The 72,089-nt window shown below is 37.4% G+C and overlaps 2 protein-coding genes across 2 annotated transcripts; both read right to left on the reverse strand.

The window, feature by feature from the left end:
• Positions 1-18,090: 18,090 nt before the first annotated feature.
• LOC145990229 (glycolipid transfer protein A-like) lies at positions 18,091-57,731 on the reverse strand. Its single transcript, XM_083125902.1, has 5 exons — positions 57,584-57,731; positions 43,896-43,951; positions 34,938-35,056; positions 32,736-32,886; positions 18,091-20,194 (listed from the first exon to the last, which is right to left on the reverse strand). Exons 1-5 carry the CDS (start codon positions 57,729-57,731, stop codon positions 20,012-20,014), a joined length of 657 nt encoding a protein of 218 aa, XP_082982028.1. The 3' UTR covers positions 18,091-20,011.
• Positions 57,732-62,364: 4,633 nt separating this feature from the next.
• LOC145990473 (uncharacterized) lies at positions 62,365-62,994 on the reverse strand. The gene has a single exon (XM_083126167.1). The coding sequence runs from the start codon at positions 62,992-62,994 to the stop codon at positions 62,365-62,367; it is 630 nt and encodes a 209-aa protein (XP_082982293.1).
• Between the last annotated feature and the right edge of the window lie 9,095 nt (positions 62,995-72,089).

Genomic DNA, 72,089 nt, shown 5'->3' on the forward strand with positions numbered 1-72,089 from the left:
CAAATGTTCCCAACAACTCCTCACACACCCACCCTAAAATTTTCCCCAAAGATTCGACTGTGTAAATATTACCCAGAAGCAAAATTACTTCGTAAATCCAAATTATAATTCCATTAAAGTATTTGATTAACAATACCTTTATTGGTTAAACTAATTCTATTAATTTTGAACACCTTTATTGTATTTCACAATTGACAAAAATTAGAGAAAAGAGAATGTTTAAATACCAAAATGAAACGCAGGAGTGCACGTGTGGGTGAAATTACACAGGCGGTGTTTCTACGGCCCTGTGAGGGGAACTAAGGAAGCCTTCTAGCTGATTCAAGGTCATGACATTCAAAAGTGTTTACTGGAAGGGTCGTATCATACACACTCATTGGCAAATTTGAAAAAAAATATTTCAAAATCTCATGGCTCATATTTACTCATTCATGTGTCCTTGTGGATTAATTATGGTGGTGTGTCATAAAAATCCACAAAACATTATTCCTGAAAAATCTGATGAAGATAGAAATGATCAGATTAAGCATTTGTTTCATTCGTGTTAGATTCTATAAATTTTGAAACTATCGCTTAAGATTGTGTTAAGACCTTTAGTGTTGATGTGTCGCGGTGCTGCAGCAAAGTATTTTAAGGATATGAAAATTGTTGTCGAGAAGAAGATAATTTTCTTAAAAATAATTTCAGTTGACTTTTTAAAAAAACGAGGTGTTTGTAGTTGCTTTATATTCACTCTGTGCAACCTCAAAAACAGATTACCAGTTTTGAAGAAAGTAGCTACAGAACTGAAAGGCAACAATCTGAAGAACTTCACCGGGAAAATACGTCTCAGGAACTCACATTCACCAACAAAGTACGTTTAAAGGAGAAAGAATATATCGGTAAATATTATTTAATCCCTTAAAAGACATTAATTTATCTTGAAAGTGGTTTGATAGAAGTCTGTTTTCCTGGCTTTAAATATTTATTGTGCATAAATTAATTTTAACGATACTTCTCACAATTATTACTATAATTATTATTATTATTATCATTATTTTTGTTATTATTTAATCTATTTCTGGATGGATTTCGGTCTTCCAAGTGTACTGTTTAGTTTTACTGTGGTTCCAAGTGTGTATTGAAAAAGGTCAAAATTATACATTTTTATAAAAAAAACAAAATAATCAATCTCATGTAAATTATGTGGACCCAAAGTGTGAATTATTCCATAAAATTGCTAATTTTACACATTTGTATTGATTTAGAGGTCAAATAGCGAGCTCCTGATTTTTGCATATTTTTTGGCATTCTGGATCACTGTGCAGTGGAGCGATCATTCTGCATAATAATGCACATACCCATATTCATGTTAAACCCTTGTTTATTTGCAAAGGTTTCACTGGATTTAGCACCAATTGATTTCCAACTTTTCTCTGTTCTAAAGGAACACATGCCTGAACACTACTTTCAGAGCAATGAAGATGTGAAATCTGCTGCCTCCAGATGGCTCCAAAATCTTGATCCAAAATTTTGTTCAACCAGCATGAACAACTTGACATCATGCTGCGGTGTTTGAACAGAAACGATGATTATGTGGAGTCATGTACCCATGGAGGAAGGAAAAGGGAGGAACAAGCCATGCATGTTGTTCCTGAAGCCAGGTCATGTGAAGCACCAGCAAGCTATAGTCTGAGAGTCACACTATAAGATTTGTAGATGCCAGAAAAAAGCATGTATTTGGTACGGTCAATAAATAACCGGATTAATGCCGTGAAAAAGTAAAATAAAGTGACAGAGCGATGAAACTTATGGGATATGTAGGCCAGGCTGGGGTACACCACATGTCTCCAAGAAGAGTTCCAAACCACGTCGCTAGGTGGCAGCACTGGCAGGGAAGGGAGGTTGTGTATGTGCAATTTGCCTCTAAGGTGCCAGTCAGTCATTCAGTGAGGTGAGTGATGGCGTTCACAGTACCAGGTGCCACAAAGGAGGTTCAGCGATCCGTTATACATTTTTTGGCGGAGAAGGCATCACCATAGTGAAGGTGTTCACGAACAATAGTGCATGCTGTACCATGACTAATACCGAGTTCGGTTGCAATCTGGTTCAGACTAATCCCCTGACACTCCCGTATGAGGTCATCAATGACAGAAATGGACTCATCTGTAATGGCATATTCCCCTGCGTTGTTGAGGCACCTGACACTGTGAACGCCATGACTCACCTCACTCAATGACTGACTGGCACCTTGGAGGCAAATTGTACATACACAACCTCCCTTCCCTGCCAGTGCTGCCACCTAGCTATGTGGTCTGGAACTAGTCTCGCAGAAATGTTGCATACCCCAACCTGGCCAACATATCCCGTAAGTTTCATCGCTCTGTCACTTCATTTTGCTTTTTCACAGCATTAATCTGGTTATTTATTGACCGTACCAAATAATTTTGTGAACTTTTGAATGTGAATTAGGAAGCAATGGTGGCCTGTTTAGTATATGGCTGTACTAAACTAACAGAAGTGACAGGAAACCTGAAGGAATATCATTCCATTATTATAGTTAGTTATAGCATGTTCTTGTAATATTTAAGTGAAGTAAACCTTGTGTTCTTGCAAAGGAAACCTGTTCACATGTCAGATGTTTTGTGAAATGTCTTTGAGGTCACGAAATAAGACTATTTTCTGTAGATATATTTGATATTGGTACAGGTATTATTTAGGTTAGGATGTCATAGTATTCAGGCAGGTGCTTTCCTTTCTTATGCATGTATGCAACGTTTTTAACATGAATGCACAAAAAAGTACTAGACAGCCGCAAGTTACGAGTTCGAGATTATTTAAAAGTCACTTTAAATCTTCCTTCCTGCATGCTTATAACTAGGCTTCAGATAGTTATGCACTAAAAAAACCTTTAAATATGTATGCAAATATGCTCTTAAAATGTTCAAAATATGCTCTTTAAATTATCAAAATATGCATTTAAAATTTTAAAAATTGACATCAAACTCAGAAAATTTAGCCATTGCTTGTAACTATTTATTAATTCCACTGTTTACATAGGTAAAAAATATTGTTTAGCTTACCTTATTGACAACTGACCATATTTTACATATGATATTTGTATATGTATCTTTATCATAAGTCCACTAACTGTTTCTGACTTCACTGAACGTCACGATTAGCAAAAGATGGAATTTCATCAGCTGTCTCTCAATCTTCTCAGCATGAAAGGATATTATTGCACTTAATAACTATGTATTGTTTCAGATGGTCAAAGGTAAAGTTATGCCTGTTATCCACGAGAATACTTTTATTCTGAGCGAAGTACAGATCGCTTGCTTCTCCTTCGGCATCTTCGCATTGCAGTCTCACACAGTCACCGTAAAACTAACGATTCTTCCACTCAAAAAAAAAAAACGGTAGACAAAGATTAAAATTACGTGAATTAGCACCTGTTCTATAGTCGTTTTCACGTTCAGAAGACACAATGGGCTCTTATGGACAATGCTTTTCTTATGGGAAAATACGAGCACGCTGTTGTGAAATTTCTCGATTTACAAATTTAGCTTACGTAAAATCGGTACCTGGAGTTTTGCAGGAAATTTTGTAGAGAATACGATGGTGAACACAAAAAACTGGTAACTTGCTTACATATTTTTAGATAAATTAAAAACCCAAATTTTCTGTGAAAACAAAATTTTTACATTTATTTCATTCCTAACGTTGAAACATGCCGTAAAATTGAAGCATTCATTATGAAAAAAATTGACACTGTTTTTTTAATTGTCATAGGTGATATTTGTGCTCAGAATTTATCAATACTTTAAAGCATATTCACATTAAAAAATATTCAAATAAAGTATGTGGAGATTTTTTTATATTAGTGCAGTAGATAATGTCGTCGCTGGTCATTTTTTGTTCTGTAATTCCAAGTAAAAACTTCCAGGGACAAAGTTGTGGAGAAAATAATGAAATTATTTTTTATAACCACTCAAAGATTCCCAGAAATATTACTTCCATGCATTTGGAGTTTCTTTCTAACCCGAACCGCGTGCGAAGTAAGGAGACGTTGTCTGGCCACCTTGAGCTGACTCACCGCAGCATTCCGGCTAATCAGCACCAAGTTTTCGAGTTGTTATTTTATTTCCATTCAGTAAACATATTAATTTCATGCAGTTTGTTATAATAGAATTGCAATTACTTAAATTTAATAATTGACAATTATTTCCAATTCTGCTGTTGTGAGCAACATTAGTGCTGTCGCAAATACACATTGTTTTTGTTTACATTACTGTCGACATTAATACTGAAATGAAGATCACCTTTCAGTTTCCAACGTACACATAAATTCATAGACACCATATTAACCCTTGAAAGGCTTTCCAACACGTGACAAAATATGGGGCTTCAAGATAGAAATATGACATGCCTTGCTTGAGTCATTGACGTCTTATCAGTTCAAGTGGGCCGTAACTCATTTGTTTGTTTGGGTTGCAATTTGAATCTAACCCATGTGCCAGGTTCCCCTTACTTGAGCGAGAGATCTGCTTTGGTCTGTTTCGACTTTTTTCCTCTCTCGAAAAAGTGTTTTCAGTTGTGTGAGCGCTCTGTGATTTTTACTTTTTTAAGTGATTTCTAAAGTGTCATTGTTATAGACAACGTGTCTTTATTTCGTGCATTACACTTGCGCAATATAATCTACTCTTAACTAATATGATACACTGTACATATGATCTTACCTTGCACGTCAACCCGACCAAAACCCAGTGTATGCTCGTAGGCTCCCCCAAGATTCTGAACAAAATTGACGAATTCAATATCCCTAAGCTCACGGTCAATGATAAACAGTTGCCTCTCTCCACTATGGTTAAAAATCTGGGATTTATGCTCAACCGTCATCTTACCTGGGGAGAACACGTAACTCCATGTGTAAAAGAGCTTTCAGTACACTACTCTCTCTTTAACAGTTTAAAAACTTCCTCCCAGAATGTATAAAAACGAAACTTGTCCAATCTCTTGTTTTCCCTATAATTGACACTGTTTATTCGGACGTTAATCACGAGCAAGCTAAACGCCTTCAGCGAATCCAGAACGCCTGTATCCGTTTCATTTTAGACATAAAATATTCTGAACATTTGACACCGTATTATGCGAAGGTCGAGTGGCTCAAATTAAGTGATAAACGGATTTATCACAACCTTGTCCTACTGTACAAAGCCCTAGAAATAAAAGACCCAAAATACCTCTCAGACTTTCACTCCAGCAACACCAGATCATGTGAAAAATCTCTGCTATCCATCCATATCCCCAGATTTAACTTTTACGCCAATTCGTTTACAGTTACCTCTGCAGGACACTGGAACAGACTGCCCCCCAAAATCCAAGCCTCCTTCTCAATTATAACATTCAAAAGACAATTAAAATCTCACATGCTAAACAATTGGATCTAGATCAAATTCCCAGAAAGCAATATGTTATACTTTTAGCTCACGAAATCTGCTTTCTATGTAGGTGTTTGTGTGTGAATATGTGTGTGTGTGTGTGTCCATATAGAAACTGTATTGCTTTTATTTTTAATTTTACTTTTTAATTATATTTTTCATTGTGTTAGTAAAAATTATGAGCAATGTAATTAATGGTTAATCCACTGCTTGACTACTCGTATTCAAACTGTATTGCCTTCATGCTCTACTAGGTTTTACACCTAATAAAATAAATTTTAGCTTTCAAATCCCCAGATAATCGTACATGCAGTTGCAGCCTACTTCTAGCCTATGTGAGCTAGCAACACGTGATGCGATGTTCTTCTGTCAGTTGAAGTAGATGCGGCCATCTTATGCAGACTATATAAGCTCCGCCCACTGGCTTCAAGACATCACATTGAGTGATACAGGCACTGCAGGGCCCTGTACCCACTTTCACCCCACATACTCATCTCCAGACTATAAACAATATCCTGTTATTTACAAGCTTTGTAAGTTCTTATTCTGCACACCCAACATATTTAGCACACAGCTATGAAAATAGGCATCTGGGTAGAAATATGCTTGTGCCACATATGGGAAAAGCAAAGCGAGAGCTGGACAAAAGTCGCTGGTTCCCGTGCACTGTGTGGCAATGTTGCCTAGTTTGAGCATGTGACCAACCTCTCTCTCTGGGGCACTTTTGTGTCATCCCTGATGTTTCGAGCAAATACTGTGTGTTTGAATTGCATGGATTACAAAAATAACTCTGCAACGAGATATTTCATTCTCTCAAACCTCCGAACACATAGGGTTGTGCTCCATTGTGGAAACAGTGTGATCTTCTGCCACCGGCCTAATTTCATGGCCATGCATTTATATAAGCTGGAACTAGTGTCAGAGCATAAGTGGTGAAATTGGTTCAGTGTTAGATATGAAGGGCTCGGGTGTAAAACATGGTAAGTGACATTTTGATCATTATTGAGTTACAAGTTAAAAAATACATCCTTCAATATTTTCAGATCATTGCCATGTCATTCAATATGAATCTGGCTCTTTGAACGCTTCTGAAATTTGCAAACACAACATTGAAAAGAACTTATCTACAATATACTGTAGCGTCTAATAACCTTTCTACTTAATAAACTCAATATTAACCAAAATGTTACTTACCATGTTTTACTCCCAACCTCTTCACATGTTGCTCAGGTTGTTTACAAGGAATTATAAATATACCTGTATCTTTTCCAGGGGGCTTGCAGCTAAATACGAGGGGGAGACAAATTAAAACCTTAAAAGTCCAATAAAAATTATATAAGACTGTATACAGGTCAACTTTACATCAGGTATCAAACCGACCTCAAGGGTGCAACACTGATCAAGTTATCTTCACACCATTTTCGTCATTTTTGAAAATGACTTCTCCGCACAGTTGCAGCAGTGAAGAGCAGTGGTATGTTGCCCTCTGAAAGCCTAAAACTTATAGAAATTCTCTGGCAAATGGATGTTGAAAATATCTATGCATAATTACCACACCAGCAAGTTTACAAATGGAGGGAGTGGGCCTCCCCCATGGCGCAGTGGTAGCGTCATTGCCTTGTAATCAAGGGGTCCCGGGTTCGATACCCGGTGGAGGCACAAGTGGTTCGGATCCCACTTTAAACTGTAGGTCCAGTCCCGATTAGCCTTACTGTGCATAAAGTGGACTTAAAACACCAACTCAAAACCAAAAACAAATGGAGGGAGAAGAATGATAGTTCACAGACAGATGGGTGGAAAAACCTTCACAATGGGTCATAAGTGACTACGCGTGCATCCCAAAGATTCTTCTTCTTGAGATATACAGGCACTAACTCAAGACTTGAAAATATATGTGAATTAACAAATTCGCTGGTCGATCTGCTGTTTCCTGATATTTCGTCTTCCATCTTTAAATCCTTCTACTCATTTATACACTCTCCCCGACTTAAACAATTGTCTGAACTTTCATTCTGCTGTAGATTTCAGAAGGTTTCTCTCCCTCTGACCACAAAAAACCAATAACACTGCGTTGCTCTTCTACGGTGAAAGTCAACAGTGGAGCGGCCATGTTTTACGAGCTACTGTGCAGGCACATACTGCTCGATCGTCACAACACCTTTGTGGCATGATGCTAAGAAACCATTTTGAGTCCCGAAACACAAATTTTCATTGTGCATAAATTTCCATGAAGTTTAGAATAAAATTCCTGTTATTTAATGATTTGCCCTTGTATTATTACATAAAAAATTGCTGACAACAGAAAGATGAAGTATCATAATTCCAGCAAGGTTGCTACTTTCTGTTCAAAGATTCAAATTTCCGAATTTTAACCAATTGAAAATATCAACTGAGCATAATGTTCTTTGTCAGTTGGAATTTATTTACCAATACTTTACTGGAATTTTGGTCTTTCATGGGCTTGGTGAAAACGCCTCACGACAATTTTGTATTGCCTTACCATATGCAGAGCAATTACAGCTACTCTGCTTTCATATTCACCCCACTCCATGCTAAGCACAAAAAGATACACGCTTGCTCTTTCACAGCTGAACACACAATGGTCAGGAGTGAACTTCAGCACAAGCTTGGTTCATGAGCCTGACTACCGGATGTACAGTCCAAGCCGAAAGTTTGCAACAGTATTTATGGCCAGACTAGGTAGATATATATGTTTATGCACACCCCTGCTTATGAGCTTACAACCAGATATTGCAGGTACTATCTAAAAAAACAACAAAAAAACAAAAAAAACATGATAATTAAGATAAAGCATTATCCTACATAACTCAAATAATCTTGGATAACAAAAACAATACTTTAAAAAATTACTGCTATTTACAAAATTTATTAATACAAAAACACAATTCATCAAATCTGAACAACATTGCCTGTGACCAACTGTTAATTGACGTGAATGTGCATAATTGTGTAACAAGTAGCACTGCATATTTATGGATTTCATAACAATAACTGTATGTACATAATATCATGAGCAATATATGATTGAGGTATTATATTACATCAAATTTTCCACTCGTGCATAAATTTTATATGTTTAACAATAAAATATTTTGTGTGGCAGATAATATGACTGCACAGAAATATAATTTTATGATTTGTCACAAGTATACAGGGTGTCTGAGCTACAGGTACACAAAATAACTGCTCATAATGTCAAAACTACTACTTGTATTGACTTGTAGTGAAGCTCAGTCGATAGACCATCGATTCAAGATTTCAGCAGTCCACTTGTATGATCAAGTGCTGTTGAGTCATGGATGCGCAGAAACAGCATGAGAACAGCTTTCAACACGACAGGCCAACAAGATCCACAGATTTGACACCATTAGACATTTTTACATGGGGTTTCAATAAAGTTCACGATTTGGGTGATTTGAGACAGAGCATCGTTGAAATGGTTGAGCTAATAACACCTCAAATGCTGGTCAACACTTGGCACAAGCTTGAGTATCATTTCGATATCTATCAAGCTACAAATGGTACGTGTACCAGCATACATAAAAACTTTCCAAGTTACTTTGAACAAAAACGGGACACAAAAGTTAATAAACTTTACAGATGCTAAAATGTGTGTGTGTATTATTGTATACCTCTAGCCTGGACAACCTGTATTTAGAAACATCTCATATGTTACAGTTCACCGCATGAAAAATCATTTAAAGTTCGTAAACATTGGCAAATTTAGTAGCCAAAAATGGTCACAAATATAAAAACTAAATTCATTAAAATATATGTTATTTTGTATTCACACAGGCAAATGCATGGTACTAACCACATCACAGAATGTTCTGAATAAATTCATTCTCAATAAATGGGCCCATCAGATAGTCCAATGTGTCACAAGAATTCCACAAAAAAATCTGTGTTGTAAAAGGGTCAAGAGAAATTATGCTGCTTTAACACTCTAACCTTGTATTTCACAACACATACTAGGCTCATAAACTAAACAAACATTAATGCTTTTATTAGGGCTTGGCGGATATCGATGGTGCTGTATCGGCCAATACCAGTAGTGTCAGTTGGAATTTATTTACCAATACTTTACTGGAATTTTGGTCTTTCACGGGCTTGGTGAAAACGCCTCACGACAATTTCGTGGAGCCTAATTATCCTGGAAATTATCCAAAATTGAGAAGTTTCTTTATAAATTGCACCAGTTTTGTGCAAAAAACTGAATTTTGTGATAATGTAACATGTAATTTAATATTCTGATGTAATTCTCAAATATTTAAAGCAAATATCCTGGTAACTTGATACACATAATTAGAGTTTTTGTTGTAAGTCCACTTGATGCTCAGAAAGGCTCAAATTGGACTTACAGCTTAAAATGGGATTCATCACTATGACATATAAAAAAAAAGGGTAAAAAAAGGTAAAGTGCTCCCCTGTGCTTAGCACCACGCCATGAAGGCGTATAGGGGGGTGTGGGGGTAACGCCCCACTTTCTTGATCCGGTCGTGAGTGGGGGTGATGTGATCAGCATCATGCCCCTGACCGCCTTATCCCCCCAGGGTTTCCCCCGGGTACCCATGTCATTCGACGCTGGGTGGGCACCGGGGCCGCTTCCAACGTTAGAAAAGTTCCCGGATTTGAACCGGCCAGGGATCGAAACTGGGACCTTTAGCATGGTAGTCAGATGCATTACCGACTGAGCCACCGCGGCCACCCTACTATGACATATAATGACAGTGGAATACTTAAATACTAGCATTAATCTATATTTTGAACAACTTTAATTATTACAATTTTTATTCATAATTATTACAATTTTTTTCAAGCATCGGGATCAGCATTGGTATCGGTGAGAGTATTGGCATCGTTATCGGTTTAACCCTAGTTTTTATGGTTACTGGCCTATGACAAGGCTTTTTTTAAAATTCATAGTTGGAATGATGTCTTATCACATACTATATCTGATATTCGGTATGTGTTTGACATTCTATATGTATTTAACCCTTTTCCGGGCAAGCTATTTTTGTATCTTGTCCGGGCAAGCAGTGGCTGTTGGACACGGCATTGTTCTAAATGAATTTTGCCCTTTAATGCGAGATTTTTATGTTTTATCGCTGTGGCATGATATTTAACCTAATCATCATTGTTATGTCCATAATTCTTGTATTCATCATCATCATCATCGTCGTAATTGCATGTTGTATTTTTTTTGCAGCATAGTATATGAAACGTTAGGCTGGAAGGTAGTGTGAGGAAATAGTTTTATTTGCTCATATATTATTCATTTGTTCTATTTTAGCGTTAATACTATTTTTGTGTGATGTCTTATTAAATACTTTATTTTTTATTAAACATTTGTTAATACATATCCAGGTAAACTTCTTTATATATCAATTGTACACTGTGTATGTCACACACTGCTTACTGCTTGCCTGTTTACGTGAGTGAAATGGAAAATATTTTTTTAAGCCTGGCCTTCTTTATCAAACGAAGTCAAATATTGTGAAATGAGAAAAAAATGAGAAACAAAGTCAAAAAATATTATGTTCGCAGGAAGTATCGTTTGGAGTATGTGACAAAAAATATAAGCAACAGTGTCTGATACACTGGTTGCCCGGTTAAGGGTTAAAAGGTATTTGAAGCACATGCTACTGTATGGAACACAACTCTAATGTATAATAAAAGTTTCTACACACAACAACCACTGTTGGTTTGTACCAAATGAAAAAAAAAACTAATTACATTGGAACAAACTGATTGTACAGGGTGGTCCAAAAGTGCAGAACAGGCCAAATAAAACCGAAATGCATTCGGTTATTGAAACTTTACATGTATACATGTAGTTTGGGGATGGGGGAAAACCTACCGAACCGCTTTTGAAATATGGTCGCCATCTTGAAAGCCGCCATCTTGGATCGAGATCACTTTTTTTAAAAAGGGAACCTAGGCATGTGACACATGAAAGTACACTGGAAAAAGCTCACAAACACGATGGTAGCATTCACTGTTAAAGAAGTGTCTTCAATGGTTGCTCTCATTGTTGCAGGTGCACTAAGAAATGGAGCTCACACAAGCAGAATGTGTGGAAATCATCATGATGTGTGGGGAAAGAAGCTCGAAAATCATAGCCGGTGAGTTAATCAGCGCCATCCAGAACAAGCTCCCATTGTTGACAGCACTGTGAGGAAACTGATCGCTAAGTTCAGAGAGACTGGATCTGTTGCAAACAGGACCAAATCAGGTAGACCTAAGGAAGCCACAGATGAAGCGACATCAACAGCTGTGTTGGTGACAGTTACATTGATTCTGCACTGTAGTACTTGTAGTCATGCTGCTGTTATTGGTGTGAGTCCTGCTTCCATTATGAGGATTCTGAAAAGGCACACATAACATCCATACAAGATCCAGTTGCTTCAACACATGAGTGGGGATGAGCGTGACCTGAGGGTTGAATTCGCAGAAGAAATGTCATGTAAGGCGTTACAAGACCCTACCTTTCCTCACAAGGTGTTGTTCAGTGATGAAGCAAACTTTTATCTCATTGGGGAGGTGAACAGACAAAACATTAGATACTGGTCTGAATCGAATCATCATTGGGTGGATGAATCTGGGACAGTCCCCCGTTCAAAATTGATGGTATGGTGTGGCATATGGGGAACCCGTGTGGTAGGACCTTTATTCATTGACTGTACCTTCAATGCCAAGGATTATTTGAACTGACTGGAAGTATTTCCATCTCTCATGATCGAGGATAGCAATTTCCCGGAGTTCTTTCAACATGACGGCACTCCCCCGCATTTTGGTCACAATCTGAACATCCAGTTTCCCAATCGGTGGATAGGTTGCAGGGGGCCTGCGGAAAGGTCACCACACTCGCCGGAACTGAACCCCTCGATTTTTATCTGTGGGCCACGTAAAATCACTGGTCTATTACGTAAAAATTCGTGATATGGAACATTTGAAAGACAGAATTGTCGAGTGTTGTGCAAGCATCACACCCGACATCTTATCGAAAATCCATCAGGAATGGGTGAATTGACTCAATATGACACTGGCCAACAATGGTGGACACAATGAGCATATCCTCTAACCAGTGGTCAGAAGTAGCGAGCTACTTGTAGCGTCGCTACTGTAGCTAGCTACAAAATTTGTAGCTGTAGCTGTAGCGACGCTACATTTAGAAAATTGTAGTTGTAGTGGTAGCGAAGCTACAAAATTCCTGTAGTTGTAGCGAAAATTTCGCTACAGCTACATTTTTTCTCAGCATTTTGAGGTGAATTTTGAATGTGGCAACAGCATCATATAAAATCGACAATAACCCTTAATTTTGCAGGAGGTTCATGAAGACAGTCTATTACATGGAGATACAATTATCTAGATTGTAGATTATATATATATCTGCGTAATTTATTTAATTAGTATCTGAATAATTCAGATATCCAGATAACTGACTGACATATATGAATACATTCATGCTAGCAGCTCGAAAAAAATGCCTCGTTTGCGTCACCCCCGGAACAAATCCTGTGGATATTCATGGTGTAAGAGACACCAAAATGTAATTAATTGCTGTGTAAGACAGAACTTGCAGTGCAAAAACGAGCGATGGATTTTCCACTGACAAGGGAATAGTGCCAGCAATAAATGGCTCAGTACGTTAACAGCATTGATCATCGTCAGTATATAGGATCTCACCAGCAAGGAATTATTGTTACAAGAATGATTGAGTTTCTGGAATTACAATTATTTTCGCGATAGTATTTGTTCACAAATTTTAAAATTACAATACGTTTAGAACACTCAGGTTTACACGACAGTTTTCTCAATAATTTCATCATATTGCAAAAAGAATGTACGAGTCATTGACTTTCCTGCAGAAACGACAATTTCCTTTAGTTAATATACATAGTTTTTAAATGTATGTATTTCTCCTCCTTTTGCGTCACTTTTCTGTAACTTTTGCTAATCATGACATCATCATCCTTCGCTGTTTCCTGCCTCTGGCTGGGTCGGCATAAAAGTAAAGCCTCTCCATTTTTTCCTGGTCTTTCACCACTCCCCTCTTTTCAAGGTGTTCCAATCTTGTCCTCTTCTCCTAACACTCTCCACTATCTGCTCTTTCCACCGACATCTTGGTCTCCCCCCTTGGCCTTATTCCCACTCCTTGTGCATTTTAAGCTCTTACTGGTAGTCTTTTCTGCATCCATCCTCTTCATGTGTCCGAACCATCTCATCTGTGCCTGATCTATCTGTCCTGAAGCTTCACTACACCCACTGTCTGTCGTATCTCCTTATTTCTTATTCTATCCCTTTGTAGTCTTCCTCAAAAGACTCCTTAAAAATTTAATCTCCACTGCCTGCATCTTTACTTTGTCTCTCTCTGTCATTGTCCAAGCCTCTGCTCCATACGTAATTATTGGCACATAGTATGTGTTGTATACTACCTTCTTGAATTTCATAGGTACATCAATGTTTCATATTAATCTTCGAATGCTTTGATATAGTCCACCAACCATTTGTCCTCTTCTGCATACCTCCTCATCTAATCTTCCACTTCTCTCAATCATGACAATGAGGATGAATGGTTTACTTAATTATTCTCTTATCTATAGTAGCTTTCTGCCACTTTCGGCTAATTGTGAGAACGAGGAAGAATGATGAATGATGAGCAGTGTGGGGAATGGAGGAGCAGGAGGATCTCATCCTCCCAGCTTGGCTTCTTTCCTAGTTTTTGTATTTGAGTCCATTTTATGCATAGATAAGCTGATCGAGACAAGATCCTAACCACTATGTGCCTCCACTGGGTATCGATCCTGGGACCCTTCTGTAGTCGAAGGGCTCCAGGTACTTTTCATTCAAAATGCTGGCTTTATATCAGTCTATAAAAATGAAATATTTATTCTCAAGGAAAATATGTTAATGTGAATATAAATACGTAATCCTACCAAATTTTATTTGTGTATAGTTGTAATAATTAATTTGGGTAACACCCTAATTGCAATATCCATATATCAAATTTGAATTGATATGTCACTTGCATAGGTATGGTATTCTCAAAAACTATAGTAAAAATAAGTAACAGAAGTAACATTGCTATCAACATTATCGAATGACTGGAATCATGATAATAAATAAATCATGATAATAAATAACAGAATCTATTTACCAGTAGAAGGGGATTTATTTAATACCCATATGGTTGTTTTCTTTTTTTTATGCAGAAGTAGCGCAAGAAGTAGCGAACAGGAGTAGCGTAGCAAGCTACTTCTTGGAAAATGTAGCTGTAGCTGTAGCGAAGCTACATTTTGGAAGAGTAGCTGCAACTGTAGCGAAGCTACTTTTAAAATGTAGCGTTCTGATCACTGTCTCTAACATCCTGCAACAATGAGAGAAACCATTGAAAACACTTCTTTAACACCCTGTAGCATAAACATAAATAAAGTTTTGCAAAAATGAATGCTACCATCGTGTTTGTGAGCTTTTTCCAGTGTAATTTCATGTGTCACATGCCTAGGTTCCCATTTAAAAAAGTGGTCTCGATCCAAGATGGCGACCATATTTCAAAAGCAGTTCGGTAGGTTTCCCCCCATCCTCAAACTATATGTACGCATATACAATTTCAATAACCGCATGCATTTCGGTTTTATTCGGCCCATTCTGCACTTTTGGAACATCCTGTATATGCATATAAAGGGTGTCCCAACAAGAACACCGGATTTGAATTGTGTCATTGTCTTGTTTTTCTTGGGTTGGCAGCACTGTTCTTATAAATTTAAATACTATTGTCTTTTATTTCCTGCCTTCTTGGTGTTGGCTTGGCACCACCTGCCAAACCTCCCACAAGACAATTGCCTTGCTGCACAACAAATTTCCAGGCTTAGTCCTTTCGTGCAACGGTGGCCATAACTGGCCAGCAATGTCATGTGACCTGACACCCTGCAACTTCTTCCTTTGGGATATGTGAAATCACAGGTTTATGAAAACTATCCCCCAACCCTACCAGAACTCAAGGAGGAAATTCGACGTGTCATCAGCGAAATTGAGGAGCAAGTCGTCATCAGTAATTTCATCGATAGAGTGACTACATGCAGAGCAAGTCATATGACAAATATTGTTTTTCATACTTAACTGGCAACATGTATCCTTTGTAATGATGTGGAAATATACCATTTCATGAACATAAAATATTTTTTCACGTTATTAAATCTAGCATTCTTGTTGGGAGACCCTTTATGATTATGTACTGAAAATATACTTGTATATTCTGAAGAAATGAAATTCTGAAACTACCCCAAATTAGCAAGATGGTTGAAGCTAATAATTTTCTGCATCACATGCTGCTTATTAGGAACCTATTAATTTTGAAAGCCCAATACTTTCAATGTCTACATGCTGATGGCATCTTAAATTACCACATCTATGATAACATCAATTTACAGACAACTGATCTACATTAATAGGTTACAGATAAGTTTCAAGGACACAGGAAATCACTTCCAATTTGATTAGCAGCAATGATTACTGCAATGAATTGTCTAAATCAAACATTTTAACTAGAATCAAATTATTCTGAGTACAACTAACTGAAGGGTTGCTACATACAGCCTTTCATGCCAACGATCAAAGTTAGTTCTGTTCAATTCTTAAATTTCTTTATGTTTCTATAAATTCAATAGTGTGTTATCAATGGCTTTTTTGCTCGAGCATCTAATAGTTCACACGGATGACTTTAGATAGCATACGAAATTGAGAGCTTCTTCGCTCAAGCAAATAATGCTCAAACAGGAAAAACGATCGGCATATGCTCGAAGCCCAGTAGTTCATGAATATCCATAATTTGTCTGCAGCAGTCGGCCTTAAAATATGGATTGTGAAGTGAAAGAAAATGAAAAATTTTCAGTGAAATTGAAACTTAAGTGAACATAGTCATCATCTTCAAGTTAAAATGTACGTTTTAGTCGATCTTACAAATACATAGCGATATATGAAAATGAAATAGATGATTATGGGCTGAAACTACCAGGGGGGATTTTTACATATATTTCTACAATTATTGTCACATTGAAATGATATTTGATTCTATACACTCGTGCGGGAGACTCGAACGAGTATGATCAAGCAAAAGGGGTCCCATGCAGTACTCTAGTGCGTACTCTTTCCACAACGCATTAATTTGATGTAATAAATTGTAACTGAACCAGAGATCTAATCCAGGACTGAGCTACCATGTTAAAACCTCTGGCCTTACCACAATTTACACAAAGTTAGATCTCTGTGACCATTCCAGGTGTACCGTAACATGCATTAAATTTCAGTTGGAAGTGAGAAATTCCAATTATCACCAACTTGCTGCCTACATCAGATTGCAATGCCAAGCTCTTAAGTCCCAGCATTTTCATAAAACTTAGTAAATATTCAATTTTACAATCATTTTTTTCAGCTTTGCTGTTTTTAAAACAAAACATATTAATACACATAAATACACTTGCTGCACTCTCGCATTATTAACATGTAATATACAGGGTGTGGCATAAAAATGGGTCTTTTTGTTTTGGGAGAGTTTCTGTAATGGTGTTGGTAACACTTATTGATTGCCATTTGCATCAGAAATGTATGCCATTTTCAGACATGGATCGCTGGAGCAGAGCTCAATGTGCTGCAGTTGTGAGTGTGTTTTATAAAAATGGCCTCTATGAGATGAGAATATCGATGTTATTTTAATCTTGGGAGACATGATCTTATTCTATCAGCCAATGAAATCAGAATGTGGGCGAAGAACTTTGAAGCTATGAAAAGTGCATTGAAGCAGAAACCGATAGGTTTCAGATGCTGGAACGTGGCATGGTTGGAGTGTCAACGATGAAATGGTGGTTACCTGTGGGACAAAATTTTCAAAATATGAACATGTCTGTGCATATTTTGCAAATATGAACGTGACTGTGCATATTTTGCAATTGCAATGTTTAAGGATTGTATTTAAAAGAAAAATGTAGTATTAGTTTTGTTGCATTTGAAAAAGCCCATTTCTATGTCACACTCTTTACAAGAGCAGCTCTTGAGTGGGTCACCTTAAAATACCCTAATTACCCATGAGTGAACAGAGCTTGTTATTTTGCATTGCTCTTCTACTTAATTGGATAATGCCAATATTATGGATGGGACACATTACTCAGTAATCTATCAGTATCGATCAATATGCATATCAATATATAAGTAAAAAAGTTACAGTTAATACAAATCTAACATTTCAATAACACCCTGGAGTTGAGCACAACGTTCTGAATGTTAGTTTTGAGAATTAAATTTCTGAACACGTAAAATAATTCTAGAAGCTTTCCTGGGGGGTGAATGTTGAAGAAGTTTTCTCGGGATATCAACCAGCTGATTTCTGGATAGGCTTCCGTGCTTTAGAGACCTAACATCACTATCATCTTCAGGGATTGAAGTGCAGAGATGTGTCAGGGTAAGATTATGTGTGTTTGTTCTGGGAGGGGTCTGGTGTAGTTAGCAGACCCAATAAGGTGCCGTCTCTCCGACATCCATGCTCCCAGTCCACTATCGCTAACCAGGCTGGATCCAGTTGAAATTTCAGTTCGAGTTCCATGAAGAAAAGTAAAAACCTCAACAGGGATACGAGACTCAAACTGGACCCAGCCTGGTTAGCGATAGTGGACTGGGAGCGTGGATGTCAGAGAGACGGCACCTAATTGGTCTGCCACTTACAACAGACCCCTCCCAGAAAAAACACACATAACCTTTAACTGACACATCTCCACTTCAATTCCTGAAGATGAGAGTGACGTTAGCTCTCGGAAGATCGGAAGCCTATCGGAAAATCAGTTCGTTGATATTCCGAGAAAACCTCTTCATGTTCTGAACATGTAGTTCTTTACCTAAGGCAAAACGCAATGAAGTCACCTAATTATGGAATATTTGCCATTTAATATTAGTTACTGGTATCTGTAAATTTTGTACTGGTGCTTTATCAGATCTCATTAAAATTTCATCAGTCCATCTCTAGAAGATGGCTTTGGTGTTCATGTTTCATGAGCAGTAGAAACTGCATTGCTTGTATATGCTTTGCAGCTGTTGCTTTACGTTATCCTTTTACACAAAATGTAAGAAAAATAAAGAAGCTTCTCAATTCTGCTAAGGTATGTTTTGTTCTTGCTATGTGGTTTATAATTAGGTCCATACATGACAGTAACATACAAATCCTGTAAACACCGTTAAATCCACCTAGAAAAAACAAATGGCTTTTTTTACATAGTTTACAATTGAGCCCAGAGATGATTCTACAGTGTTGCAAACTATTTCAAAAAGGTCCAAAAACCAATTTAATCTGTTGACAGAAAGTCCACGTTCTACAGCAAAATGTTAACACTGTCAATAACTGGGTAACCAATCACACAGACTCACGTTCCAAATATGTGCAAATGTTGCTTGACAAAAACAATGATTACAATTTATTTAAAATAATAATAATAAATTCTACAAACTTCAGCAAACTGCCTGAATGATATCACCACTAAAGGCAGTTACATTGCATTACCCCTTTTATTTTTATTGTGCACCACATATCACGATAATAACCTTCAATATATGCATATTGAAAACTAAGAAAAGGAATGATAAATATTTCTGTTATATATTTATAACTGTCAATAACAATAAACATATTTTTTTAGCACAACCATCAGCACCAATATGTTAGTTTGTACTGAGTAAATATCTTCATACCTGCTTGAAGCAAATACTGGAAGATAATATAGAGCAACGTCTCTTATTTTAATTATCTTTGGTTTTCATCTAGGCAAAAGGCACTACCAGCATGTTCACAGAGAGAGAGAGTGTCGTCATCACCATTTGCAGATAGTTGTCAGCACAGTTTTTAAAGGTCCAGGAACCCATAAATTCTATTGGGTTCCACTGCAGGACTGGAACCTTTTTTCCTCGCACAATTTAAATTCAGTCCAAATTGCATTTTGTTGAATTGAGAAAAGGTTCCTGGACTGTATTTAAATTGATCCGGAAAAAAGGTTCCTGGACCGAGTCGAAATAAATTAAACATAATAAAGTTCTTTATGGGCCAAAACCCATTTTCACTTGCTGATTTTCTCTCCCAGATGGGAATTGAATTTATTTATATTCCCGGATCTTTAAGAAGCCTGGGATTGTTAAAGATACAGAAACCCATCCATCCTAATGGGTTCTATTGGGTTCCGTAAAAGAATCGGAACCTTTTTTCTCGCACAATTTGAATTCAGTCCAAGTTGCATATTGTTTCATTTCAATATGGAACTTGGACACTATTAAAACTGATCCAGAAAAAATGTTCCTGGACCATAATTAAATTGATACAGCTAAAAGGTTCCTGGACAGTATTTAAATTGATCCCAAAACAAGTTTCCTGGGTCAAATTGAGATACTTTACAGATAAAAAGGTTATTACATTCCAGAACCCATTTACACTTGCTTAATTTTTCTCCTGAACCAGAATTGAATTTATATAAAATTCCTGGACCTTTAACAACCCTGGTTGTCAGATATCACTGCAAGGGTGATAAGGCTGAGATTCAAACTATGGCATCCGATTCCAGATTGTTGGTTTTATAAAGTTCAACAATGACTTGAACATTGTTTTCCAAGCCAGGGAGGAATGTCTTCATGTGCGCCACCACCATATCTTCCTTATTCTTATGGCCAAGTGCCATACTGTAGTACCAAGCCTCACGTCCTGGGCACATCCGACAGAGGAACTATGTAAAGAATACAAAACTTTTGTAATTGCAACTTACTACTGTAAATGCTACTTTATTTCAATATAACAGTTGGGCTGAAAAGTTCGTAGGCTAACATAGTAAAAAATATTTTTTTGACAAAATTCGATTTTATTATTCAATATAGTTGCCTTCGAGGGCGATACGACGATTATAGCGGTCATACAATTTTTCGATGCCATTTTTATAGTACGATTTCTCTTTAGCCTTAAAAAAGGCCTCAGTTTCGGCGATTACCTCTTCATCAGTGCTAAATTTCTTTCCAGCGAGCATTCTTTTAAGGTCTGCAAACAGGAAAAAGTCACTGGGGGCCAGATCTGGAGAATATGGTGGATGGGGAAGCAATTCGTAGTCTAATTCATATAATTTTGCCATCGTTTTCATTGATTTGTGACACGGTGCATTGTCGATTGTGAGCACGCGCGGCACCCATTTTACACACAGCTTTCGCATGTTCAAATATTCATGCACAATATGTCCAACACGTTCCTTTAATATTTTTAAAGTCTCAGCTATCTCGATCAACTTCACTTTACGATCATTTAAAATTATTTTGTAGACTTTTTTTATGTTTTCGTCGGTAACAGCCTCTTTGGGGCATCCACTGCGTGCATCGTCTTCGATGCTCATTTCGCCTCGTTTAAATTTAGCAAACCATTTCTCAACGGTTGATTTTCCTGGTGCAGAGTCCGAATAATGTTTATCAAGCCAAGCCTTGGCTTCAACAGTATTTTTTTTCGCCAAAAAGCAATGCTTTATTAACACACGAAATTCTTTTTTATCCATTTTTTCACAATAACAAAAGCTGCTTCACTCACAATGCTATATCTCACGAACTAATTATCCGGCAGCTGTGAAATTTATACACGTATCTTTTGACGGTTAGTACTAAGTAAAAATCACATGGATTTAATTCTAGTAACGCCATCTATGAGTCAGCCTACGAACTTTTCAGCCCAACTGTTACGATGGTTGGGGTACAAGTCAAAGCTCGTTTTTATTTTTTTGTGAGAATGCAGCACCAGCACAAAATGACAAAATATAGAAATGGAAGAGTTGGTGTATGGTGCTTTGGAATGTTTGAAAAAAACAGATCTATAAATGACAGGTTCATGCTGCATTTGTTTATACGTCAGAAAAACATTACAGTAACAAAACAGTTGCAGGTATACAGTTGAGACTCTTTTATACATAACTCAGTCTCCATAATTCTCTTTTGTAGATCCTGGCATAATATAATTTAAAAACGTGTTAATTAAACCTTAATTGTACGTAATGCATTTATATGTAATTTGGTGTTATTCGTAGTAATTTTCATAAAATACAGTTGATGTGTACGTAATCAAGCTACAATTTCACAAAGTACACATTTCTTGTTACAAAAACACAAGGGGAGTTTCAAATATGAAACAGAATAGGCAGGCTTGGTGGCGAGAAAGGTGAGTGTGGTGCGGTAGTGTCACAGAGAAGGCAAGGAGAGGCAATATTAAATCAGAGGAGAAAGATTTGCCACAGTTGTTCTCAACATGAGACGTATTGGTACGTAATTGCAATACAGAAGTACACACATTAAAAAGATGCCGATAACTGACATTTGCCATGTTTGATAATAAAAACAAAACAGCGGTTCCTTCAGTGAACATTTTCATGGTTGGCCACGGAGAACAGAAAGAGGAAAAAATTCAAGCTTGAAGAGAAAGTAAAACTTATATGAGAAGTGGATGCTAATCCACATAAAACAAACAATAGCATTCCTGCTTCTAACTGGACATTGTAAAAACTGTCAGCATTCTTCAAATGTTTCAAAAGATGCTGTTTGTCGAATGCACTGGATGGTAGCGAGTGACGAATTGTGGGAGGAAAGCAATGAGAGTGATGGAGTGAGTACCGGAAGTGAAGTCAGTAGTGACAATAGTGATGGCAGTGAATAGACAAATTTTGTTGCCTAATAAGTACTGTGTCGGTAGTTAACAGAAAGCTACCTTTGAAGTAGTTATAGCACACAATAGTAACCTTAATTTTTAAATAATGATACTGTAAAATATACCTACATAATTATATTTCTCTGAATCTGCCGGTAAATGGTTACCGGCATTTTCTTTCCTTCCCTCGGCTTATAATCAGGTATCATCTTTTTTTTTCACTCTGTTGAAGATTGTATATAGTATTGCTTTCCGCTCCTCATTTGTTTTTATATTACTCCCACTGGGAGCTTCTTGCAAGAATGCGGAATTCTGAGACTGATATTCTAACACAGCGGCACGGTGCATGTCGGCTCGCGGCAGCGGGAAGGACATTTTTCAGCTAGCCTATCGGATGTGGGCTTTGGTGTATTTTATCAGTGTGCAAACGTATTTCATTACTGTATAATGCCAAGTGAATTAAAGGACCTGTATGATATACAAATTTATTGCTGTATCCGTTGTTTCAGCTCTATGGTAAGGTATTCAATATGGTGTCATCCCCAGAGGTGCTAGTTTCTTTCATGGTGCTACCTGGAAGGAATCTACAAACACAGTCCTTTAAATTTTAGGGTGTGGCTTATATGTGGGGACGGCTTATATTCGGGCCAATACGGTATATGCCAACTGACCGTTTTGAAGGAACATATCAGTAGTCTCACTTTAAAACCACTGAGTGCCACAAGGTGGGAAAGCAGATTTGATGCTTTAACTCCGTTGAGATATCAAGTGGGAGAGGTCTATGATGCGCTCCTTCAAATAATTGGCAATAAAACTGTCCGAATGGTTGCACATGAGGCTCAGTGTATTGAAAACCAGTTGTGTGGTGTTACATTCCTTTGCTCACTAGTTATCCAGTATGACTTTTTACTCCACGTAATGTAATGAGCAAATGTCTTCAAAACATTAATCTACGATGTGTTAGATGATTTCTCGCAAACATATCAGCGCTTTGAAAAAAAACAGGAGTGATGAAAAATTTCAAAGTTTCTTGGACGCCACTTGGCAACCTGGCAGGGTCTCCCTCCCTCCACTCATGGAGGCATCGGGGGGCAGCGACCTGTGATTCCCGGTTGATGAGAAAGAACTGTCATTGAGTTTAGATATAGATGATCCAAAGATAGGCAACACTGTACAGGCCGAAATCGAAAGAAGAATCAGTTCAGTGTGATGAAACTGTTGAACATCCACAAAAACTGTACAAAGTTGATTTTTATTACCAGGTCCTAGATGATTATTTTAGCTCTAAGAGAAAGATTTGAGCAGCTTAACCTTTAGCCACCCGAGCCTCTTTCGCATGTAACCCTCTTGCTGCCCGAGCCGATTTTCAGCAAAATGCAGAGTTTTATAAAAATGCTAATTGCCCTAGACAAACAAATGATATATCGCTTTACTCGGAATGAACCACAGATTCGGACTATATAAAATTTATGCACATTCGGCGTATATATGGAAAGGGGGGGGGAGGAAACTGAAAATTCCAAATTTTTGAAGAAAAAATGGGGTTTCCCCCTTCCCCCCCCCCAACCCACCCCACCCCGACAAAAAGTACAAGACATTGTAACAATACACATGGAAATAATCGCTGGAGTGTTAGGAACAAGAAAATAATTGCACTATTATCATATGATCAATAGAACACGACTTGTACCCCCAAAACGACATGTCTGTGCGCCACTGACTCAAGTCTCGAATTTCAACAAAATGCATAGTTACCAGTTGACAGGAGACAGGAGATACAGGAGAGGAGGGGTAACGTGTGTCACGTCTTTGTAACATATCATCAGAATCAGATTCTGATGATATGTCAGAGGGTATGTCAAGTTGTTTGTCTTCCAACTCGGAGAAGCCATGGTCGACTATAAGCCTTTTGGAAACACTGCAGGCACCATTAGCACTAATGGCACTTGAAGAGCTCGTTCCCACAAACTCAAACACTCAAAAACTAATTGATGAGGTTGTATAACAAACAAAAAAAGCCAACTGATGCACGCACGAAACCACCACCGCTGAGCTACGGGATGTTGCTAGAACGATAGCCAGGAAAGGGGTGAAGAAAGCATGTGAAATCTTCCCTTTTCTTGCATCTGCCGCACCTTTATATTTTTAGATAATGCAGATCACATTGCAGCAACTTGAAAAACATGTGCTTGGCAACGAAGACCTGTTTTCGGCTTGCTTTCGAACTTTTCTTTGTACTAGAGCAGTTTTCCTCAACCCCTCTTCCCCCCCCACCCCCCCCCCGGGGGTAGTACGGGAAAAATTCCTTGTGACCTTGGGTACCGTCTAGTTTCCAGTGGTGGAAGAAAAAAATTGCTAACAAATCCAGCCTTTGTTTGTCGGAATTCTCTTTCCTTTGTGAGGAAGCCACACAAAAAAAGCTGCCATTTTCCCGCCTTTTTTGTTCAACACCAAGATGTGCAAAAGTCATAATTGTTTAATATGTGTGTTAACAATAATGTAAAAGAAGAAAATAGCCAAAAATAGCGACATTATAACGTAAAACTACGAGCATGCTAGAGGATCTCGATCGAGATGCTCGGGATGCAAAGGGTTACATGTAGGATCTCGATCAAGACGAGGTTATACATCATAGTGAATTTTTCAATTTCTTTTATGATCATAAAGCCATGCCATCTGATCATTTGACTGAAAAGTGTAGAAAACTTGCTGGAATGTTAACACATGAAGGCTACTGAATTTAAAGATGAACTAAAAGTGCCTTCGGCTATAATGAAACAATTACACCAAAGGAGACCTTAAACTGATAAATGTCACGGTTTTGCACCTAATGCGAGTGTAGAACTTCGAATTTATTAACTTTGTTGGTAACCGTGCCAAGTGGCAAACAAAGTTTTTTTTTGGAAATTAAGGCTAATAAAAATACTATCTTCGGTCAGTCATGTCTGAAATGCGCTTGCTTCCATTTTATGCAAGATAGAATTACACAAAAAATAATAATATATGCAAAGGTAAAGGTAAAGTTCGCTGTGCATCTAGCACCATGTCATGAAGGCAAATCTAGAGGATGTGGGGGTAGGATCATGCAGATTCTCGATCTCGGCCATTTTGGAGGTGATGTGATCAGCACCACTCTCCGGCTGCCTTTACCTCTCAGGGTTGCTCCCAGGTACCCATTAATGAACCCCAGAGCTGCCTTATGCGGGGACAACGCAGGAAAGAATTCATTCAGACCTTAGATCACACACGTGGGAGATCTGGGAATATTACATGTAATTCATTTAAAAATTGAATCATATATCATAGACCTACAACGGTAAACATATAAAGTCAAGGCTTCATTTCTTTCCAATTACTTGTTACGTATGTTTAAGAGAGAGAGAGAGTTTTCATAAAACATAATGAAAATATACAATTAGTGTCACATTTTTTGCCCTTAATAGTATTGAAATAGCGTAACAAGTCTCATTATTCATTTTATAGTTTGATGTTTTACTTAGGAATATATTGATTTTCAAATTTACCGTTGCTGCGTAATGACCGGAAGGGGGGGGGGGATTTGTTTGAAAGGGAGCGGCATATCCCGCCAACACCTAGGGTGTCAAAATGACAAATGACTAACGCCAGCCCTGGCAACCAGTATACATAAATGTAGCCTTTCAACAATGAGTTTCTGCTTTTGTCTTCTTTTTTTTCGAACATGAAAAAGAAAAGTCGTCATTGTATAGACTTAAACAGAATAGCAGTTTTGATAGGGAAAAGGCGTCAGTTCAAAATGAATTTAGTTTCTTTGGATTTGTATTGTGTGGGGGACATTTAAAGATGTACGCCTAAATGTCACATGAATGTGTCGCGATCTTGTTGAAGCGATTCAATCATGTGTAATTGTTTTATTAACTGGTGATCACTACAGTTCATTGGCGAAATCACTCTTTTTCCAAGTATTTTGTGTGCGTTGCACCACGTCACCAATAAGTATGCAAATGTGCCAAGTTTATTTGGATTTTTCATTGCATGAAGGCTGTGCACTTGAAAGTTGTGTCAAATCTCCTGGTGACGGGTGAATCTTGTGGATTACTTCTAGGGATGCTACTCTAGGAATCTCAGGTATCTCTTGAGTGTCTTGGGATAGATTCATTCTTCTGGAGGTAAGAAGTTTATTTGTTGTTTCAAGTAACCCACAGGAAGATTATCATGGAAGGGCAAGGACTTATGCTGGTTGAATAAGAGCAAGAAATCTTAATCATCTTTTGGAGATTGGAAATTATCAGAAAATCATTCTTTGATGTTGTGCTCATAATGTTTGTGAAATTAAAGCACAGATGACAGAATGATCATTACTTTTAATAGAGAGTTTATTAATAGTAAAAGTCAGGCATCGAGCAAACAAGCTTAGACTATTGAATTTCAGAAAGAAATTTAAAGAATGCACAGGCAAAGTGATTAAAAAATGTCATAATCGGTTTTCTTTTGAAGTCACTTGGTCAGGGTTATATAAAGATTATTTTGTTGATGATCCTTATTTAAAAGCCAAGTTTTCAGGATAATTAAATAATATTTTGCCTAGATAACAACTTTCTACATCCTTCATGCCATCATTTATTAGTGCATGCTCTTTTCTTTATATTTTGTTTCATTCAGACCTTGTTTTCAGGCACAAATGGTAATTCTTTTAATAAGAAAATGAATTTATCCTTAAGCCTGCATAGACACCAAGAATAGCGCACCTGTCCCAATAATTCAGTTACTTGCAAGGTTCTCAATTTTGTAATAGTCCGTAATTCCTTGTTTCCTTAATTCATTTCTTTAATAGACATTTGTTAAGATCTGAAAGCATCATAATACTTATAGTGTTCAAGTTTAGTGCACTTATTTTCAGAGTTCCATATGTATCTACATATAAAAGTACGTTAATTTTGTAAAGCATTTTTTTTTTTAAACGTCCCTGCTCATTAACGTTGACAAAACTTACACGTTGCTGTTCATTCTTATTTGGTTTCTGATTTGCCAATAGGCGGTACTGGACTATAATCTGAATGAATGAAACTTAGAATGACATTGGTTTCTGTTCGATTAGATATTAAGCACAAGGGTGCCCACAGAAGGGGTGGAGATATCTGGAAACACTTCATACGATTCAAATTTTGAAATTGTAGCATGAAAACATGGACGAGGGGTGCAGTGAAAGACAGCAGATTAAGTGCCTATGCAAATTATCCTAGTGGTGGGGATGTTATATGAGAATTCTCTAAACTGAGGAAAAGCATCACCCCATCTTTCGTCCACTTTAAGTACAGCTGCCCTCCCCTGAGAAAAATCTTGCAGGTGGCCTTGACTAAGGGGGTTCTAAAGCCATGTTAAAGAATAGGCACAAATTCCCAGACACAACCGTACCATTAATATAGATCTTGCAAGGAAGAAATTTTCAGATGTAAAAGATTGTTTTATTCACTACAGTCTGGAATACCTATAACTTTGTTACGATTCAAGGTATTTAAGTAAATAACAGAAAATATAATGTCCAATTATAAGCATGCATTGTATTGGTAAAAAAGATGATCTGCACGTGAGGTTTAAATGAATGGAAACTAATTACAGTCTACTAAATAGTATTCTGGGGAGCTCTTTGCAATCATTTATAAGATTATTAAGAAGGCAAACCAACTAAGTTCATCCCCTCTCTCCTCTCTAAATTCATCTTAAAGTTTTCTTCACGAATCTAGTCCCAAGTGGTTCTCAGTTGTAGTAAAATTAGGGAAATGTGAAGTTTCGTTGTATAAAAATGAAGAAAATTTAAATGTTTACTATTAAATGTCTTGCAGCATTATAATTTGCTCACTACCATGAACACAGGATTACCCATAATATTATCACATATTAAAATTATACCTTCTTTATTCTAAAGAAGATCTGAGATTGATTTACTTTATTTTACTTGGCTTCTTGTGCCCCTTTTGGCTAATTTGCGAAGATGAGATTATGAAATTGATGAATAGACACTCACAAACATCCACTCGAACACGGGACCCCTGGCATCGTAGCGCGATGTGCTAACCACTCCGCCACGGGGGCTGGCTATTCTAAAGATGAAATGTGTTGTTTAATAAATTTACAACCATCTATAATAACATATTTATTCCTTTAACTATTTCATTTCCTTTGGATAGGATGTGGGGATCGCCTGTCTCCCAAGGAGAATGCCTGTGATGATTTTTGTAATGGATAAAAGCATGAATAAAGTTAGCCCGTTAGCCCCCCAAGTGGACGGGCAAAACTACGCCTATGCCACCCGCGGCCACCACAATAGATCAAAGTGAATGAAACAATGCAGTACGTAGCAGAAGATAGCATATTGCTACAATGAAGCAAAGTTGCGTCGGAAAAAGGCAGACACTTCTTGGGGAAAAAATAACAACAATGTGTAAGAAGAGTAGTGTTGCCACCATAGGGGGGAAAAAAATCCAAAAAATTGCTTCTTGCATTGTGGGTGCTGAATGGACCAAATTTGTAGATACACAAAACCAAAGACCACTCTTTGAGCACATGTAATGTAATTCCCAAATTTTGAAGAAAAAAAATGGAAAATATGCTAAATTTTAGAAAATCCTAATTTTCAGCAATTCTAAAAATTGGACATTTTCTGGTGGAGGGGAAAAATGACATTTTCAAACTGTGTTTGTTAACAATTTAGGGGACTACAAGCAAAAGAACCTGTGCAGAACTGCATGTTGTGTGCATTGTACTTGCACATATAGGGCAGGGGTAGAGTGGCGCATGATTCCTTATGGACAGAATTGAATGGATGGAGGGGAATCCTTCTGGCTGAAGGTTCTGTTGTTTGTGGTTGCTTTGTAGCAGTGACGTGCACTGAGAACTAGCTAGTCTAGTAGAGATAGAACAATCAATTTCAAGTCTCTAATTATTTTCAAATCACAATATTCATTGTCTTCAAGCCACAGTTCATATGCAACATCTTTTTTCCACGTGCTTTTCATTCCTCGATGTGATCGGCGGGCAAGGCTGGATACCCTAGCTGGCTTTTCCTCCACCTTACCAGTTCCAAGTATAGACAGCTGCCCGAAGGGGAAGGGAAGTTTTCTGTCTCTACCTCCCTCCCCCCCTCCAATGGTTGAAGCCCATGTTTTCAGGTCCTCCAGTCTATCTCCTATAGGACAGATAGGGGATTGGTTTCCCTTTGATTCCCTTGTAAATCCTCTAAAGAACACGGGAAAAAATTTTCTGCAGTACATATGTTCTCTGTATTTACACCACAACTTTTTACACATTGTACAATATGTATGTATAATATGGGATGTAGTTTTATTTGAATATGAATGGGAACGTACTTGTATTATGTGCAGACAAAAATGTTATGGTTTCTTTTTTTTTCAAATATGGAATATATAATGATTAAATAACAAATATTTGCTCACTCTCTCTCGCTCTCGTTTTAGTCATGTTTAATTTAAATATACTAATATTTTGGGCTCCAATTAAAAAAATGGGTAAGCTAAACGGTCATAAATAAGAATGTACTAATTTGGGCAAGAGAACGCATGTTCAAATTGTTGTTGGTTTGGTTTATTTTACTTCGCTTTTCAGCCACTTTTGGTTATCGCGGAAATTAGGATGTGATGATATGATGATCAAATTGATGAAGGGACCTCACAAAGAACAATTCAGGCTGGGATTCAAACCTGTGACGAGCGCACATTCTTGTTCCTGTGTGTTGTACTCTGCAGTGAATAATGAAATAATTTGGAATGAAAAATGTATTCCAGAACTCCAAAAACCAAATGAATATGGTTGAAGAAACTACAAAAAAGTGTGTTTTGTTACCTGTTTATCCCCTCTAATATATTTAATTTTTGCCACCTTCTATCATTTTTTCTAGCTGTATAGAATTAATCGCGATAAGTAGCTAACGAGCTTATGGAAGTCACGAGGGACAATCATAAACAGAGAACTCTGGACTCCTGATTTGACAGTGCCCTGCAGATTCACTGGGAGGAAATTATTTGTATTTTCTTTTTCCTTTCTTTAGCATTGCTTTTAAACACTTTACCTAACTTCTGCCATGACGATGAACATCGATTAAATTAAACGGGTGAAGAGTGGTTACAAAGGAACACTCATGCACAGGCCAAGGCTCGAGCCTGGATCCTTCACTAACAAGATTGTGGGATGGAGAAATTAGGGAAATCAAACAATGCAATTCTTTTAAACAAAATGTTAATCATATACAAATATTGTGTTTCAAAAATCCAATTGAAATTTATAACTGAGAAAAAATGCAGTTTGCTTCACCGATACCCACGTCTCCAAATAGTTAGAACTTTCCACTCATCTTTGTTGTGGGCCGACCTCCATGGAGAACTGCAAGTGGACCCGGATCGGTACCCGGTGGAAGCACATAGTGGTTCGGATCCTACTTTAAACTATAGGTCCATTCCCGATTAGCTTTTATGTACATAAGGTGGACTTAAAACACCAAATCACCCCACTGCAGGGGAGTGATTATCACTGCATGCAACAACACCAGGAGTTCCGGGTTCGAACCCAGACCTTGGCATGGGTGTTATTTGTGTTTGTCTTCATTAATTGTATTGTATCATCTTCGTGATTAACCAAATGTGTCAGCGACACTAAGTAGCATAAATCAAATCAAATCATTGATTGATTGATTTGGTTTGTTTTACTTTGCTTTCCTTCCACTTTTAGCTAATCGTGAAGATGATACAATATAATTGATGAAGGGACAAACACAAATAACACCCATGCTCAGTCGGGGTTCGAACCCGGGATCTCTGACTTAGTAGTCACATCAACATGTTTTGGATTTTCGAAAGGGGGGTGGGATTAATGTGTACTTCTTCTCAGCAGTGCTTCCTCATTTTGCAATATTTTCCTTTCTTTGAGGTTCTATTTTTAGGGATGCTGGGCCCTAAAGGGGGAGGGGGGAAGGGGGGATTATGACCCACACCAACCTCCCTTGGGCATGCCACTGATTGCTATCCCAAGTGTCGACATCACCGCACGTTACTGCTTTATAATAGCATTAGTACGTCATACCTTCATATACCAATGAACAAAAAAAAAACAGAACTGAAATATTATGTGTAGTTTTGAAGAAATGATGAGTTACTTGCTGCCACTTGGAGGTGGTAACACAGGTAAATCATGTTCTCTCCAAGTTAAAGTGGCCGCGGTGGCTCAGTCCGTAACGCATCTGACTACCATGCTCAAGGTCCCAGATTCGATCCCCGACCGGTTCAAATCCGGGAACTTTTCTAACGTTGGAAGCGGCCCCGGTGCCCACCCAGCGTCGAATGACATGTGTACCTGGGGGGTAAAGGTGGTCAGGGGCGTGATACTGATCACATCACCCCCACTCATGGCCGGATCAAGAAAGTGTGGGGTGTTACCCCCACACCCCCTATACGCCTTCATGGCATGGTGCTAAGCACAGGGGAGCACTTTACCTTTTTTTCTCCAAGTTAAAACTCATGTCTGCAAGCTGTGCATATAGAATATCAGGTTATGTGCATTACATATATTAGAAGTGTGTGATGTGGTTTACTTACTGTACATTGAAATATATTACATGATGTAACTGGTAAATCTGAAGATTTCCACTTTGTTCAATTTCTTGTTCTGCAAGTAACATAACCAAACATATACATAACACACACACTTTCTTTCATAGGTGGCACCAGGGAGGTGCAAGGGGGTGCTTGCACATCCTTTGTTTCAGTTCCGAACCCCCTTCAGCACTTCCAATTGTAATGCCAATAGTAGTATTAGTAGGAGTAAAAGTAATAATAATAACAACAACAAGTGTAATAAATAAACCATGAAAGCAAAGTTATTATATTACACACTGTAATGAAGTAATTTGCTTTCTATTTATCGTGGCGATAAACATATCTAAGTGTAACATGGTGCAAAAATTCCAGTTCCAATTAGCCATCACATTTCTTTCTGTTCTATAAGTAAATTGTACTTTTTCTGATTACGTTACTACAAATATTGCCACATTTTGGTTACATACTATTATTACGTGATAAACAAGTATTAACAATACACTTCTTGTGTGTGTCTGACGATTAAAAACCGAATTGCATTGTTCAATGATTTAATACAATCAATGCTTCTGTAAGCTTGTGTAGTGTGGCAACATGGCACAACAATGCATATAAATCACCTCCAAAGTGTACGAAGCAGTCTCACCATCCAAATCCTACAATTCACAACATAGGACGAAGGGTTCCCAGTAGACATATGCACAAAATGCCACATCTTGATCAATTATATTAACAACTAAATGTAACATCACATAAAGTCAACCAGCATATATTTTGGTCCGTGGCTGAAAATCATTCATGAATGTATCATGTTAAAGATAGTATATACTATCAATCAATTATCTTGTTTATCATGCATACAGATACATAAATTACTGTATTATTGATTGTATAAGCATAGTAAGTTCTGCACCCCTAGAATACAGATCTTAGCACCACCTATAATTTCATATCTTCCAGCATATATTTTCTTATGTTTATGAGCAAAACCAAACACAAAGACTTGATACTTACTCCAAAAAGTTTTTGTGTAACCCAGCCATGATACCTCTGCAAAGATTCCCGATATGCTTTTTGGAGAAAAGGTACTAAGTTTTCAGATTTTTTTCCATCCTCGTGATCATCAACTAGGCACTGCAAGAAAATCAGGAAGAAGCAAAGGCCCCTGAAAGGATAAGGATAAAAAATGTAACCCTTTGGAAACTGAATAACCTGAAATATACAGTTGAGACTGCTGTATTCGTAACTCAGTTCTGCGTAATTCTGTTTTGTACGTAAATTACTGTACGTTATACATAGAAAGATTTGCAGATGTTGTTCAGAACAAGAGATGCATTTTCTTTTGTACGTAATCGCGATACGAAGCTACACACTTTAAAAAGATGTTGATAGATGATGCTTGCAGCATTCCATAATAAAAAGTAGGGGTGTGCAGGACAGAATTTTTTGTTCAGGATGGGAATTTTTTTAAAATCTCGACATTAGGGGATGGGAAATGATCGAAATTTCCCGAAGCTCTGGAATCTCAAATTCTACAAGTTATTTTCACCTTAGTGGTTGCTTTTGCATTTCTGGAATAAAAACTAACAATTTCTGATAAGTTCCAGGCACTTGCAATACAGAAAACATCGAGAATTGACTACCTTTTAAAATGACCATTTGGTATTTCCTGACTGCTCGGGATCCTGAACACCCCCAATAAGAAGAGAACAGGAAATTCCTTCAGTGAACATTTTCAGTTAGTACTGGTCGGTCATGGAAAACAGAATGTTACACACTTGACCAGAAAGTAAAATTTATATGGGAAGTGGATGCTAATCCACATAAAACTTAAGAATCAAACCTTTAGATTTGTTAATTTACCACTTTATGACAGAAATAACCTGTATTGCATATATCTTGTTCCTCAAAATAGATACAATTATAGTATTTTAATAATTATATATGGTATGGTATCTAAATCTGATTTGTAAGTAATACTCAATTATATGTATTATTTTCTCTTCATCTTAACATACATATAACTCAGCTTCAACTGTGTTTCATTATGAATTATTCACATCAAACCCAGGTTTTAATGCTCTTTCAAATAATATGCCAAGAAAGCCTGTTCTGCTACTCCTATACCGTGTACGCTTTTAGAAGCAACATGCTGTTGCCAAACTAACTGCTGTAGAAGGGAAATACAGAGAATTTGCTGTGTTCAATATTCAACTATTTTTAAAACATAATGCATACACAGTACATATGAGTACGGGAAATAATATAGTGAATATTTCTGCACAGGATTATAATACAATTCCATATCATTGCAGCATATAAGAACTCAAACTGACTCAGACTCACAAAATGTTCGAGAACATCCACGACACTGAAGGGTCATAGTGTATATTGAGCAGCGCTCGAAAAATTCCGGTCGCCAGGTTGCCATGGCGACTAAAAATTTCAGCCCACAGATTGTGATCTTTTGCTGTAATATGTACAAAATTTTGATGATTCTAAGTTCAAATTGCAGTACATCGTAAGTTAGCAAATTATTATTATTTTTTTATCAACGTTGTGAACATTCCATAGAGTCAGTAACAATTTCTTACTCTTTGTCCCCCATTTCCTGCTTTCTCAAATAATTTAGCGATGTTTTGAATACTGTGATGCTCAGCATCTTATACAGAGAGTTTCAAAAGTCGCACAATCCAAACTTTGGAAATGTATATCATGAAAACCGTAAGATATATTTACACTGGGTTTTCTGCATTGTGTTGTGTTGTTCCTCAATGTTTCCTCAAGAAACAATAACTCTGGCCTGCAGGGAATGGAAATTTATGGGACTTGGACAGTCAGGTTCAAAATGTCTTGCCCCATCTTATGATGAACTTTGAAGTGGCAAGTTTTAAGAAAACGTATTGTTTGCAAGAAAAATACAGAACATGGCATTTAACTTGCGGACTGCAGTTCCCTAACTGTACAACGTTGCACTCTTGCCATTGGCTGGTCACCATGGACAGGCTTTGCATGGCCCCACCCGATATAGCTTCTAAAACCATACACCATATAATTGGTCCATGGGTGGAAAACATTCTAAAATACCCAAGGCTCTACAACCTCTGGGTTGTAATGATACCATTGAAAGTCAATGGAATCGTTACAACCCAGAAGGGTCCATGACTGTACAATCACATGAAAAAAAAACATATGCATGAATCACTTCTCTCTTACCTTTTCAACCACAATAAAGCTTCTGTCGCAACAGCAGGGCCACCCTCTTTCTCCGAAAGAATCATGTCATTCAGATACCTGAACCTCTCCTCATCAGTCTCAAACTTTCTTGTCAACTTCTAGAATGAAAATAGCAGCAGTGGTAGATATACTCTGAATAGGAGAGAAATATTTTAATTTACTTATTTACTTCAAGTTTCAGATAGAGTACTAAATGATGATTTTACACTGAAACTGTAACAGCAAGAAAACAACGAAACAAAAACAAGATGGCACGGAAAATAGTTTTAAAAGTTACACATGCCCGATTTACAATTATGGGAAATTGTGTTCTGGCAAGAGAATGTCAACATTTGGAGGCAGGTTATTATACAGGATGCAGCATTTAACGTTTCCCATTTTCAAAATACCTTAACTGATTCACTGTACAAAGAAATTACATGAAATGAATGATGTTAGTCTTGGATTTACAGTTCAGACCTTATTTTTTTTTAATATTATGAATCACATTTGTTACGGTGTTGCGATCAGGGAGGGTATGATTGTGTGGAATTTAACGGCAGTTAAGCAGAACTTTCGATATCCCTATATCATATCCATGCAAAATCTTCGAGCGGCCACAACACATTTCTAAGGTAGTAGTCTGGTATGCCATTGCAGTGAAAGGAATTATTGGACCCTACTATTTTGAGGATGATAATGGTGCTGAGGTGACATGTTGTAACAGGAACATGGATACCCTGTGGTTTCAACAGGACGGAGCCAGAGCACAGCTGTCAATGAACATGCTATGTACTACTTCCGCAGGCAACTTCTCTCAAAGTTCAGTGATGTTCAGTTGCACTTCATGTCTCCAATCTCACTGCACCAGACTTCCTTTTGTGGGGGTACCTGAAAGCTAAGGTCTACGCTTTTACCCTCCCTTATCTCAAAAGCCTCAAAAATGCAATTAGCCAGACACAAGTGTACAAGGAACATTGCAACAATGCATTGACACTAATGGAGGGCATCTCAAGGATGTAATATATAAAATAAAATGAAAAAGTTTGAACTGTAAATCCAATACTACCACGTGCCTAATAGACTCTGATAAGCTTACTTTTCATTTTTCAGTGCAAATTTTCTTCGCAATCGATGTCACTCATGTATACATGCCTGACGAAGCCACCAGATGGGTGGCGAAATCATTCGCGAAGAAAATTTGCTCGTAAAAATGAAAAGTAAGCTTATCAGAGAAAATTACCTATCTCCGCGTAATCGCCAAACAGATATCTTTAGACACAATGTGGCTAATATTGTTCATTTCATGTAATTCCTTTGCACAATGAATCAGTTATATTTTGAAAATGGGAAATGTTAAATGCCGCACCCTGTATAAGCATGGACGCCTACAGAAAAAGCATTGTAGTGGAATTGTGAAAGAGCTTTGCATTGTGTATTTGTCATGTGGGTACTCATAGATTAAACTGAGTCATTAGAAATTCGGTTTTGATTTTACCATTGATGATTTTATGCAAAAATTTCAGTTCTGCTACTTTGTGGTGACTAGATATTCAAAACAGAAATAACATCTGTTTTCTGGAGGTGTCTCGCGGAAGGTATTCAATGGCAAGCAATTACAAGGTAAAAGCTACGGACTGAATTCTGGAAATATTTGTTTTAGAAGCCATGGTTCAGAACTGCGTGGACACTAATGAAATCCAATCATCGTTCCTCAGTTTAAAAATATATGCATGAATAAGGTTTCAATTTGGTATAAGGATTATATATGTACCACTTCCGGTTCAAAAGTTGTACTATTCGCAACTCCGGGTTGCATTGTAAATGGAACACCCTGTAGCTCCATTCAGACACATGTCAGCATGTTCTTATCAATGATTTGCACCACAGCGCTAATGTGATCAAGTTATTTCCTGGTGGAGCTTTGTGAAATCGTGTACGAACCTGACGTTGCACACTCACGATCGACCTACTCTCGCAAAGTGCTTTATCGACACTACTGGCAGCCATTTTAAGTGTCTGCTAATCTGAGGTTGATTGGGGTGTTGGGGCTCAAGTTACAGAGTATGAAAAAAAACATTTTTTAAAAAAAAAAAGAAACACCTGGGTTTAATTGGTTTTTTGGGTTTTTTTCAGGTTATGTCGAACTTTTATAAATAAAATGTGAATACATGTAATATAATTTACATTTGTAATTGCCGCTCAACCTACCCACTGCACTTCGCTGCCCGGCACACCAACTAGCAGACCACAACAAACTGTTAAGCTATAGTAATGTTTATTTTTTATCCTTTGTTCTCGATTTCCTGGTTACCTCTGTGCCTCTGTGGACAGCAAATTTGTATGTTTGAATTGATATTAGCAGATGTTGTATCAATAATGGATACATTATGATATGTGGCTGCGGTGGCTCAGTCGGTAACGCGTCTGACTATTATGCTAAAGGTCCCGGGTTCGATCCCCGGCCGGTTCAAATCTGGGAACTTTTCTAACGATGGAAGTGGCCCCGGCGCCCATCCAGCTTCGAATAACATGGGTACCTGGGGGAAACCCTGGGGGGTAAAGGCGGTCAGGGGCGTGATGCTGATCACATCACCCCCACTCACGACCGGATCAAGAAAGTGAGGGGCGTTACCCCCACACCCCCTATACGCCTTCATGGCGTGGTGCTATGCACAGGGGAGACTTTACTTTTTTTTATGATATAAGATACATTACGACTTTTGTCAAAAGCATCAAGAGATCAATTGCAGGTGTGTACTATTATCTTCAGTCACAAGCATAATAAAATAGCCATAGCATAAATAGTATACATAGAATTTCCCAATAGTAGATTTTTTTTCAAGAAATACACTGTTACATAGAACGTAATAGTTGTGTTACTGTAATAATGTAGTAATCATGTAATTCTATGCTATTTGGTATGCAAACTGCAGTAACGAATGTATTCAATATTGAGCAAACAAAAATACGTTGCTATTCTACATATTGAAATCTTTTTTCTAAAGTACCTGCTGAATCCAACAGCTTAATATAGGCCTATATAATTTCCTTATAAAGATTAAAAGTTTGTATTGGTGTACTGAGCTCTGATATTTTGTTGTACTTAATTTCAATATTAGAAGTGTTCTGCATTTTAGATAGCAAAATTCATCTCGAGTTATAATGACAGTCGTGATCGCATTCTAAGAATCTAAAATGTAATCTTCATTAATATACACCTCAATGATGTTCCTTCATTTCAGAAATCATTGAAATACCAAAGTTAATGAAAAAACCCAATGGGTTTTAAAATGGTTTTTATCAAGTGAGCCCAACCTGAAAAAACCCTTGGCAAACCCTGTCAAGTTACCATAAAAGTTGGGCCAACATCAGTTTTTATGTGGGAAAGGTTGGGTTTACGTTGGTTGGTAAATTGACGTTGCCAACGTTTGCCCAGCCATGAAAAAGTGAGTCAAAATCAGTTTTAAAAACTACTTTCTCCTGTTAAGAAAACTTTCAAGTGTATGCTGTAAATTCTAGTGTAAAATAAGCATCATGTAACAGTGTTTCTTTTCAAATATTTCAGTCACAACATATACTGAAAATATATTTAATGAAAGTAGAAGCTATTTTTAACTTGCAGTCGCTCACCAGTCCTTTGTCAGCCACCATGTATGAACGATGTGTTGGAAATGGCTTATTGTTTGTCTCTTTAGCTGCAGCAGAACAAGAACATTCTTACAGGTAGTTTTGTATTCTTGTGAAGGTGGTTAAACAATATTATGTGCAGAATAAATTCCATGAACCATGGAAAACTAAGTCAACTCTAGAGTGTTTTTTGTTCAACCACTTGAGGGAACCTTGAAAACAATGATACCATATGAATGAGAAAGTGATGTGTATTTTTCTTTACTTTCACAAATAATTTGTAATATTGCTTACATTTGACCTAACAATAAAATATACAGAGCATTCCCTGACATTCGCTATGAGACTCGGCGGCAAGCGGCCCGGCGTCAGCGCTTGTCTTTCCCGGTGAACGGGGTCCGCGACCGTCGCTAGAGTCGGTTATTAAAATTACAGTTTTCATATTGTGTACTAACCTTGACTACAGAAGGTGTAGAAAATGATGTCCCTCTGCTGCAACAAATTCCTGCCATCTCCGAAGGAAATTGGCATTTACACGTGCAAGTTCGTCTACTGTAATTCTCCCGATTTATCGTACAATAATCTCTTTTAACTCATGGATGGTGTGCGAATTGTCTTTGTATACTTGGTAAATGTTTTTACGAGGTTTAATACAGTGGTCCTATGTGGAATGGTAACACCAGGAAATTTCGTTGCGAAACGTCGTCGCACTTCTCCACAATTCCTCTTTCCGAAGTAACACTCGAAAAGATAAATCTTTTGTTGTAATGTAAATTTTTGTGGTGCCATATTAAGCCACAATCTTCAACACATGGACACGACACGACACAACACAACTTCCGAGGGAGGGATATACTGGCATCAGTCTGCAACAGAAAGGGAAAGAGAGCGAAAAAAACAGACTGTACCGTGCGACTGTCGCGGACCCGCTCACCAGGAAAGACAATAGCTGACGCCGGGATACTTGCCGCCGAGTCTCGTAGTGAATGTCAGGGAATGCTCTGTATATATACATATATACATATCTATACTTTAGTTTTCAGTATGCTGGCCCAACATAAAACCATATACTGATCCAACGTTGCAACAACGACCAAAATTACTGTTCAGCCAACTATTTTCAGGAAGTGGGACCAACCACTTCTGGTTACTTGGGAGAGGGGGAAAGCACCAAGGGAGGGAAGGGATTTTGCACTCAAAGTAATGGTGTGACAAACTGACCAAAATTCAGCTTTCAGGTATTTATTCCCGACATTACCTGCTTTTTTTTCCTTCATTGACTAAGCTATTGCTCTTGAAAGGAAGGCTAAAAATCATAAAAACTTCAAGTTTTTTCCATTGTTGGATTGAATTGAAATTTTATGCACAGTATTTGCTTGACAAATGACATTCATTGAGGGGGTGTTCGGGAAAGAAATTCAAAAGTTTTAAAATAAGCAGTGGCGACTCGTGCCTTTTTTGGGGTGTAGGAAGATGTTATGGTAAACCGAGGATGGTTTGAAAAATATGTTCTATTACAGCCACATGTATCGCTTGTACTATCCATTGAATTTAGAATGTTAGCTGCAGGCCCATGCACAAGGTAAGGCAAGGGACCCTTGTCCCGCTTGAACAATGAACATATAAAAAACCTTTGTGGACATATAAAAAACCTTTGAAAATAGGGAACGACTTGAGATGACCGGACCCCTGTCCGATTTTCTTCATACTTGGCATACTCACTAATTGAGGCCTCCTAATCACGAATCTGAAGTTAAAATTTGTCAGAAACATCTAGAAATTGCAAAATAAGCTAAAATAAGGTGTTAGTTTTCGGAATGGAAACCATCGATTTTCGCGAAACTTTTTGTTTCACAAGCAAATATATATATATTCCTGATACTACGACGACACCAAATTTTAACTGTTTGCCTAACCTAACCACGTGCCAATGGTTCGTGGGGCTAGCATCAATGGTTCGCAATTATTTGCAATTGCTAGATCCTGATACTACCACAACACGAAATTTTAACTTTTAACTATGTTTGCCTAACCTAACCGGAACTAACCTAACCACGTGCCAATGGTTCATGAGGCTAGCATCAATGGTTCACAATTTCTAGACGTTTCCAACAAATTTTAACTTCAGATTTGTGATTAGAAGGCCTCAATTAGTGACTATGTCAAATATGAAGAAAATCGGAGAGGGGTCCGGTCATCTCAAGTCATACCGAAAATAGCATTGACGATATATCAGATTTTGCCCCCCCCCCCCCCCCATCCTGTCCTGTGAATTGAGGATAATAAAAAAGTTCTGTTTAAATTCTGAAATTATGCTAAATGCCTCTACATTGTGCTAGGATTTATTGTTATATTTTTTCAGATAACTGTAGTTTTAAGTTCCATAATGCATCTACTTTTCGAGTTCTAAACTCGCGTTACTTATTATTCACTACAGTTATGTAATATTGTTAATTTGCCCACAAAATTGTGTACAATGGCTCAACAAATGAAATGGATTCAGCATAGAACTTTTAAACGTTTGGGAAAATTGTTTGTTTACCCCCAACCAAATACCGATTTCCTGCCATAAAATTTCCTCATGAACAAAATCGGGCTTGATAGAGAAAAGACAAGAGGATGGATTGTGGCATAGTTGTAAAAAACTTGTTCATGTGTAGGCATATAATCCCTTTTATTCGAAACATGTCCACTGGTGAAGTAGAAATTAAATTTGGACATACTTTTATTTTTATTTCCTGAAAACATATTCCTTTGAATTAGATGTCCTTCTCTCAGAAACTCACGTTTGCAGATTGTGCTGGATTTTACCATTATGTGAAAAATTCAAACTGTGCTAGGTTTAGTTCAATTTTGCTGGGGTTGGCAATACTCATTGAGGAAACTCCAAGCTTAAGTCCAACTGTCCATCAATGGGTGACGGCTGGAGCAAGCAACAGCAGTCAACTCTTGACAGTAGCTAACCTAATAAACAGTATATACATTCTTCTAATAATTTTATAACACACATTATTATTAAACTCCTAAAAAGTAGAGAACTGGAAGCAAGTACAAATGAACTGTAGAAAGTTCCTCACTTCCTACACTGAAAATAAGGGCCATCTTAGGGTGGATGGTGAATTTTCTATGTGCAATGATTGCACTGCTGATAGTAATTTTACATTTTTCTTAGGTTAGGAGTCTAAAAACTGCTAGAAATTATAATTTTTTTATTTTCAGATTCGTGTGTGCTGGTGAAAATGTGAACTATTTTTTTTCATCAGCATTCACTTTCTCATGGTCTCTATAGCCCAGTGGTTCCCAAAGAGTTTGCCACGGCACCCTGGGGTGCTGCGAAATGTTCTAATACGTTCACTGAAATGATATGATTGTTCCAAATATGTGCTTATATAGAACCTTTCACACATTAAATGTTTCTCAATTTGAAATGTGTGTTCGTTTTTCTAACTTAAGGCCAGCAACCTAACCACAATAACTGAGCCTTGCAAGTGTTAGGTAGGCCTACTTTCTGACTTGGGTGCTGCGGAAAAATCTTGAAACACTAGAGCCACCATGAAACGAAAATGTTTGGGAACCTCTGCTATAGACTATATTATGTAGACCAAATTTCACTGCAATTCAATGCTTCAAATTGGCTCCAGAGGGCTTGAGTTTAAGTTTTGGTTCTATTTCCACTTTATAAACAGGAAGGTTAATTGGGACTGGAATTACGGTTTAAAGTTGGGTCTGAACAACAAGTCAATGCTATTTTCGTTCCACCCTTGTAATGAACCTGAGTGTTTAAGGTTTGATTTTGTTGATTTTTTTTTTAAAAAAACGTTCATTATTTCAATTTATATTAATTATATCACAGACAACTATAAACACATGGTAAAGTCGTTTATTGAACTTGAAACATTCTGAAATGTGTCATAATCTGCCAGTGTTAACGTAACGTTTCCAACTCGCCAGAGGAAATGAATGAACCTACCTGAATAATTGCACTTAACAACTGACGGAGTGCAAAAGCAAGAGAAGGTGGAGGAATCAACAAGAACATGGTAACGCTAAAGAGAATGAAATAATAGTTTTTCAGTTTTTGCATCTTCCTTCCTGCCGATACGTGAAAGTACGGGACTAATTATGTAACTAAACTTTCGTGAGATTGGTGCAAACTGCATAATGTTAATTTTGAATGTTCTTGTGCTTTACTTGTTACTGATATTTTCATCTTTCCTGGCTGCAAGAGGCTAGCCTGAAACACCAGATTATCTATACTTATATGTATAAATGGATATGCATGTCTGAACATAAAACTTTGTCTAACTTTAAGAACAGTGTTGCGTTTTAAACCCAGCAAGTCCTGGAGAGTTGGATGGAGTCCCACATTCCCGACATAAAGAGTAGGGGACTAACTTTGTGATGGCTGGTGCCCAATTGGAGGATGATGCAGACCCTTAAGATTCCTCACACTATTACAGTCCGACCAAGAGAAACAGGTAGAACACTCACCAAACTACCCATGGCATATTGATTGCATGGGTTCGCTTGTTGTGGTTATTACTACTTGCTGTGTTGTGTTTGTGATGTCTCTTACAATTCGTAACAAACTGTTTCGAAGTGGTTGTTTTGGTCCCTGTTGCACATTCTACAAAATGCCCTCGATATAATACACAATGCCACAAACAATTCAGTTACTACATTTTTCCTTATTATATTTATAATAATAATATTATTAGTAAATACTATCCTGATTACTACTGTGTACATTTGTGCTAATTATAATATGTACTAAGGATATCATTTTAATTGAATGATCCAAAATAAAGTTACAAATAAGTTTAGCTACTAATGTGACGTGATGAATACTTTCCTGATATGTTCTGTTAGCTTATAAAGTATATGGATGTCTATTTTATTCATTCTGTACCCTTACATAATTCGTAAACATCTTTACGTATTTTGCCGGCGATGTTACACATTTGAAACTTCATTGTTGTTTCCACAGCAGACGATTTTCACAGAACCAACTTCCTGACCAAAGTGCCATCACCCCTATTTCGACAATGAACTCATCCAGTTGGTGCATGCACACTTACTTCTATGGTCTCAGCTAAAACAGCCAGACAGTATTAAGAATTGCTCACATTTAAAATTTATAACATTGAATTGGTATCCAGGAAATTTTGTGTTCTGGATGCTTGGCTTGTATTCTTGAATACTGTTCACACACACAAAAAAATCTGCATTTATATACTGGGGTTCGCATTAGCAATGAAAATATGATTAACTTATAAAGCAACAAAAAAAAAAAGTACACAATCTACATGAATGAAAATGTTAACTTACCTCAATATTACCTGACATATCATATTTCACTGGAGAGAATACTTTTCCAAATTGTTCTGAAAGAAAAAATACAATATCATTAGAAATTGAGTAGTTGTAAACTTCTGAATCTAATATTTTCATCATAGTATTTCTTTATTTTGAAATACTAGTACAGTGCAAACACCAATATTTGGATTGCAACATAAATTTGACACATGTAAGGTAAATGTCCCTAATTTCGACAATGTGCCTAAATTCGACAGGGTATTTGAAAAATTGTAAAAGATAAGAAAACTATGCAATGCAGAAAATCGTGCATGTATCATGCGACAGTGTACAGGTTTACCCCACGTCATGAAAAGGGCAGTTGCACCAGATGAGACATAGCAGCAGCGCGGGAGAAATTATGATGGCACTATTTGCTAACTGCGAAAAATCGACTGATTTTTAGTGGATTTCGTTGTATCCTCGGTCAGGAGGGGTGGAGAATACAATCCTTCGAAGTACGTGTTCGTTGGTCCGGTGAAAACTTAGTAGTTAACTTCAAATAAATAGAGTTCGTACTTGAGGTTTTAAATATATATGTATTGAACGAAATCACTGGAGACACTACAATTACACTTACAGTCAGTCACATGTAGATTTGGGGGTATCCCAAATTACACTTACACTCAGTCACATGTAGATTTTTACAAGTCTTTACCGACACCAAGTTCTACAATTAGTCTTTCAGACTAAACACAAGGAATATTATCCATAGGTATTTAAGACGATAATTACCATGTACCCGGCCGTTTGCTAGGTATAGTTAGTTAGTTACCCGGCAGCTCCACAGTAGGCCCGATTGGAGAATAGAAGAACGACTGTACTCTGGTACTGAAATTTGGTCTTTTTATACCAAAGCTGAGGCTGTATTTGTGGTTTCTTAATTACTTTCTATTTTCCATTTCCGTGGGTCTACGTGAGGAGAGCCTGGTCATTTAACAATATATGAAAAACAACATTTTCCCGACACCTGATGGTTACAGGTCAAGGTGACAAAAACATGTTTTGAAATTAACAGTTCCCTATGGCAAGAGGCCACTGAACCACCATTACATAGAAACACTTGCGATACCTTTTACCTTAAGTCTAATATATACATTTGACAATCGTTTCTCTATTCCCAAGAAATCCTTTGACTAACAGTTACACAGTACAGGTAAAAATAGACAAAAAGTAGGTGAACATGAATCAAGTATAAAGATTACTTCAAGAGGAAAGACTGATTCTCACTGCAAGTAACAGAAAGCTGCAAAAAGTATCTTTGGGAATGAATTCGTAAATGACGAGAGCGACAATGTTCTTCGAAAAGAATAACCCAAAAGTTGTCACCTACAATACCTCCCTCCTTTTTGATGAATTTTTCATTCCTTTGTAATGAAAAATTCAACAATAGGGACATTTTATCTTTTCTCTTCTTATTATTTAATTTACTCATTTACATGTCAGAGCCATTATTATTTTGTGTTATCTCGCTAAAATATAGATTCGTGGATATCGTAAACTATCATTGTTATACAACATTTTACACTCATTTATATTTCTAGTAACAACAATATACCACTATTTTACCTAAAGATAAATGATACAATTTTAATATCTTAACAGTTCGTCTACATATTCATTTTGAATATTTACATTTTGTTTGCTTGCATACTCTGTGTGCGCTTGAATTGAAGTGTACGCTTTGTACTTATTTGTCCACATTTTTTTTCTGAATTATACTTGAACCTTTTCATAAAACTCATAAGTATCCTGATTACCATTGTTTTGAAGTTATATATATCCAATCATTAGTGACACAAATCTGCCTTAGTCAGTTTACAATATGTTGGTTATAATCAATTAAAACTCTATGTGATTTGTTTTCGTATTCCACATGGTTGTGTTGATTTAGAATAGCTATATATATTTATATTCGTATTCCATATTAACAAGCTAACGTTTATTATTGTACACTGAATAAAATTTTTGTTGTCCACTTCTCCGAGAGTTATGTTAAAAAAAACGATGATAGCTGTTTGTCATTTCTAGTATCCTAAACAACTCAAACCTGTACTCTTGTCAATGTATTTTATTTCTAACTGAACATAAGCTTGCATAGTAGTATATGGAATCTTACTACGTTATAAGGTTTATATTGTAGGTTATTAGTCATTAGCAGCTTAGCTATGTAAGTCAGAATTCCATTGTTTAAAAATTACATGATATTATCTTTGAATCCTTTATACTGATGTGATTTAGTTAAACCTACAGGTATTGATAATTTCCTTTTTGCATTTTTACTTGCCATAAACCTTTTATTTTAACGATATTGTACTGCGTTATGTACCTGTAAAATATCGTACCCTTTTGAACATCGAGAACTTTTTTGTATTAATACATTTTAATATCTAACTTCCAATTCTCTTAAATTACTATGAATATTCTCAATTTAAATTCTCTAAACTAGAGGTGATCCTATTTTTATATATACGTCAATTGAAGTTAGGATGTCATTCACCGCTTTTCTTTCTTTCATGGTTTTGACATATGAGTTACCTTTAAATTTAATTGTTTTTCCTTGATTCTATCGACTCGGACTAATACCTGGTTTACAAATATTGAACATGGAGTTTCATTACTTCGGACAATTGGATTCTTGAACAACTTTTTTGTCCGTTCTACAGTATTTTACACTTTAACTCCGTAAGATTTACAAAGGTCAGCAATTCCCATTTTCAGGAATATAATTGAATTTATCCTATATGATCATAATGCAGTCCTTAAGTGTCCTGGAAGTGTTCTATTTGAACTCCCAAACCATTAACTGCTCTCTTGAAACAAACCTTTTGCACAATGTGCAACCACATCTTTCTGTAATAGAAAGAAACACTAAGTATCCTACGTGATACTCATCGTTACTACAACTTGAACCATTTTGCATATCCTGCGGTAACTCTTTTACCTATATGCCAACATTTTACATTTTCACTGCTACCATCTTAAAAGGATCTCTACTCTGAGAGTCTCGTTTCTTCGATCTTGTCGAATAGCTTCATCACATTATCTTCGTAATTGTGGAGTCACAATTTGATAATTTTTCTTCTTCTTAATATCTGCTTCTTCCTGGTTGTTGTTCCTCTTTTTCACAGGCTGTTTTTTGTTCGCTTTGCCGTTTGTATTATACAATGTACCATCCTGATCATCCTTCTCGGAAAATATGTCATCAGGAATCTTCTTCCTTGAGCATTTGATTGACTATGGGTATCTGCAAACGATCAGACAATAAAAGCTTCTTTTCATTAATTTCATTTGACACTTAACCTTATCATCCTTGTTTGTTGTTCTTTTGGCTGGTTCTAGGTGTCCTTCCATGGTTGTTAGAGTTGACAGATGGGAATTATTTTGTGCAAAGGAGTCCCAAAAACGTCCAATCTTCTTTTCTCTCCCTGTGAGAATTTCAGAAAATGTGAGAGAAAGTTGTGTTCACTTTGAAATAAACTGCATTTATAGACTTCGCGCCCGCTTCGATCATTATTACTGTTAAATTTAGCTTAACGCACTCACTTTCACTGTCGTCTGATGTTTTGGTCTAACTTTTCTTGGATTCAACTTGGTTGATATTTTAATATTTATCTCTCCTTTTGTATTTGATATAACTCTGCTGTCACATGTCCTTTTCCAAACGTTTCCTTTTCCACTTTACATGCTTTTTACACTGTGATACTTTGTAGATGTCCTGAAGTCACTCGAATCGTCGGTTTGTGAGTCGAACTGATATTTCATAATACAACTTTCTAGTCCTAATCTTTTTTCTTCTTCTTCTTCTGGTAATAGATCCACCGTCCTGACTCCGAGACTTGAGATTATGGATTTCTATAAAAATGCATCATATTCTGACTAAAAATCGCTGCACTGTTCCTTTTTCTTATAGATTGAGCTATGTTATTAAATTTCATTGAGCACTTAAATTATAACTGTGTTATCAAGTTACATGTCGTTGATGTACGATCTCCACCATGCTCCCTACATACACATATATTCTTATTGAAATATCTCATAGTCTTGTAATTAGATAATCTATCTTCGGAGTCCTCTTTTGATGAATAAGGTGACCACTTATTTCCGGAGCCTTTCTGAGTTTTCTTCACTGTGCCGCTGCTTGATTTTAAAGGATTCCCTTTTTTTTGTTCGGCTTCAGTTCCCGTCACACATCTTACTTTATTAAGGTGTTTACTGGAACAACATCTTCACTTATCCTTCTTAAGATTAGTAATTTCATTAACATGCAAACAGAACTAATCTGTTTGAGTTTGCCACGTAACAACCAGTGTTGGCAGACTATGCTCATTTGTCCTTTTAACTTTAACGTTGTAGCAGATGCTATCTCATTGGTTCCTTCGGACGGAGATCTCCTTTTCTTCTTCCTTTGGGTCTCGTACCCATTTTCATCGAGTTTGTTTCCTTCGACATCCTTTGTCTCATATTTCTTCTTGAAGAGCCAGTTCTACAATTGATCCTAGCGATGTAGAATCTTCCGCTTTACTCCGTACGATCATCTGGATTCGGCCACTGCAGAGCCCTTGCATAAAACTTGCTTTGGCGAGATTTCCACTAAGGACATTGCTCCTTGTAATTTTGCAGGTTATAAAATTCTTACTATTGCTGGTCTGAATTCTGATAGTAACTTATCTACTTTGCTAGCCCAATCAGCAACAGTTTCTGCCATACCCTGTCTAGTGTTTAAGAGTTGAGAGGCATTAAAAATGTATAGTCTTGTGATCCGAGTAATTTTCTCTCAGAATATATTTTACCACTACTAACTAATAATTTAGATTTAGCATTTCCTGTTGCCTTCACAAATTTTAGTTGGTCATGCTTACTAGTGTGAACTAGTTTGAAAGCTGAGTCACAAATTGATAGGAACTTCTGCAAATTTTATATTTTTCCAGAAAACGGAGTCGTAATCAGTTTAACACTTCAGGAATTCTGCAATAATCGGAAAGATCATTAGGAGTTGCGCTTCTCTTTCTTCCCTATTCCTTGGCATATTGCTGGACACTTTAAACCTTTGTATATCTTACAGACTGCTACATATATAAAAATATATTTACTTACTTTCTTTGTTAACACTACCTTCTAATTCGTAAACTAAAGCGTAAGAGTAGCTCCCCCCATAAACTAAGTTATGGAACACTTTCTCCTTGGAGCGTGACAAGGGTAACAACTCCTCCCTCGGGACACGGATATAATCTACTGCTTCGGTCCTTATCCATCTACACCTTAACTGGCACTTAAATTCGAAAGTTATAGATGTAATTTTGGCTTTCTTCCCAACAATCACAAAGAGACATAAGTTTTTGTTAAAATTATTGGTTAGCTTACTTGCTTGCACTTTCGTTGCGGTCCTCCAAGTTGGCAACTGCGGCGACTGTTGATGTTTTCAAAAAGGGGGCCCGGTCACCCTCTGGTCACCAAGTTGGCGGTTAGTTGGCTTCAGGCTGGCCTTGCCTGAGTTTGAAGTCCTGTCTGGACAATGGCGTGAAACTGTCCGTCGTTCACACAAAAACTGAAACTGAATGTCCTGTTGTCGTCTTTGTGTGTTGAATTCCACCTTCAACCACCACTGCGTCTAGTAGTAGGAAGCTTCTTCACTTCTCGTTCTGATAACAAAGAAATATTCTATCACTGTTAGGGCTACGGCAATTGTATCAACGACATCGTAATCTAACGGTCTGACGGATATCCTGACGAGACTTGCTGGAGGTACTGATCTAGCCGTGTGGAACACTGACGGTCGTCGTCTTGTGGAGCTGTGGCTTGTGAGGGGGGGGGGGGCGCACTGTCACTGTGGAGGGCATGCTACCGTGGAGCTGTCGGGTTTACGTTTACTATACTGGAATCACTTACGTTTGAATATGCACTATAGATTTTTAGTCGAAGGTTCTGTTGTTTGTGATCGCTCTATAGAAGTCGTGCACCACTATAGAATTCCTACAACTTCCATCACAATTTAGGCCGCTTTTGGAGTCATGTTGGGTGTTAACTATCTTATCATAACGACATCAAAGGTGGAACTCCCATATGCAGCATTCGTTAACTCTTGCACACTTTCAACCCGGAGTTCCCCTCTTGCACTCACTACTTCTTGCAATTCCGAAAAGATCTTCGATAAAACGTTAGCGGCATCACCTCTTTGCCACAAGATTAGCACTTGATGTCCTACTTGAATATGCTCCATTGTTTTGTCGGCTTTTGTCTGGAAGGTTCTTCACCAATGGGGGTTGGTTCCCAATGAACGGGATGAATTCTGTCGTGAGAGTAATTTACTTGAAGTCCGGACACATCCCGTCGCTGCCACCAATTTTCATGTTGTATCCTCGGTCAGGAGGGGTGGAGAATACAATCCTTCGAAGTACGTGTTCGTTGGTCCGGTGAAAACTTAGTAGTTAACTTCAAATAAATAGAGTTCGTACTTGAGGTTTTAAATATATATGTATTGAACGAAATCACTGGAGACACTACAATTACACTTACAGTCAGTCACATGTAGATTTGGGGGTATCCCAAATTACACTTACACTCAGTCACATGTAGATTTTTACAAGTCTTTACCGACACCAAGTTCTACAATTAGTCTTTCAGACTAAACACAAGGAATATTATCCATAGGTATTTAAGACGATAATTACCATGTACCCGGCCGTTTGCTAGGTATAGTTAGTTAGTTACCCGGCAGCTCCACAGTAGGCCCGATTGGAGAATAGAAGAACGACTGTACTCTGGTAGGGGAGACCGGGGTAATTAGAACATGGGGTTATTGGAACATGTTAATGTAGAATAATTTAAAACGAAAAGACTGGTGTAATAACATTTCATACCTATGTACCTACACTAAACCTATATGCAGAAAATTTGTTATTGGAATAACTACACAAAAGTAAGTTTTATTTGACTTTTATTATACACCTGCAAAAATGATGTGACGCATGCTTGGTGTTTCTCTGCTTCTGCATATACTGGATGTGAATGAAAGAACCCTTTCAAAATTTTCTTCACCCCTATAATAAAACATAAGGGCACACATCATTTCATGTGAGTTTGGTTGTCTATGGGCAATTTGCCTGGTTTTTATAAGCAAAGTTCTTATTACCCCAAAAATTTCTGCAAATGGGTTATTAGAACATTGCGTAATTTGCTTGATTTCGCTTGGGTATACTAGATTGTACATGTAACTATTAGAAGTTTTTTCTTTACTACATTGTAGAATGGCCTGTAACCTTTCAAATAAATCATAGAACACTGATTTTCATTCACACATATTTGCTTCACAGCTGGGAAATTGAACTTTATGAAAAAAAGACGTTAACTTGGGATTTTATTTAAACAAGCATTGATAACTCCAGAAGAAGTAGAGCTATTGTGTTCAAATTTGCAGGGTAAATGGGACATTTATATATGATGTTCGTATTACCCCAACAGCAATCTAAAGCTATTCAGTTGAAATTTCTAACTTATGTTCCATTAACCCCAAATGGGGTAATTGGAACAATTTTATGGTGCCATGACAATTTTTTTTTTTGGACGAGTATTTGCAATGCAGGTATGGTCATTATTTTTTTCAAAAATATGCAAAAGATGTCCTTTTAAATGGTAGAAATTTTTAAAAAATCCATCAGTAACTTTCTGAGTAATTTACAGTGGAACTTCTACAGGCTGTTTCCTGTTCTAATTACCCCGGTCTCCCCTACTGAAATTTGGTCTTTTTATACCAAAGCTGAGGCTGTATTTGTGGTTTCTTAATTACTTTCTATTTTCCATTTCCGTGGGTCTACGTGAGGAGAGCCTGGTCATTTAACAATATATGAAAAACAACATTTTCCCAACACCTGATGGTTACAGGTCAAGGTGACAAAAACATGTTTTGAAATTAACAGTTCCCTATGGCAAGAGGCCACTGAACCACCATTACATAGAAACACTTGCGATACCTTTTACCTTAAGTCTAATATATACATTTGACAATCGTTTCTCTATTCCCAAGAAATCCTTTGACTAACAGTTACACAGTACAGGTAAAAATAGACAAAAAGTAGGTGAACATGAATCAAGTATAAAGATTACTTCAAGAGGAAAGACTGATTCTCACTGCAAGTAACAGAAAGCTGCAAAAAGTATCTTTGGGAATGAATTCGTAAATGACGAGAGCGACAATGTTCTTCGAAAAGAATAACCCAAAAGTTGTCACCTACAACAATTTCATAAGAAGGTAAATTTTCTACGTAAGGTTTTTACCAGTTTTGTGTTGTTTCAAAACAAATTTCAATACTTTATTATTGTTTTAGAGCTGTTTTCTGAGCTTCCTAATCTGTTGTGGCAGACAAAGGTTGTTCATGTAACAAAATAAGGGGTGTGTCGAACATATGAGCACAAAAATGGATGGTGCACCAAATTTCGACAAGTGTCGAAATTTATTCGAAAATACACAATGTTGGGTTTTGATGTGCATTGAAAGGCATGTTGTTTACCATTCATGAAAATACCAGTTTCATTGCCCTACGGCAATTGCAACATTAATCCGACAGGGGGGTGTCGAAGTTTGGTGCCGTACATGTCGAATTTTGGGACATTCCCTGAAACGTCATTTCTGGGCTTTTTGCATACTTTTTCTCTCTTGTGTCATTGCTATTTCCATGAAATCACTCGTTCTTCCTGCGTCACTTAATGTTAGGGACCTGAACTACACAAAATTGCAATAATAATACCAAAAAATGTCACGTTATAATTAAGTGTTTATATTGGCTTAATGTGATAAACTGAACTAAAACTCCATGCAAATTAAATAGCCGAATGATGAAAATTTTGTCTTGTGTACGATTTTTTAATGTTCTTAATAATTCTGTGAAAATGTTGCAAAATTTGCCTGATTAATGATAAATATTACACAGAACTTAAATTTGGCCTCTTACAGTACACGATTTTCCTTGTTCTACGATTTTGTGAAAAATGTAGGAGTGTGTGGGACAGAATTTTTTGGGTCGGGGTGGGAAACGTTCAAAATTTCCCAAAGCTCTGGAAATCTCAAATTCTACACGTCATTTTCACTTTACGTGATTGTTTTTGCATTTCTGGTACAAAAACGAACAATTTTCGATAAGTTCTAGCCATTTACAATGCAGAAACATTGAGGAACAAAGGATGTACACCGGAGCCGCTTGATAATTAATTTACATTAAACTCAGCCTAATTTGTTCCTTACTTTAGCTTCATTTGGCCAAGTCCAAAAAATTTCCAAGAAAGCAAAGAGAAAGACTGCCTGCTGTGATTACATCTCCTTAAATGATCAAATACTATACAAAGGAGGAGGATTGATTTTGTGTTTTAAGTCCACTTTATGCACAGTAAGGCTAATCGGGACTGGACCTACAGCTTAAAGTGGGATCCAAACCACTATGTGCCTGCATCGGGGATCGAACCCGGGACCCCTTGATTACAAGCCGATGACGCTACCACTGCTAACAAAGGAGGAGAAAGAGCATCAAGCAGATGAGACAAAAGAACTAGAGAGCTGAAAAAAACTTGCTGCACAGAACTAGAAGACAAAGAGTTTAGGCAAAAAGGGAGAGAAATGGCTTGATGTGAGTGACTCAGAATCTTCAGATGAAAGTGCACTGTCATTGGAAAAAAAGTGATTCTCACTGGCAAGAGGAGGAGTCAGATGAAATGACATTAGAGATTGTCAATGAAAGTGATGTAAAAGGGGATTTCATTTTTGTGGATTTTTTAGGGGGGAAAAGAAATGCATCAAAATTTACTTACCTCTGTGTTGTTCAGGAGATCCTGGAAGATGTAATAAAAGTGATTGGACTTAAGAGTGTTGATGTGACCAAGAAGGAATTTGTCACCAATGAAAGTAATGTTTCATTCATATCAGACCCTCAAATTATTGGTCCTTTTGAGTTGCCAGATTTGGTAATGAAGGGGGGGAAAGGGTCAGATATGTTTTCAAGAAAAAAAGTAAATGTCTAAGAGTTAGGTCTTTGATTTTGAGGACTCACACCTAACTTCAGACAGAAAGTTGTTTTGCATTTGTTTAAAATTTATGTTAATTACTTATTAGTGTTATATACCTAGGTATAATGTTATCAATATCACAGATACCAACAGCAATTGTTCCTTAGCATCTAGGCTTGGCTAAGTAAATGTTATAGTTAGTCCTCAAAATTTTTTCCTTGATTTTGATACACCATTGGGAATCATACTGTAAAACTATGTTTCAAAGTTGTAATATAAACACAATCAACATTTTCAGTGTTTTATTTGCTTTGATGTACCTAGCCTTTGGCATGGTAAGTAATTCATGTTAATATTTTAAATTTTGTTGAGCATAAAAGAGGGGGGTTAACAACAAATCTTTTTTTGTTCAGTTCATGCCCTGATAAATCTGTAAATTTAGTTGAATATAATGAAACGCCAATAGGAGGACATGTGCAGTTATTGGTATTATTAACATCTGCATATTTAGTGTCTGATGTTGAGATATAAGGGGGTGTCGAATTTCGGTACACAAACTGTCGAAATTAAGGACAGGGTGTCGAACTTAGGGACATATTGTAGGATTCACTTTTTGATTTTTTAATAATTATGTAACATAACTGTTGGAATACAAAATACTTTTTGGGTTAAAGTAGAATCTTTAAACTTTCAGACAAAATAAAAATTACTCGCATTTATGAAATACGAAAGCCACTACAAGCAATTAACTGTAAAAATGTTCCTTAACCTGTCGAACTTAGGGACGTTTACCTTAACACTTGTAACAAAACAATTTCATGAATAAATAATAATGAAAATTACCTAAGGAATACTTTTCTTGTCCAGTATACAATTTTTCAATTCTTATTAAATATTGAATCCTCAACATGTTTCAATCATGTATGATAGATTAAAATTGAACCATATGAAAATTAATACATTTGTAAAAAATATGAACAGTTTGTAAAAAATATGAATAGTTACAATACATGTTACATGAAAGTTTGTGAACATGATTCTAAAATTGTGGTTAGTGTCCACTTCTTTTAATATGTGGTACTTTAAATCATATGATATTAGGGGCTTACTTGGACTGAGTTAAAATCAAGTTGAGATTTACTTACTTAAATCTGCAATCCTACATATCAAAACAGCTGGATTGTGTAATTTTAAAGGTAAGCAAGTATAAGAGCAAAATTTCTGCTACAGTACTAAGGCCACTACATGAATTTGAATTTGAGAATTTCTACCCTTCCCCTCCCCCAATAAAGATTCGGTGATTTTAAAGTTATGTTAAAACTCTTTAGAGTTCAGAAATGTGCATTTTTAATATGCTCTGTATTTCTACAATCGGTGTTGTGAAATCGTCCTCGTAAAACTTCGATAGCATCCCAACGGATTTCTTCATTTTTACACAAGAAACTACTTACCGAAATGAGTTTCTGTAGTTTGGTATTTTCTTTCATCGAGAAAAACCGATGTTGTCCGTATATGCTAAATTGAATTAAATGAGTGCTAATGGAACCTAACCTTACAGGCCTAACCTAACCTTGTAGGCATACCTCGTTCCCGTGATGGTTTGTGGGGCTATCGTGAATTTTTGGGGCTACCAGTGTATGGTTTTTGGGACTAACATCAATGGTTTGCGGGACTAACGTCAATGTTTTTTGTTCAATGGTTTAATAATTACTCTTATGTCAAAAATGGAATTTTTTTCGTGAAAAAAACCAATTGCACCTTGAAGAATCTTTCGCAATGCTGAATAGGTTGTGCCTCACATAACCACCATCACAATATATAAAAAGATTGGGTACTACTTTACTATACCTGAGACACCTGGGAATCATTTCTTTCGCACTTTTTGACATTGCTAACGTACTATTCAGCATTCCGGAACACTTATTTAGGTGAAATAATGGAATTTGTAACGAAAATAATGTAGGCTATATTTCTTACATTTACGAGTACTTACTGTTCTTGTTTATTTCCACGCACAACATGGCGATAGCTTACCGTTGATCGTTCGCAAGCTCCTTTACCGAAAAATACCTACTTTTGGGCCGGATTTCAAAGTATGCTCAAATAAAAAAAATATTTTTTTTTAAAAAAAAACACCTCAGGAACAAACCATTGACGTTATGTTAGGTTAGGTAAGGCAAGCATAGTTTAAATTTTTTTAAAAAAATTGAAAGCACTTTAGGAATTTTAAATTGACTTTTTTACTTACTTACGGGGATGATGTATGCCTACTAGGTTAGGTTAGGTTCCATTAGCACTCCTTTCGTTGAATTTAGCATATACGGACAACATCGGCTTGTAGCAGCAGCAATATCGCGTATTGTGCTTTCGTGCAGAAAGCAAATGGCGGCAGCAGCAATAGCACGTCGGAAATATTTTTTTAAAAATTAAAAACACCTTAGGAATTTTAAATAGACTTTTTTACTTACTTATGGGGACGAGGTATGCATACTAGGTTAGGCTTGTTAGGTTAGGTTCCATTAGCACTCCTTTCGATCAATTTAGCATATACGGACAACATGGGCTTGTAGCAGCAGCAATATCGCGTATTGTGCTCTCGTGCAGAAAGCAAATAACGGCAGCAGCAATAGCACTTCGGAAATAGATTTTCGTATAAAACCACATGGATTCGCATTAAAATGGACCAAAACTACATTCCGGAACATAAACAACACTCCAGAAAATGAATTCCGTAAGTACTTTCTCCTGTAAATTTGAAGGAATCTGTCTCAGGTATAGTAAAGTGTTACCAAAGATTGAAATAATGTAATTAGCAGGCAATTTTATGGTTTCAAAACAAGTAACAACCATGTTGGGAAGGGCATTAAGCTTAAGACAATACAAAAGAAAATACAAAGGTAAAGTTTTACTAAGTAGCTAAATTAGAATTGTGCAAAGCACTTTGTGCATCTATCCTGGTCATTACGGCAATCATTCTTTATGGTACAAACATTAACGACATATAAAGAGATAATGGTTTAAAGTTAAACAAATCTCTGTGAAGTTATGTATTAATGAGCAACTTACTTGTTGAAAATCAAATTGGTTCATTAACGCATTTACTTAATAAGTGTACCTCACAAAGTGCTAGTAAACATGCTGCAATTTTCCTGGTTTTTACACTACTTGATAACGGGGAATCAATATTGTAATGTACTTCTACATTTAACAAAGAGTTCCTGAATTAGAAATAAATGCAACGAGTCTATTTTCCAATTGTGCAGCAAAGGGTTATGTGATGCTGGTTTAAAGAGAAGGCTATGACAGAATCTCTGATTTTATGTCGTTGTACGTAAAATGCCATTTATTTAGATAGAGCCGCTATTTAATTAATTAGTAATATTTCAAACGTTTTCATGTGGGCTATAGACATTCAGCATTACATTCCCAAACACTGGACGTTATTTGACAAAATCGAGCCCACCTGTAACGAAAAGTCGGAAACATAATTCCGAGGATCCTAATTTAACAATACATATGTTGGAAATGGTCAGCAGACAATTGAAATTAGGGATCGTTTCGAAAACTTTTTGCTTTATCAGGAAATGTGGTATGACTAATATCCAAACGAAAGAAGCCGGAGATGAGCTTATGTAACTTTGAACTTTTTATCATTGAAAAAGGCTCACCAACTAAAATAACAATTCCCCCGGCGGCCTTCAGGAACTGGACGGTATCAATTTTTCCATCTGAAGTTATGTCAGGGAAAGATGTTTGTATTTCTGTAAAAAATGTTTTTCCTTCTGCTACGTTTGTAGCATCTTCGTCAGACGCCATTCTCCCATTTGTCAGCGTTCACAGGTCCTAGACCCGGTGACCTAGTAGTGAGAAGAGAACTTCCCAGAAACTGAATTTTGGAGCCGAAAATTACAGTAAAGGGGAAGGAAAGGAGAAACGTCCAAAAATGTGCAAGAAACAGGGTTGGCATATTTAAGAGACTTCTTTTAAATGTTTAAAACATACGACTTTTTTTTGTTTGCATGGTGGTCCTTAAGCAGAGTTGGTAAAATATGTGTTCATTTAACATATAATAAGACAGTTCTCTTTGTTTTAAACATGTTTGAAGCAAAAATTAAGAAAAAAACATGTTTTATACAAATAAAACGTTTGAAACATAATACAAGGAACACTTAGGCCGTGTCCGAAAGGTGCAAGCAGGGACGCCGCTACAGGGAGGCTAGGGGGCTGAAGCCCCCCTGTAGCCCCCTAGATTTTTGTAGTACGGTAGATGCATTTCGATCGAAAACTTAAAAAGTAGAAGTTTAAATTTTCCAGGTATAATTTAACAATACAGGGAATTTCTCCAATTTGTTTGAATTTTCGGTTACTTACTAATTTGGGTCTCCTAATCACGAATCTGCACTTAAAATTTGGCGCTCACGTATAAATTTGGCGCTTATTTGGGGGCAGGTGAATCCGGCCACTTTCTAACATGCCCTTAACAGGGAGTCTATAGATATAGGCGGGGCCGCGATAGCGGTTGGGGGCGGTAGGTCGATTACCCCAGGGGCGGAGCCCGGAACCGGCGGGAAATTCGGAAATCGAGGGTGTGGAAATAAGAACTTAATTTCGATTATTTTGCTATTTCCACGTGTGAGCGCCAAATTTTGACTGCAGATTCGTGATTAGGGGGTCAAAATTAGTGAGTATGCCGAATTTCAAACAAAATGGAGAAATTCCCTGTATTGTAAAATCGCTCCATTTTCCATTATAAAAATTCCATTGGGGCAAGTATAGTATGTATATTTCCTAGTTCGGTTAGATTGCAAGGTTTTTTTTTATTACGATCAGTTGTAAAATCATAAGGGGAGGTGGAGAAGGACAGCTGCAAATATGCCTGGATAACAGTGGCCAATCGGAGTTGCCAAACTTGCTATGGAATCTGCTGCCTGTCTGGTTGGTGGACGTATTTAGTGGCTGTGAGATTGTGTCAGAGGGGGCCACTCCGCGACTTGCACGTTATTGGCTAGAGCTTTTGACGTCACCAGTGGCGCAGGAACAGGGGGGGGGGGTACAGGGTTACATTGTAAATCCCCAAATTTTTGAAGGGGGTACTGTACCCCCTAAATCCGTAAATCGAGTTCTACCCCCCTTTGGTAATTTGACAGTAGACGCAAGGTGCTACTGTTAAAAGAACCTATTTTCAATTCACCCAATAAAAAAGTGAATATTTTTTACAACTTATATATAAGCATTTATCTTCCTTACCACAGCAATTCAAACCATTGTAAACAGATTCTACTACACTGTGCTTGCTACTAGTTAGTTCATTGACCTATGTTTTTAGATAAATCTTTAAGGAGATGAAAATTGTTTAAAATGTGTGTGGAACGATGGAATCAGATTTGCTCTCAGAAAATCACGCTGCATACGAATGCTCCTTTGCGTATGGGGGGTACACTTTTCTAAAGAAGGGGTCGCGTCGATTCGAAGATAAAATACAAATCTTCATCAGAAGAGTGTATGACTGACCCCATTTTCTTTTGAATATTGAAAATGGAATTTTCCGAAATGTAATACTTACACGAACGAGACGAGACACGACAGACCAACTTGGGGGATACAATGCACTCCTGTACCTCACCCATATTTTTCATAACTTCGTAAGAGGGTGTTCGGAAAATTATACTTAAACTTATATATTAAGAGATTTTTTATAAAATAGAGTCCAGAGTAACCTACCTGAGCATGAAGTGAATCTAGAATATGTTCTAGCAACTTCAAAGTGGAAACCGAAACAAAAATAAGCACAAACAAGAACGAGAAGGACGGACCTCACCACACAGGAGACGAGATGAAGCTGTGACAGTTTCCGACTCATCGGATTGCGATATTATTCCTAGGTGGAATGAATTTTTTTCTTGACAGTTATACAGGGTGGAATCTGCGATTTTATCAGAGGGGGGACTTATTTTACCTATGTATTACTTGACTTAATTCCTTCAGTTTCTATTGAAACATAGGGCATCCACGAAGTGTCTCCATCTCACTCTGTTGCATGCGATCTTCTTTATTTCTTTCCAACTTTTCCCCTGTTGTTTTTCTTCTTCTTCAACAGTACGTCTCCATGAACTTTTGGGTCTTCCCCTTTTTCTAGCACCTTGAGGGTTCCAGTAAAGTGCTTGTTTTTCAATTGTGTTGTCTGCTTTCCTTAGTGTGTGTCCTATCCAGTTCCATTTTCTTCTTTTAATTTGCTTTTTAATCTGGTCTTCTGATGCTCGTATCCAAAGTTCTTGATTTGTGATTACTTCTGGCCAATGTACATTTAATATTCTCCTGAGACATCTGTTAATAAAAACTTGTAGTCTATTTGTGATTTCAGTTGTGACTTTCCAGGATTCTGCTCCATACAGCAATACTGATTTAACATTACTTCTAAAAATCTTTAACTTTGTTTCTGTAAACAGATTCTACTACACTGTGCTTGCTACTAGTTAGTTCATTGACCTATGTTTTTAGATAAATCTTTAAGGAGATGAAAATTGTTTAAAATGTGTGTGGAACGATGGAATCAGATTTGCTCTCAGAAAATCACGCTGCATACGAATGCTCCTTTGCGTATGGGGGGGTACACTTTTCTAAAGAAGGGGTCGCGTCGATTCGAAGATAAAATACAAATCTTCATCAGAAGAGTGTATGACTGACCCCATTTTCTTTTGAATATTGAAAATGGAATTTTCCGAAATGTAATACTTACACGAACGAGACGAGACACGACAGACCAACTTGGGGGATACAATGCACTCCTGTACCTCACCCATATTTTTCATAACTTCGTAAGAGGGTGTTCGAAAAATTATACTTAAACTTATATATTAAGAGATTTTTTATAAAATAGAGTCCAGAGTAACCTACCTGAGCATGAAGTGAATCTAGAATATGTTCTAGCAACTTCAAAGTGGAAACCGAAACAAAAATAAGCACAAACAAGAACGAGAAGGACGGACCTCACCACACAGGAGACGAGATGAAGCTGTGACAGTTTCCGACTCATCGGATTGCGATATTATTCCTAGGTGGAATGAATTTTTTTCTTGACAGTTATACAGGGTGGAATCTGCGATTTTATCAGAGGGGGGACTTATTTTACCTATGTATTACTTGACTTAAATCCTTCAGTTTCTATTGAAACATAGGGCATCCACGAAGTGTCTCCATCTCACTCTGTTGCATGCGATCTTCTTTATTTCTTTCCAACTTTTCCCCTGTTGTTTTTCTTCTTCTTCAACAGTACGTCTCCATGAACTTTTGGGTCTTCCCCTTTTTCTAGCACCTTGAGGGTTCCAGTAAAGTGCTTGTTTTTCAATTGTGTTGTCTGCTTTCCTTAGTGTGTGTCCTATCCAGTTCCATTTTCTTCTTTTAATTTGCTTTTTAATCTGGTCTTCTGATGCTCGTATCCAAAGTTCTTGATTTGTGATTACTTCTGGCCAATGTACATTTAATATTCTCCTGAGACATCTGTTAATAAAAACTTGTAGTCTATTTGTGATTTCAGTTGTGACTTTCCAGGATTCTGCTCCATACAGCAATACTGATTTAACATTACTTCTAAAAATCTTTAACTTTGTTTCTGTAGTTATAATCCTACTTTTCCATATTGGGTAAAGTTGTACAAAGGCCCCATTTGATTTCTTGATGCGTTGTTTTACATCATGTTCTGCTCCTCCATTTGTTGCAACTACACTTCCTAAGTAAGTAAAATTGTCTACATCCTCTAATATTTCATTTTGTAGTTGAATATAATCTTGGATTCTTGCATTTATTCGCATTGTTTTAGTCTTTGATTTATTTAATGTCAGTCCGAATTTTTTAGCTTCTACAACCAGATCTTCCAATTTAGTTTTTGCATCTCTATAAGATTCTGACAACAGACACACATCATCGGCAAAATCTAAATCTTCTAATCTATCCATAAGGCCCCATTGCATTCCTCTTCTTTTTCCCTTTACGGTTTCCCTCATTACTGTATCTATTACGAGAAGAAAAATAAGAGGCGACAGAATACATCCCTGCCTCACTCCAGATTCTGTTTCAAAGGGTTCTGTGACATCTCCTTCATGAATAACTTGACTCTTGTATTGTCGATATGACTCCTGGATTATCCTTATTATCTTAAGTGGTATTCCAAATTTCTGTAATATTTGCCACATTTTTTCCCTTGTTATAGAATCAAAGGCTTTCTCAAAATCTACAAAGATGGTATACAATCTAGTATTCCATTCTATACATTGCTCAATGATTATCCTTAATGTACAGATTTGATCTGTGCAGGATCTACTAGAACAAAATCCTGCTTGCTCTCTCCTAATCTTGGCTTCTACTTTATCTTGAATACGATTTAATATAACCCTAGTTAGTATTTTACTTGGGACCGAAAACAGCGTGATTCCTCTCCAGTTATTACAATTTGTCATATCGCCTTTTTTGGAATTTTTATTATAAGACCCCTTTTCCAATCTTCTGGCATTTTCTCTTTTTCCCAAATTGCCTCGAACACTTCATATAATATTTCTGCCGTCAAGTTCATATTTACCTTCAAAATCTCTGGTGGAATTTTGTCTATTCCAGATGCTTTCCCATTCTTTTGTTGCTTAAGTGCTAGTTTGATTTCCTGAATTGAAGGAGGAAGGTCTGAAATTCTCATCTCTGTACGCTCTTCATTTTCTTCAGTTTCTTCAGCCTTACTCTCTATTTCTCTCGTTCTGTCATTTTCTCTGATGTTCCTATTTAATACCTCTTCAAAGTGCTCTTTCCATCTCTTCATTTGTTCTTGTTTATCCGTTAACAGCCTGCCATTCTTATCCTTGACTGGTATATTTTTCTTAAATTGTCGCTTTGATAGTAAGCGTGTTGTTTGATAAAGTTGTTTTAAATCACCCTTACTTGCTGCTTCCTCTGCTACTCTTGCTTGCTGTTCTATCCAATTGCGTTTATCATTTCGAGCACTCTTCTTCACTTTTCTATCAAGATCTTTATATTGTCTTTGTAGCGAACTCTTTTGGGTTCTTGTTTTTGCAGTGTTTAATTCTTCCTTCTTCATTTTTCTAGCTTTAATTTTATCCCATGTGCTCGTTGACATCCAGTCTTTCTGATTACTTTCCCTATATCCTAAAATGTTTTCACTTATTTCTATCAAATTAGTTTTGATCTTTTATTTTCTCTCTATTGTATCCTCTTCTCTTTCTTCTATATCTTCACCTTGCTCCATTTATAAACCTTCAAACCTGTTCCTAAGTTCCAATACAAATGTATTTCTTGTATCTTTATCATTTAACTTTTTCAAATCAAATTTCTTTCCCATTTTTAAAAACTTTTTACATGCTGCCATTATACGAAGTTTAAAGACTGCAATTACCAAGTGGTGATCACTACCAATATCGGCTCCTCTTTTACTTCTTACATCTAGAAGGTATCTTCTCCACTTACGGGTAATGCAAACATGGTCAATTTGATTTTCTGTCACATGATCAGGTGATACCCATGTCACTTTATGGATATCTTTGTGGGGAAAAACAGTTCCACCTATGATCAGGCCATTTTCTGCACAAAGGTCAACAAATAACTGGCCATTTTCATTCATTTCCCCCAGTCCATGTCTACCCATAATATGCTCTATTCCTTCATTATCTGATCCAATTTTTGCATTTATATCTCCCATCAAGATGCATATGTCTTTCTTATTATGAACTAGTACTTGGTGCAATTTTGAATAAAAATCCCTTTTTTCAGTTATGTCTGAAACTTCTGTTGGGGCATAGCATTGTACTATTTTAATGCTTCTCACCTTTGCTTTGAACTTCGCAGTTATAATTCTTTCAGAAACAGGGTTCCATTCCAATAAGCTTTTCTTTGCTATCTTACTCAAGAGAATACCTACACCATCCCGATGTTGTCCTCCTCTTCTCTTCCTGAATATAGGAATGTAAATCCGTCTTTAGTTCTCATCTCTCCAAATCGTTTCCATCTTGTCTCACTGATCCCCAATATGTCCAACCTGTAGGCCTGCATTTGGGCTACTGCTTGCTGAAGTCTACCACTCTCTCTTAAAGTTCTCACATTCCAACACCCAATTCTCGTTTTCCCTTTCATGCCAAAAGTCGTCATCTTAGAGTCAGTCCGGCTATTCTTCGCGGATGTTTCTTTAATAGTGAAATTTAAGGTGTGCGGGTTATTAACCCACAGCACCCGATCTTGGTGATAGGGCTGCTACCTAGACCTCCAAGCAGGACGATTTTCTGTAGGGGTTTTCTCCCTTAACCTTTGAAGATCTCTCTTCACCACAAGGCAGTGGTTTTCTCTTCATTACTCCCAAGAGAATGGGTTGCCTCTTCCGCCGTTTGCGCCGTACCGAAGGATTCCTTCGCCGCATCTGCCGTTGAGGACTTCGCCGTAACCCTGGCAAGGGGCCCTTACATGGTACTATCAGCCGGAGCCAGCTGAACCATGGTTTTTTAAAGAGGTGTTACTCCTCTTGGTTCATCCGCCTCCTCCGCCGTTGAGATGATCGTCCATCTTCTTCCGCCTTTGGAGCCGTTGACTAATAGGTTGCTTCTTAGTCTGGCTCCTCTTCACTAGCCTGCCCGGCCTGGGAGACCCTGCCAGTAGCTATGCTACCGCCGGTATAGCCTAGTGAATCATCAGAGCACGCAAGCCCCACCACCAACTACAAGGTCCTGCAACCACTAGGTATACTTATAATTGGACATTAATTGCTTAAAATCTGATTTTGTTATCTAATGCAACACAAACACAACGCCATTTTAAGTTAAACACTAAAGTCAAACTGTAAGAAAATTTCATTAGCCAGATGAATGCACGAGATAAATGAGACTCACTGCAGGTTCTATTGGTAGGTTTTGGATTGGATTCGCTAGGTCTTTGGAGTAATAGGAATGTTTGATAGATTTATTTGGTTTATTTTACTTCGCATTTCTGCCACTTTTAGCTAATCGCGAAGATGAGGATGAGTGATGATATGATGGAATTGATGGACACTCACAAATAACACCCTATGCCCAGGCCGGGTTTCGAACCTGGGACCTCTGGCGTCATAGCGCACTATGCTAACCCTTCTGCCACGGAGACCGGCGAGGCGGGAATGTTTTTTGGATTTTCTTTTTAGATTCAAAAATCTGTGAAGCGCATGCTTTTGTTTACATTTAAGTTCACTTTTTCACATAAACAAGAAATTTACATGTCACCTTAAAACACACGCATGTATCTGCATTTAATACTATTCCATATGAAAATAAACCTTGGCCGGCTCTTCAAATTGTCCAAAAAAAAAAAAAAATGAGCGTATGGCTTTCCTTGCTTCTTCTGAGATCTGAAGAATTTAGATTTTGTATATGTAATGATAGTACTTTCAGTGCTTGAAGAGTGTCATTAACTAAATATATAACAAATAAATGCTTTGTCAAATGTTTCACAAATATTTCGAAGTTAGACTTCATCGGGAACCATCTCAACGCAGTTTTTTTCTTTTTTAATACAACGCCCTATAGATGTCTGAGAAAATACCAAATAGGCTACATGGCTTCTAAAAGGCATTGGATGTGGTATACGTTTGCCATAAATTGTTTAAAGATATTTTTATGCGTAGCTATGGGACTTTAAAATTAGAATGAACTGATCTGAATTGGATGATAAACTGATTCAGTGGGTGGAAGATTATTATTCTTGGTTGGGGTGGCTCAAGATACTCCTCAGCCCCTTTAATCTCAACCTGCATTAAAATGAAAAGATGTATCTTTGTTCGCAATTTTCACATTTCGAACACCTGATTTTCCGTTCCGTATCCAAATAAGCCCAGAAAGTGGTCCAGAGCTTTATATGTTTCACAATTGTTATCAGGTTTTAAAATCTGTTTAAAAAAATCTAAGAAAAACAAAAGAAAAATATATTTATGCAAATTTTGCATTAAATAACAGGACATTCGCGTGTGCTGTTCTAAAATAGAATGTTTCCCATGGCTTCACATTATACCTAGGTATCATGGACGTATTTGGAGGGGGTCCAAGGGGTCCGGACCCACCCCCCGAAAGACTTTTCATGTAGTGAAAGTAAATAATCAAAATATAATTGTGTCGCATTAAATATATAATCGATGGCTATTTCCGCTCAACTTATTGGAAGGCAATGAATTTCACTCATACGGTTTTTAAGGGTTCCAAATATTTATGCACAGTACTTATGATGATATCCATAAAATATTGATCAGCAACTTTACTTTTCGTTAATTGGATCTAACCCCTTTTTTGTTATTCAATAAATATTCAATTATTTTTCTAATTGACATTAAATGCTTACCAAGGCAGTTGTTTCTATGCAAATCTTGGCGATCTTAACTACATGAAAGCTATATAATGAGTACGTGCTGTTATATATCTATTCTTTCACGATCTTTTACCTGTTCATGTAATAATAATTAACATTAATTAACTTACATATTTAATTAATACTGGTCTAAGACCTCCACGCTATAACAGGTGACGGAGGAACAGTGTGGGAGGGAGACCAGCAGTCGGTAGGTAAGCCAAGGCCCTTCAAGGGCTGTAGCATTGTGGGTTTTTTAGTTTTTATTTAATTAATATTTTAATTTAATATAATTATTCTAATTATTATTATGTATTATTATTGCGACACTTGGTTTGACCCCCCAAAATGTATTTCTAAATACGTGCTGTAGTGTGTATATAATATATGAGTGTGTGTGTGTGTGTGTATATATATATAGTATATGGGAGGCTGAATTTTGTACCCCCCTAAATGAAAAACGTTCCTGCGCCACTGGACGTCATCAAGAGGATACGAGCGGAAGAAAGCTATGCGTAGAATGTAGGAGATGGCTCATGAAACGCTGTGTTTTCATGCATCTTTTGATATTATACACCAAAGTTGTTAATTTACATTGATGAATGGACACTCACAAACATCCATACCCAGGCCAGGATTCGAACCTGGGACCCTTGGCGTCGTAGCGCGATGTGCTAACAACTCTGCCACGGATGCCGGCTATTAAAACTACATGGAAAGAGTTTCTGCAGTATGTTTGAGTTGTTCTCGCGGCATGTATTCAAATGTGTACTAATACAGGGCCAGTGCCGAAGCGTCCTATGAGGCCCGAAGGCCGGGCCTACCCAAACATATTTGTCTATTACGGATTATTTTATTACTTATAAATTTCATTAAACGACGCTTAATAAAAGAAAACTGAAATTCTAGGTCTTCCGATAATTACCGCAAGTTTGCAACCCTGCCTGGAACCGTATCTGCGCATTCAGCGAGGCCCGCCTGAGAGTGCCTCAGCTGGTCCCATAATAACCTATGTGATTCGTGCGGGAAAGCATAATTTCAGGGGCGCGTTCGCCTGCAATGTAATCTGAGAGGCCGGCCTCTTTTCTCTCTTTCACCCTCTCTCCCTGACTTCCGAAGATTGTCGATCGTGTACGAGTGCGTAACGAAGCAGGCAGTGGACGCACAGAGCTTGTTGAAGCAGCGTTTCCATGCAAGATTCAGAGCTGTGCCGGGAGCGGAGCACACCCAGCTGCTAACATGTAGCGAAAATGTGTTGCTAACACCTCTAAGCCTGGCCTCCTAACCTATCAAAGTAGGCATTATTAGAATTCTAACTGCAAATAATGCATGCAAGTTGGTTACCGGTGTTAAGTTTGGTGCTTTCAGCTCTTTTGAGGAGCCGCTTTTCGGGAAGTGTTAGCTGCTGGATGTGCCCCACACCAATCTCGATTCAGAGAGGGAAAGTATTTTATTTCTTTGAGGAAAGGGATATTGAGGCGAAATTTCCTTTCATGATTAGTGACATAACTGAAAACGCGCTACTTTTAAAATGGGGCAAAGTACGTACACGGAAAACGTATAGAGAAAATCCATGTTACTGAAATTTTCTGGTCGGTGTGTTACACAGAAAGGTGTCCGTGTTCTCATTTAGCATTTCATCATTTTCTAAATCATATTATATATTTTTTTTAAAAGTCGCCTGTTGAAGAAGAATTATATGCATAAAAGAGTTAAAAAGAAATAATTGATTGATAGATTTATTTTATTTTACTTGGCTTTGTGCCATTTTTGGTTAATTGGGAAGATGAGAATGAGGGACAATATGATAATATGATGATATTGACGAAGGGACACTCACAAAGAACACCTATGCCCAGGTGGGGATTCGAACCTGAGGCCCTTGTCGTAGCACGCTGTTATAACCAATCCGCCGCGGAGGTCAGCATTAAAAAGAAATAAACGCTAAGTGACGATCAAGTGAACCAACCATTTCTGTAATGAGAGAAACATTTACAATACTGTTATTGAAGTAGCAAATAATTTTTATGAGCAGCTTTAATCTAACAAATGTAAGAAGGCTAGGGCCTGACAGAACGGCTTTTTCATTGGGTGACGCGTGGTCAGAACATCGAGTCCCATTGTCACTGTTTTCTGACCTTCGAGACAGAAGCGCCTTTATTCTCAGATATCCAATCGAGACTAGATTAAAGTAGAATCTGAACCAATGCCTCCAGTGGGAATCGAACCTTCTACTTCTTGATTATAAGGCGAGAGCGTTAATCACTACATTATCCTTTACAATCACTATCCCGACTTTTTCGAACAGTAGTAGACGATATTCAGGCAATATGTTATCTTTTATTTTCTAGGGGCTATATTTTAACATACTACTGTTAAAAAAAAAACACATCTTCCCCTCCCACCAATCCCTGCTCCGTCCTGTGCCTACCCTCCAGAGACAGCACGCTTCGCCACTGTACAGGGCTAAGGCCTACCTACCGACTACCGGCCTCACTTTCACCTGCCGAGGCGGGAGGGAGATCATCCAACCTGTTACGAGGTGGCGTGTGGTCAGCACGCCGACCCTCCAGTCATTTTTGTAAGTTCCCATGACCGGATTACGCTACTCATTCGTACTCTCCAATTTCCTCCCAATGTTGGGTGGTCACCGGTCCCATACACAGTCCGAAACCTCAGAAGGAAAGTTGTTACGCTTCCCCTAGGAGACTCGAACCTGCGCGTTTCGTAGCCAGAGCCTAAAGCATGACGTCTTAGACCGAACGGCCACGGTGTGCAACTAAATATGCACTTAAAAGCAAAGGTACCTTCTGCGCGTTGCAACATACCATGAATGAATATAGGGATTATGATTCACAATCTCGGCCATTTATGAAGGTGGTGTTAGCATCACGTTCGGGCCCCCAAAATACTATTTTTTTTAGACCCCTGTTGAACCTTAAAGCAGTTTTCATGAGAGGACGTTGCTGAGAAAATCCCCCTCGAGACCAACCACCCTGGGAACACAATCCTCGTCTTCAGCGTGACAGTCAGATTATTTACCGACTGAACCAACGAGGCTTTTTAAAGCACATATAAAATAAATCAAAGCCAGCAAAATAGTATTATATTTTTACGATATCTTTAAATTATAATATAATAGACGTGTATACAACATATTATATTGATAATACAAAAATCATTGATACAATTTTCCTTGCTTTGATAAGTATGCTTTCCATCGAATAGCTTCTTTGGGCATTATTTACATGACAGCTGTTCTCATTGATTGACGAGAAGATTGAAAGGATGTGCAGGGGAGAAACTTCTGTCCTGTAAGTCATACGTACATTATATTTTCAGCACAATTTCTCAACAAACGCACATAAAGTAAAGTAAAGTAACACAGTGAAATTGTTAATTAAGCCCCTATCTCACGGAACTGGATATATGGTAGGAATGCCCTAGTTGGCACTGAACTAACTTTATAGGTATCAATCATGGCCGCCTTGCTGAGTGCTTGACTGGTTTGGAGGAATAGGACATGTTCTAAAGCCCCTATCACACGGAACTGGATTTCTAGTAGGAATACCCTAGTTAGCGCTGAACTAACTTTCTAGGTAGCAATCATGGCCGCCTGGCTGACTGCTTGACTGGTTTGGAGGAATATGACATGTTCTAATTGCTACTTGCTTTCCTCGACTGGATTCTGTGGAACAGCCAATCAGAGCAAAGTTTCGCCATGTGAAGATAATCTGTGAGTGTGCAGAGGAGCGTTTTTGTCTGTGGTTTCCGAGTGTTACTACAGCAATGCATAACGTATACAGCATGAAAGGCGCGTTGAGTTACACCATCTATGCTGAGTGCACGGTGTTTACATTTGAAACATCTAAAATATTTTTCCATACGTTGTAAACGTTGTAAAGTGTGTATTTAAGCAGCGCCATTGTTTTGTACCTAATAACGTTTTACGCGAAACGTTATTCCTCTCGGTTGAATAGTTATCAGCTTTTAAAAATGTGAAGTGATACATTGTTTACATCTCACGCGGCCGCCATTACAACTTCCCTCGTATGGAAACAAAAGTCTATCGACAAGTACACTGATAAGTATCGTGTGAGGCGAAAACTAGCAAATTGGTAGCCAGTCCAGCGCCAACTAGGGCATACCTACTGGAAATCCAGTTCCGTGTGATGCGGGCTTTAGTGTTGGCTACCTTCGAGATGTTCAAAGTATTATTTTCGCGGGCGATGTTTCAACTTCAAAGCTAATAAATCTTATCTTGCACTCAATATTCAATGAAGCAATACTTAGAAACTGAGTTCCGATTAAAAAAGTAAAAAAAAAAGAAAAAGTAAAGTGCTCCCCTGTGCATAGCACCACGCCATGAAGGCGTATAGGGGGTGTGGGGGGTAACGCCCCACACTTTCTTGAGTTCCGATTGTGAAATGTATTTTGAAAGTTGCGTACGTGATGATACGGAAGGCGAGTGTGGAAGTAAGGCCAGAGGTGCAACCACTAATTTTTGTCTCGAGGGGTCAAGTACCAGAATAAACGTACCAATAATAATAATAATAGTAATAACAATAGTAATAATAATAGTAATAATAATAGTAATAATAATAATAACATTAATAATGGCATTATTATTACTAGTGGTATAGTAGTAGTAGTATCAAAGACGTTAATATCCTCATAAATTACGCAAAAGGGAGGTAGATGTATGTGTTAAAGCATTTATTTGGAACAAACGATTTGAAATATTTTTTCAACACCAGAAATTTTACATTAGCTAATAATTGAAAACAAGCACACAAACTGTATTTTTGAATGGCAGAAAATGAATGATAAATGCATACCGAAGATATTTTTTTTTGTACATATAACATGTATAACTTTCATATGTTTTACACATATGCAACATGGAGCGACATAACATGGTAACATTTCATTAAGTGGTTCGAATTTCAATTGAAACTGTAGCTCTCGTCCATACTGTAGGTCTGTGTGGATCTTAATACAAATCCAATCAACTAATCATTGCAATCAGCATGCTTGGGCAATTTTATTGTTCCCAGTCCTTGGATTGATTGGATTGATTTGGTGTTTTAAGTCCACTTTATGCGCAGTAAGGCTAATCGGGACTGGACCTACAGTTTTGAGTGGGATCCGTACCACAATGTGCCTCCACCGGGTATCGAACCCGGGACCCCTTGATTACAAGACAACGACGCTACCACTGCGCCATCGGGGAGGCCCCGTTGTTCCCAGTCCTATCCAGCATGTTAATTAATTATCATTTGTGAGGCTAGAAAATAATTTCTGCAGTATCCGTGCAAGAGAAACAATCTTTGATCCAATTCTGTTCAGTATTTAGAGCAAAATATATTCAGAATTAAAATTATAATCTTGAACAGTTATTTTCACTAATCAAAATGACCAGGGAGAGAGTTGCAACTACATATATTCATTACTTTTATGTCAATATATTTGTCTCCTAGTGGTGGTGAATTTGTATTGAAAATATGTTTGTTCCTTGAGTGTAGCACCTCCTAAGTGAACGGTATTTCTCGTATCCTCCCCATTTTTAGCCCCAAGTTCTGAATTCTAGTTGTTGAACAAGAAAACGTAAGATGTAGAAAAAATAATAGGGGAACCTGTCCTAAAATGACATACTCAGATAAAATGACATACCTTGAATTTCTCGTTACTACCGCAAGGGGCAGTACTTTTCAGTCTCTGATTGTGTACTGTAGTAGACAACAAAGAACTTGTGTGAGTGGCGGTGTCATTGTGTAAAGGATTTCGGAATAGGAGCGTAATCCTTAAATATCGAGTTGT

The sequence above is a fragment of the Lepisma saccharinum genome, chromosome 7 (genome assembly GCF_977018435.1).
Source record: "Lepisma saccharinum chromosome 7, izLepSacc3.1, whole genome shotgun sequence".
Taxonomy (NCBI): domain Eukaryota; kingdom Metazoa; phylum Arthropoda; class Insecta; order Zygentoma; family Lepismatidae; genus Lepisma; species Lepisma saccharinum.

Coding starts and splice junctions, on each gene's coding strand:
- LOC145990473 (XM_083126167.1), bottom strand. CDS start 62,994: ATGAAGAAGGAAGAATTAAACACTGCAAAAACAAGAACCCAAAAGAGT.
- LOC145990229 (XM_083125902.1), bottom strand. CDS start 57,731: ATGGCGTCTGACGAAGATGCTACAAACGTAGCAGAAGGAAAAACATTT. Junction 43,952..57,583: donor GGGAATTGTTATTTTAGTTG/GTGAGCCTTTTT, acceptor TTTTTCTTTCAG/AACAATTTGGAAAAGTATTC. Junction 35,057..43,895: donor ATATGTCAGGTAATATTGAG/GTAAGTTAACAT, acceptor TTTTCATTCTAG/AAGTTGACAAGAAAGTTTGA.